Source organism: Bemisia tabaci, chromosome 8 (genome assembly GCF_918797505.1).
Source record: "Bemisia tabaci chromosome 8, PGI_BMITA_v3".
NCBI classification, from domain to species: domain Eukaryota; kingdom Metazoa; phylum Arthropoda; class Insecta; order Hemiptera; family Aleyrodidae; genus Bemisia; species Bemisia tabaci.
This window is the reverse complement of record NC_092800.1, coordinates 26,694,683-26,766,771: the sequence shown is the minus strand read 5'-3', so window position 1 is coordinate 26,766,771 and position 72,089 is coordinate 26,694,683. Positions and strand designations below refer to the sequence as shown.

The 72,089-nt window shown below is 39.7% G+C and overlaps 2 protein-coding genes and 1 long non-coding RNA gene across 5 annotated transcripts in view; 2 read left to right on the top strand and 1 right to left on the bottom strand.

Moving 5' to 3' along the window:
• The window catches only part of LOC109035770 (uncharacterized), a 12,632-nt gene extending 3,199 nt beyond the window's left edge, over positions 1 to 9,433 (top strand). Inside the window, exons 1-3 of the long non-coding RNA XR_002009281.2 lie at positions 1 to 3,302; positions 6,218 to 6,314; positions 8,215 to 9,433. The exon at positions 1 to 3,302 is cut by the window's left edge and continues 3,199 nt beyond it. This is a non-coding gene — a long non-coding RNA (uncharacterized lncRNA). The remainder of the gene's footprint in view (positions 3,303 to 6,217; positions 6,315 to 8,214) is intronic.
• An 8,442-nt stretch (positions 9,434 to 17,875) lies between these two features.
• Positions 17,876 to 28,685, top strand: TBC1d7 (TBC1 domain family member 7). Of its 3 annotated transcripts, none has more exons than XM_019049559.2 (7): positions 17,877 to 18,120; positions 20,000 to 20,280; positions 21,143 to 21,327; positions 24,172 to 24,356; positions 25,936 to 26,031; positions 26,336 to 26,465; positions 28,367 to 28,685. In XM_019049559.2, exons 2-7 carry the CDS (start codon positions 20,091 to 20,093, stop codon positions 28,466 to 28,468), a joined length of 888 nt encoding a protein of 295 aa, XP_018905104.1. In that variant the 5' UTR covers positions 17,877 to 18,120; positions 20,000 to 20,090; the 3' UTR covers positions 28,469 to 28,685. The 3 variants fall into 3 exon arrangements, with proteins under 3 accessions (XP_018905105.1, XP_018905104.1, XP_018905101.1); XM_019049556.2 differs by having other exon boundaries at positions 17,881 to 18,257; XM_019049560.2 differs by lacking the exon at positions 26,336 to 26,465 and having other exon boundaries at positions 17,876 to 18,257.
• A 6,950-nt stretch (positions 28,686 to 35,635) lies between these two features.
• LOC109035783 (gamma-aminobutyric acid receptor subunit beta-like) lies at positions 35,636 to 69,081 on the bottom strand (the record flags this gene model as incomplete). The annotated part of the gene is given in 8 exon segments (XM_072303552.1): positions 35,636 to 39,102; positions 41,083 to 41,215; positions 47,350 to 47,574; positions 56,350 to 56,634; positions 59,458 to 59,615; positions 62,091 to 62,236; positions 64,608 to 64,675; positions 68,975 to 69,081. Coding segments are annotated over 8 exon segments (1,423 nt in total), but the record flags the coding sequence as incomplete, so codon positions are not given.
• Between the last annotated feature and the right edge of the window lie 3,008 nt (positions 69,082 to 72,089).

Below are 72,089 nucleotides of genomic sequence, written 5' to 3'. Positions count from 1 at the left end.
GCCACTAACGGACCACTAACCACTGTCTACCTAAACCGAAAAGGACTATCGGATGAATTTTTCTTGCCGCTCACTGGTGGACTTTCTTCCGCTAAGGAGTCTAGACTTTTTTACCGCTAAGTGGAAAACTTTTTACCACTTATAGGTGACTTGGTATTGTTTCTCAAGGTGAACTAAAAATTTTCATATCAGTGATGAATTTTTGATAGCATACGAACGCTCTCTAGGTACGCGCGGTCTTCGATTTTAGTGTCCTTTGCGGTGAAAAATATAGTTATTATACTTGATTAACCTCGCGGTGCATTGGAATGAGCCTCCGGAACTTAGAATACCTTTATAGACAGAGTATGGCCATTCGTATCTTTTTACTACAGGAAAACTGTTCCGCTTTTTGATTGGTCAACGAGTTTTTAGGCTTCATGATGCTCTTACGACCGTAAATCAACAAACAAGATGGCGGCTCACCGTAACATCGATAAGAAGCTTTTGACAAAAATGTCAGTTACGGCAGTAACATTTTAAACTAGCATAGCTACGAATAACCACGAAAAACATTGAAGAGGGCAAAATTTACGGTAGTAAAGGTGTAGGTAGTTTAGATGTCATTAAAAGGTTTTTCTGCAACAGCTTAGTTTAGGTACTTAATTCAAGTAACATATCATTTCAAGGAAATTTACGACCAATACAGGGTCTCGTTAGACTATTTTACTGAGAATTATTTGAGATTGAAATAATTTACAGAACTCACCAACAGGGTTGGCTGTTAATCGAGTTGTACCTACCCGTGTCTTTTGAGCCCTAGCCGTTTTCGGATTTCCAAGAAAAAACATTTTTGACTCAGCCAACTGTTTGCCTTAAAGGATAGAGGCGCTAATCTAGATTTTAAACACCGAAAATCAGATGCATAGGTACCTTTAATTGTTTTCCCTATTTTAGGGGACATTTTCGAATGAAGAGCCCTCCTCCTCCCCCTTCAAAAAAGAATTGCTAGAGCTCCATTTTTTTCAATGATCCTGTTGAAAAATGTTTTTGATTCAAAATCTGTGATCCAAAATTAAGTATACAATGAGGATTAACTGCAAAGCTTTTAAGATCTACTGTACTTCCGCTTTCATTTTTTTCTATTTTCTTCTAATACCTTTACATCTCAGAGGCAAGTAGAGGCCAAACTGGAGATCCATGCTTGCCTGATTCTGGTTCCGACACCATCACATTTTAGCAAGATCCATCCATATAGGTCAGTCATTCCCGAAACCGAAATGAGAATCTTCTGCGCATGACGTCAGCATTAGGTACTGCCGCGAAAACCACAAATGTCGGAAACAATGCTTTTCTTGTGGGCGAGAGCAAATTTTTCTTAATGAATCATTTAAATTTCTTATTTTTAAATCCTTTGAAACTTTCTGAGTGTCGTAAAGAACGTTTCGACATTAGCGTCCAGGGTTTAAATTCAGCTGAATTTGCGTTTTTATATTTTTAAATGATTTTTGAAGTCAGCGATGTAACAGGCCATCTAGTGGTATAGATTCGCGGATAAAAATGGCTGATGCAGAGTAAACTGTAAAAATGAAAGAACAGCACAAATTCGGCAAAATCGAAACCCTGGATGCTAGGTAATGTCTAAACGTTTCTTTCGACACTCAGAAAGTTTCAAAGGATTTAAAAGTAAGAAATTTAAATGACTCTTTAAGAAAAAGTTGCTCTCTCCCGTAAGAAAAGCATTGTTTCCGACATTTCTGGTTTTCGCGGCAGTAATGCTGACGTCACGAGCCAATGGAAAGGGGCTTACCCCGAGCGGGAAATCTGCGCAATAACTGACCTATATGGATGGATCTTGAATTTTAGTCCCTACCTTTACCCAAGTAGCATTTACCAGCGGAAAAATCGCGATTTTTTGCGATTTTATCGGCGATAAAATCGCTAAGATCGACATCTGAGCGATTATTCTCGATCTTGTTGCACTATATAAAATCACGATTTTATCGCCCAGCAATTTATCGCGATATTATCGCAACAAAAATCGCGATATATGGCGATTTAATTTCGATTTTATCGACGAAAATTGAACGCGATTTTATTAAACAAAAATTTGCGATGTACAGAGATTTAATCGCCATAAATCGCTATTTTTTATTCGATAATATTGTGATAAATTGTCACCGATATAATCGCGATAATCAACCGATAAAATCGCTATTCATCGCGATCACTCCTACTTGGGAGTCGGAAAATTTGCCATCGCAGGAGTTTGTAAACGGCAGCGTTCGGTACGGACAGCGCGGGAGGCTGGAGATGTGCCTCCAAGAATGCGAAACTCTTCTTTATGCAGCGAGTTATGGCACTTGGTACAACAGAGTAAAAGGCACGATGCGGTCGTATGCAGCCGCTCTCGCCCTAGTCGTTTGTCAACGCCGCCGGTTTCTCCCCTCCGCACAGTGGATGATATTGATTACCAATCCAAAATCCCTGTCTTAAGATTCTCTGTATAAAAACTCATGTTAAGATTAAAAGCTTCCGATGAAAGTCTAAGGCACTCAAAAGAGATTAAGTCAACCTTCAACTAGTCTGTCTCTAAAATATAGCCTGTGGCACATCACTGCCACACCGCGGACCATTGTGCGTCGAGAGTCTGACTCGGCGCACTGTCAGATGACGAGGGTGGTAGGCCGCTACCACATAGAGCCTTTTATTCCAATTTACCAAGTGCCATAACTCCCTGGACCGAGTAGAAAAGCTAAATGCAGTGCGGTTGTCAATCGTGCGGCAAGCGGCAGGATGTAAGCGGCGACGACAGAGCTCACACAGCTCGTTTACTTTGGTCCTTAGACGATGACTTTTCCACATGGCTGATAATCGGCGCGGCAACTCCATTCGGGAAGGTTTATCGAACAAGCAATTAAAATAACAACGAAGACCCTGTCTTTCGTGTCACTCGCCTCGTGGCTGATTTTCGCCTCGATTCGGGTCTCTCCAACGCCTTTATGAGCCTGTGAGAGGAGAGGAGCAGTTCATTTGACTTGCTCTTCGGCACGCTACGTTTTCCAATTATTGCTTTAGTTGTGTATTTTCGTTGTTTGTAAATATTTGCGCGCTCTAGAATTCGGCCTTTCAGCGAGCGAGGAGTCGCGATCATCGTCCTTCCAAAATCGACATCGTATACACCTAATTTCGGTGAAATTGGCGAGTAGCATTTCGATAGTGGAAATACTAAAGCATCGTACTTCACTCTGCGACATTTCAAATTTTCTGCCACGTTTCGGTTCTCTAGGATATAGGCCTTTCTTTCTAATTGCAACGACTAGGTGTGTAGAAAAAATTGAAAACTTTTAAATTTTAAAAAGACCCGTCAAAAGAGGGAAAAAACTGCAAACGTTCCCTTAGTTACGACGGCTGAACACACTTTTAAAACAACAAATATCACTTTTAAAAAGACATATTCCAAGTAGCATTTTTCAATGTAAGAATTGAAATTTGATTGATACTGAATTGCAATTGATTGTGATAAAATTGCAATTTTCGGACAACAAATGGTCGATTTTCCGCGATCGCTGCGATAAAATCGTGACGCAAAATTGCAACTAAATCACGATTGATTTCGATTTACAGAGTTGCCTAAATTCAATTAAAACATCTGAAACAACCGACGTTGCCAAATTTCATCGAAAACGGCGCTTTTTACAGTGCCGAAATGTGCGAAAAATCCGATTTTTCTGAACCTTGCCACATTTTACCGGATATTTCCGAATTTTCCACAATTGCCATTTTTATCAACAAAAAAATATGGATTTACGAACATTGACCAAAGTAATGAAATTTTAAGGGAAAATTTGAATTTTTCAACAATAAAAATTCATTGAAAATGTACTTTTTTCTGAAGTAGCGGAATTTTTTTTTTTTTAAGAAACTGCAATTATAAGTTCTTATAATTCTGGAAAAATCCAAATTTATATACTAGTACCAAACAAATTAATGAATTACAGTATATGAGTGGAAAATAGAATGCGTTATACTTCTAATAATTCTAACAATACATTAAGCAGTTTCACTGTTTGCACCAATGCTGAAACTGGTAATTTAAAATAACAAATTTCAACAGTTAAAGTTAACTTAACATTTGAAAACATTGTGAAACTTATAACATTGTAAAACTGCAATAATTACCGTGATATTATTGTGTTATACTTAAAAGTTTATGAAGTAGGGTAGGCAATCCGCTCTACACACGGCAAATAGCAATTTTATCGCAATTTATTGCGATAAATTGCGATTTAATTGCAATTTTTCCGCGCCTTCTAATAAGAGGATATGCAATTTCACGGCACACTACTAAATTGCAATTTTCAGACGATTAAATTACAACGTATTGCAATCCATGCTACTGCTTAAGAAAACTGGTAAAATGTTCGTTTCAAGAATCCTTTTACGGGTATTTTTCTCCATTACAATTTACAAGAGTTACCTAAGACTTCAGCAAAATTTAAGAGATATGAGACCCTTAAAATGTCCAAAATACTTTTTTAATACTTAAAATTGTGGAGAAAAAATTTGATACCTAACTCAGGAACAGTTGTAATTTTTTAAAGATTTATTCAAGTGTATTTCACCGAAGAGTTGAATTTTTCCGTAAAAAATAGCCAGAAAGGGTTTTCTTGAACGAATAGGTAGCTTAATAGTGTCTTATAGAATTTTTTTAAAAACCAGAGGGTTCGCCCCCTGGCCGCTTTGCGGCTCAACCCCTTCATAGATTCTGTTGTTTATTAATAGAACATAACTTAATTTTTGTTTTACATCTTTATTGTAATTTTCATTATTACTACTAAAGTTTTTCAGATGCTTATCCATTTAAATCATTCATTATTAATTTAGCCAAAAACTTAGGTACCCTCAGCAATTGCATAATTTCACAAATTTAGTGTTTTAGGTAGGTATGTTTTCGATTGAATTAATCTGTGAAAAGTATGCTCATGATTTGTCATAATGGCACAAACCACCACGAACTTAATTTATTCGAAATTTAATCAATTTAAAATCAAATTCATTGTTACTGCAGGTATTTCATTTCGTGACTTAGTATTTACACCATATAAAAAATATCAATAGATAATAAAAATGTATTTATCGAAAGAATGACTTTTCAAAGCTTCGTAATAGGTACTTTTTTAAGGTGAATCTACAGCGGTACGTAGTAAGAACTTTTTCGGCGCAGGGCGATGAGCGCCACCGCTGTGTTTTGATTGTTTGGTCCGCGCTATTAGAGTCCGTAGAGCCTCACGTGAGTCCTTGAGCTTTTATAAAAGTTAAAGGAATTTCTGTTAAAATCGAAGAGTCATAAGTTCTAGCCATAACATTCTTCTTCCTATTGATATGGCACTAAAAACGACGTGAAAAGTAATTTCTGAAGCTCTGAAACTTGATCCCAGGAAAAAGTAGGTTAAGCATGATGACCTTAAACAACCAATCGCGAGTCAGCAGCTGCAGATATCTCTCTTTCATACCGTGAGCTATCTCTCTCGCACTTACAGATATCCCGTAAAGGAAACTGGGATCAAGTTATAACTATTATCATTAAACTTTCAAAGCTCGCGTTTGTTTCTAAGCGTTCCAGACGTATGCTGCTAGAACTTATGAGTCTTAGAATTTAATACATATATCGTAATATTTAAATAATCACTGATTTCGGAGCCGAATTTTAGCAGCGCGACGTGGCGGAGTTTTTCGGAACTAGGGTAGCCTGGGGTCATAGAGAAAAAAAAGGAGGTGTTTGCATTTCGGGCATCTTGGAATTTTTCATAGAGTATCTATAGCTTTGATGACGTCATTGGGTACAGCGACGTTTTTATCCTGTCGATTTTCTTGGAAATGGTGTAATTTAAGGGAAGAAGTCATTCTATAAAAAGTGCTTGAAATTATATAAAGAGTTGATTTAAGTAAAAAAATCGGACATTATGGTCCGTTTTTACAGCGTCAACATAACCCTCAACGAGCGTCTTGTTTACATTGATGACGTAGGTGGGTACAAATCCTCAAGATGCAAACACCTCCTTTTTTTTCTCTATGGCCTGGGGTTCAGTGGGCACGGCGGGTTAACTGAACACTCGACCTAGCTGCCACCTGGTGGGCATACTCAGAACCAACTACGCGTCAATTTCATCAGTTTATAGACCCTTACTAGTGTACTTGCGCCGAGTTGATAATCTTTGTTTTTTTTTTTTTTGAGGTTATGATTACAAACGTGTTTCGTTGGGCGAAAAGTAAATTCCCGGTGCTGTGAACTGAAGCCCAAATGACATATCTAGCTTTTGAGGAAGGCTTTGGTAAGTGCTTTATTGTTTCATTTATAGTTTTATGTACTATTTCCAGTGATTACTTTGGTAATTATTCCAATTGAGTACTATTTATGATTTTTTTTCTCTGAAATTCCGAAATGGGGTTAACTGAACACTACCAAATGGGATTAAAGAGGGCATTCCCAGTTAACCCCATAGATTACAAGTTAGCCAAAACATTCTCTAAAAAACCGGCGCTCCGCTTCGCTCCGCGCCGGTTTTTTGGGGGGGCTTCGCCCCCCCAAGCCCCCCCCGGACGCGCGCGCGTATTGTAGACGCGCGCTTCGCGCGCGCTTTTTGGTTTGAGTGTCCATTCCAGTTGTTCTGTCTTCTTAAGCGACCCGCGCATCCACCGCGGGAAGAGTGTATTTTCCGAAGGGGGGGGGGATCAATCTGTAAGGGAATGAATTAAGAATTGAAACAGAAGTTGAGTTGTGAGCAGGTGAGCACGTTGTGAGCAAGAAGTTGCGTACCTTGTCGCGAGAGTGCGCGGCGAGCGGGAATCCCACTACTGCGCTGATTGACCAGAGGCGAGAGTTGCGGACGGACGATGTACGAGAAATTGCCTACGTGGAGGCGGTCCGGCAGCAACATACCCACCGGCAGTCACCAGAAAGCAATAGCACAAAATAGTAGTTGCGTACGTTGCCAGCGAACGCGCTGCGAAAGGTTGTGACGGTTAAATGGTGAGATTTTGTTCAAGAACAGATCATTTAACCTGACCCACTGTGCGACGAACAATTTGTCCAGAATCTTCCTTCCCCTGACCCACTGTGCGACGAAAAGTTTGTCCAAAAACTTCTCTCCCCTGGCCCACTGTTCGACGATCAGCTTGTCCAAAAACTTTCTCCCCCGACCCACTGTGCGGCCCTGCTCCGGCCGGCTCCCCTCATGCCGCGCACCCCTCGCCTAAAACTTTCAAAGCTCGCCATTTTTAAACGGCTCGGCCGATTTAGCTCAAATTCAATACCAGACCAGTCCTAGGGGAGAACTACCACCTATAAAAATTTCAGCTCAAAATATTCATTTTCGCTCGAGTTATCGAGTGGACAAGATTTCACCTCCCCCCACTTTCGAGCCCCACCCCTCAAAATCTATTGCCTCAAATTTCAATTTTTTTTCGCAGAATAGTAGTCCTAATGAGTCTCTACAAAATGCAAAAAAATTGGTCAAAATATCTTTCGACGTAAGAAAGATATAACCACTCAAAAATCGAAAAATCTTCAAAAGGCGGAAATACATACATACATACATACATACATACATACATACATACATACATACATACATACATACATACATACATACATACATACATACATACATACATACATACATACATACATACATACATACATACATACATATATAAATTCTAATTTCATGGTTATTTTATGTTTAATAAAGCGAACTTCATGAGTTGTTTAACCGTACATTTATTTATTTTAAACAAAAAATTTTTATTTATTTTAAACAAAAAACAAAACACCAGGGTGCTAAAACAAGAGAAAAATGAGCAGGTCCGTTTAAATTTAGAAGGGTTCAGCATCCTCAAAAATAACAACGCTCTGAATTCACGGACGGAATTTTCCCATTTTGAGGACTATTTGGTAGGCACTGATACCTTTTAATTGTTACCCTTTGTTTTGTCGACCATTTATTAATAGCTGTAACTCAGGCAACAATGTTTGTAATGTTCGTTAGATTGTAATTATCTTTTCCTCTCTTCCCTGACCGTGTTGGGTCGGAGGACTAGGTGTTTATTTCTCGTTTTTCCTTGTTTTGTCGCCTCAGTCTCTGCCTGAAGATGGTGCGAATAATAAGCACCGAAACGTCGTATTTCCTTCGGAAAATACACTAAAAACTTGTTTTTTGTTTTTAATTGCAGTATTTTAACAACTAAAAGGAGAAAAAGGACAACCAACCATGGGGCCTATTCAGAAGTCATTGAAATAAATTTTCCGTATCTCTTAGTAAAAATGTAAACTCTAGAACTTAGAGTCCCTTTATACCCAGAGTTAAGACAACTCACTTTTGGTTGGGCTGAAAGTGGCCTAAAAAAAATCCAATTCTGATTGGTTCTCGCTCATGGAGGCCAAAACGAGTGCACCAAGATGGCGGTACCTCGAATGTGAACAAGAATAATGAAAATATTACCTAATTGTGGTTTATCAAGAGTAAATTGTTATTTCCATCGGTCTAAAATGAAAATAGATTAAGAAATTATTCATAAACCAATCTAATTTTCGTTTTAATTGATCAATTTGTTGATGTTGTTGTTTTTGTGTGACAGACATCGCAGGATTCCTGATCCTTATCCCTCAATATCGTTTGTTTGGGTGCACTCGTTTCGGCCTCCATGGCCAGCCAAGGCCGGCTGCCAGTCAGCTGATAATCGAGTTGTCTTAACTCTGGGTATAAAGGGACTCTACTAGAACTCATCACGTATCTCGAAGATATTTACAATAAAGTGCAGTAGTTTAAAAAAAAATTTCATAACTATTACCCTGCGATCAAAATTCCAATCAAACTTTATGATTTTGTGAAATTGGCAGTATTTTTCTAAAGCGACAAAGTCTTGTGCAATCTTCGCACCATGATGGGGGGGCGAAGCCTCCCCACATGTCGGCGCGGAGCGCCGGTACGCGGCGCTTGCGCCGCGCACAGAGTTAAGAAATTTCATGAAAGATTATAAGAAGAAACTTCATAATGAAATTTCATGAAACTTCCTGAAATTTCATTTAACACGCAGAATTCAGGATTAAACCCTTGAAACTTATGAATCTCCTTAAGTTCATTTATATGCATGTGGTAAACTGTGAAAGGGAACTTTAGAAATGCCCAGAAAGCTGAGTAAAACAACAAAAACATAATTTTGAATTTTTTATCTTAAATTTTGGTTGAACACACAGCCGTACCGGTTGAACACCAAAATAAATTTTACGGATAAAGTAAGACGTTAGCTTTCATATTTGGAGCAAAATAAATTTCTTGACTATAAAGAATTCTAGTACCCCCTAATAGTATATCCTTCTTTTTTGGTACAAAAGGGAGGGATCTTGAACTATTTTTGAAACAATTTAAATGATTTTTTCATTTGTCTCTGATTTTTTCAGAAATTAACAGTTTGAAATTTGAGGTTATGGTCCCCGGTCCCCCTCCTCATGATGAGCCAGAACTGCCAGAAGAGAAAGAGTAAGAGAAGACCAGAAGAGAAGAGCTGAGAGAAGATCGCGCTCCAACTGGTCTAATTGACGAATATTATTCTCTTTGAAAATAAAAACAAATTCTGTTTGAAAAAATAAGCATTTTTGACATTTTGTCGGTCGAAAAAAATTTCATTGGGAAAAAAGAAATTTCATGAAATTTCATTCGATGAAATTTCTTTTAGCAACTCTGGCTGCGCATTAATTGGCCAGAGGCCAATTTCTTTGAACAGCGCGCCAGTCCGTGTACTTCTCTACGTCATAGCAAATCTTCAATATGGCGATCGTTCTCGATACATCAAACGGGTGAGATTGTATCGATATCGATTGGTTCCAAATAGACCGTATTCGATAACGGTTCGATGTATCATTTGGTTCAAAACAATAGAACATAACCTCAAACCAAATTATTAGGATTTGAGTTGGAAAAGCTGAAAATGAGAAAATTCCTATCACTTTGCATCGGCATTTGATACTCAAAAGAATAAAAAATCTGTTACAAAAGACCCGTTCTCTCAGATTTCTGAATTTACTTTTGAGGCTATGTTTATGTTTTGAACCAATCGATATTGATACAATTTCACCCGTTTGATGTATCGAATATGATCTATAGGTTCAAAACATAAACATAGCCTCAAAAGTCAATTGAGTAATCTGACGGGACGGTTTTTTGTGTTACATTTTAGATTCGAATGAGTACTATTTTGCCGAAAGTAGTGACATTGCTACGAAATTTCCAAAGACATAAAGACGGAGTGCTCGTATCTAAAAGCACGGGGAAAAAGTGAAGCCTGGTTTGACGCTGGGTGCTTGTGTGAGTGTGTAAATGAGCGCGGGAATCCATGGCGGCAAACGGAAATTTGATTTGAACTTGTCCTCTTGATTTTTCCACATTTCTTCTTCGAAACGTATTTTAAATGCCTAAAACGAATATATTAAGAAAGTTGGGTCTGCGTCCTATTATAATACACCTACTTTTGCTCGGTAACAGGCAGTAATTTCAAATAAAGATAGTTTTTCTTCTACTCATGGTGGTTCTGCCGGTTCAAACAGGCCGTTACAGTCGTAGATGACCGTTACTCCCAAATGAAATTAATCGGTCGACGACGGACCAAAACTAACCTAAAGTTATAAAAATGTGGGTGTGTAAGTGAATTTGGGCAAAAATCAACCTAAAATACTTTATTTCCGCAATTTTATTTAGTTCCCGCCCTTTTGAATTTCAAACTTGTCCCGATTTCGCCGCCAATCTTCTGGCCAATAGTATAGGTTAGAGTCCCTTTATACTGACATTGAGAGTCAAGACAACACCCCTCATGGAGTCACAAACGGGAATAAAGATTACAGAAATTGAACGTTTTTCGTAATCTTTGATCGGCCCATTCTCGAATTTCTTTTTTCGTTCCTTCCCTCATTCCGTTTGTTCCTTGCCGAACCCGTAATTCCCCGGTCCATTCCAGATTATAATCTTTGCAATCTTGTGAATTATAATCTTTTGATTATAATCTTGTGAATCTGTAATCTTTATTCCCGTTTGTGACACTGTGAAGGCCTAAAATACGGGAACCAATCAGAAATGGATTCAAATTGTCTTGACTCTCAGTAGAGATGATTGAAAAAAAGCTTCATTTTTTGCTTTTAGCGCTCCGTCTTTATGTCTTACACTATGGAACGCCGTTATTGTCAAAACTTTTTTCTTTCGCGCGCGGAATTTTTTCTGGCGCGCGGAATATTTTTCCGGCGCGCGGAAAGAAAAAACCCGTTTTCGATGAAAATCTCTGAATTTCCGGATTCCGCGCCGGTTTTCGACATATTTGCGCCGTTTGTGTTAAAACTATTTTAGTCGGCGCGCCGCTTCAAATCTGTTCCGCGCGCGGAATTTTCGATATATCGATTCCTGCTCGCCGGTTTGTGTCAAAACTATTTTTTCCGGTGCGGTGCTCCAAATCTAATCCGCGCGCAGAATTCTCGATATATCGATTCCTGCTCGCCGATCGTGTCAAAACTGTTTTTTCCGGCGCTGCACCAGAAAATAGCTATGTTTATGCGAGCCTCTTAACCTAACTTCAATCGAAACCTGAGTTTGAAACCAAGGTTCAAATCACGGCATAAACGATACGGAACTAACGAAATGTAGGTTTCCGAAATTTGTGTTTGAAACCTTATTTTACACTAAAGACTAGGTTTTCGCACTCCGCATAAACGAACCGGAGGTTGAAATTAGTTGAAATTCGACTTCAAATGCGATTTTCAGGTGCGCGATCGGCAATATGGCGGATTTATTATCATACCGTTCGTAAACAACTGGTGCTTATCCCACGATTTAGCTTTAATTTTGCCATTATTCAACATTTTTTACAATCATAATTTTACTATAATTGTTGCTTAAGCACTTTTACGTGATTCCTTCAGTTATATGTGGCTTACTTATCCTTATTTAGCTAAACGTAGGACGTTATTTTCTAGTGAAGGTGTTTAGTGTCAGATGGAATCCAGGCTTATTACTGCTTTTTCAGATTATTCTTGCAACTCTAATCAACATTTTATGACTACAGAAGCAAAGCAAGCAAAGAGCTTTACAGGCTACAATTGAGTAATAGCCTTACCCACCAGTTCATCATCTGCGGAGAACTTTTTTACTGCATCCGCACGATTTGCCTAGGATTTCAAGATAAGGCACCCTGCTTCCCTTTAAGTAGTGCACCGAATTTTTTCATTTCAATCTACCGATTAAATCTAAAATCTGATCCAATCAGAGCTGCATAGCTCTTGAATTTGTGTGTTATCTGTGTACGTATTTCCTGATTGTCCTACTGGAAGTGTGACTCCAGCCACAACCGTGACCTGCTGACTTATTTCTTTGATCCAATCTCTAGTAAATGATGACTCAAATTCTGAAGCCATCATTTATTGAAACTAGTTCAAAGTTATTGCTCCAAAGTATCGTCACTCTTCTCATACTGATGCAGAAGGAAGGAGATTCTTCGGTGAGTGCTCTGTGATCCAAGATTTTCAATTTGAGATAAGAATAAGGTTTTTATTGAGGCGTGTAACAATTTTTGGTCGTTGAACCACTTGTCATAATTGAGCTTTGGCGTTAGAGATGCATCAACTGTGGAAAGTGGCTCTGCCTGTGCAAAAATATCTTGTGACAGCAGTGAATGTTAGTAAATGCACTTTACAGATAGACTGAGAGCTCCAGATTCCAATCTACCTGTATTATTAAATTCAGAAGGATTTTTGAATTGAGTTCATATCGAATCTCAGTGGGAGAATAATATACAGTGTAAGCGAAAGAATATCAATGGTAAGGTTGGGTTGGTGTCTTAGGTTAGTGAAATGCAATGGCAGGTTCTGAAATCTTGTTTTTCAGTTGCTCTTTACATGAGTCACCTTTGAAAATCAAGTTTAAGAAAAACACACATAGGTAGGCAAACAGTGGTAGGTCGCTTGCCTATTTTCTTCCTGTCTTGCTCATGGACTCGGAGAGCAGTCGGAAAGAGGGGTGAGAAACAGGATTTCAGCGCGTGTCTCTGGGAATGTGGAAATTCAAAATTTGTGAAGCGTCACCAGTTTGTTGAGATTGTCACCGTTCATTGCCTCAAGAGGATTTAGACGCTTCTGCTTCAGCGATACATTGTTGACCTATCAATATCTGCTTATTTTGATCATATCTTGAAGGAGGAATTCCCATAAGTATATCCCGATTCTTTATTTGTTTCACTACAATAATGGCAGACATACAATCTTTACAACAGCATGGAGTGAAGGTGCGGTGCTTTGCTTGCGGATTAGCACTCCTACACTTTCAATGCCTATATCTACCTATTGTAAGATCATTAGAAGCTCAATAAACAAAATGATGAATTTCTGCGCCTGCCACAATTATTTTTAACATCACTAAAATTACCTATGGCAACTTTTCTGAACTCAGAATGTAAGCTCGAGCATGATTTGGAGGGTTGTTGAGATTAGGTATTCATTCAATTTTAAAGATGAACGTAAAATGATTAAACATCTACTGTCATTTTTCCAACTGTTGCTCAGAAAGTCAGTAAAGGCTTTTCTAGTGAAGATGAAGCCTCCGCTTATATATTGTGGAAAAATTGAACATACACAGGATAAAAGAGTAATACCTAATAATTTATTGAATCAATTCATAGTGGAAAAATGAAGTATAGCTTGTGAAAATGGCGCCAACATGAAATTCAAGTTCAATCGAAAATATGCGCATAAACAGCGCCAAAATCGGAAAGTTTGATTTCCCGCGAAAGTCGGGTTACAGCGCCCGCATAAACCCGACGGAGGAAACTTGCATTACAAACTCGGGTTTCGTGAAACCCCGGTTTCGAGCCTCGCATAAACGTAGCTAATAATTCGAAAAAGTGGCGCGCGGAATTATTTTCTGGTGCAGCGCCGGAAAAAACAATTTTGACACGATCGGCGAGCAGGAATCGATATATCGAGAATTCTGCGCGCGGAACAGATTTGGAGCGCCGCGCCGGAAAAAATAGTTTTGACACAAACGGCGAGCAGGAATCGATATATCGAAAATTCCGCGCGCGGAACAGATTTGAAGCGGCGCGCCGACTAAAATAGTTTTGACACAAACGGCGCAAATATATCGAAAACCGGCGCGGAATCCGGAAATTCAGAGATTTTCATCGAAAACGGGTTTTCTCTTTGCGCGCCGGAAAAATATTCCGCGCGCCAGAAAAAATTCCGCGCGCGCAAGAAAAGGGTTTTGACACTAACGGCGTTCCATCCTTAGGAAATTTCTCATGCTTAGCTTTTCTGACAGATATTCGAACATTTTCGTTTGAGGTTATGTTCTATTATTTTGAACTGAACGATCAAACGATACATCGAACCACTATCGAAAACGATCCATATGGCTGGCTGCCTTCCCACCACCACAGAATATATAGGCTTCACCTATGAAGCCTATTGTGCCGACCAGTGTTAGAGACCTGGAACGTTTTGAAGTTGATATAGGTTAGGTTTACTTGGGCTCACACAGCAGGCTGCCATCTAAACCCATGTCAGACGCTGCCCACATTTTGCCGAATATTGTTGAATAAAGTGATAGCAATGAAAAGATTGCATAATAATCGCACCTCCAAAGGTTTTCTTAACTCAAAAAATAGGAACTTTGAAAGCAAACCTAAAAAAAAATTAAAGTTTACATAGGTTGAAATTTTCACATGTAATCCTTATGGGCAAGACGCAGCAGAAATGGAGATTGAGGTTAGCTATACTTGGGTTCCCACCCCCCTCCTGCCTTCAAAAACCGGCCCATGCGCGTCACGCAGGTTTGCTATCTCGCGGCCATTCTGGAGGTGTAGTTCGTTGATTGTGCCACTATGGAACGCCGTTAGGGACCAAACCTAAAACGCGTGCGCAACACAGGAAAATACACGCGCGACACAGTAAATCTCCGCAGCACAGGGAATTCTGAGTGATTCACGGAAAATGTTGTGCGTTGCGAGTAATTTCGATATTTTACTGATTACGCGTAGCGCACAGGAAATTACGGGAATTACCTCAAATGGTGTGTCGCGCGCCGAACTTCGATATATCGAAATTCCACGCGACGCACAGCATTTTTTACTTCTTCCTACGCGACGCACAACATTTTTACTTCTTCAGTTTCTTCGTCAGGAAACCGTTGGAGGGGAATGATGGCATTGTTGCCAAGACTTTCAAAATTCGGGCTTGCCGAAAGTTGCGATCTGCTGATCAAGAGGCAAGTCGATGTTGTGAATATTGAGATGGCGCCTTTTCTTTGTTCAATGCTAGTTTTGGAGTTTTGGACGCGTCTTCAAAGTACCTTCGTGATGAATCCAGAATACACAGAGAAGGAGTCGATGGGTCGAAAAAGTAAAAATGTAACATATACACTAAAATTCGCATAAATATTTGGTAGTTTTGGGTTTCGGGACTAACGGCGACGTTTCTGTAAAAAGGCGAGGCGGGTGATACTAGGTGATACTAAAACCGAAAACGAATTCTTCAATCTAAAATGATCAGAAATATAGTAGGCTTTTCAGGCATAGTCTTGACAACAGTGCAGCTATTCCCCTCCAACGGTTTTCTGATCTGAAGAAGAAAAAAAAAAAAGATTGTGCGTTCCCCGGAGAGAAAAGAAAATGTTGTGCGTCGCGTGGAATTTCGATATATCGAAGTTTGACGCGCGACGCAGCATTTGAGGTTATTCCCGTACTTTCTTGCGCGCTACGCGTAATGGTTAAAATATCGAAATTTCTCGCAGGGCACATAATTTTCCGTGAAACACTCAAATTTTCCTGTGCAGCGGAGATTTACTGTGTCGCGCGTGTATTTTCCTGTGTTGCGCACGCGTTTTAGGTTTGGTCCCTAACGGCGTTCCATAGTGCCACCACCTTCTGTATTTCCTCTATGATCCGCCATTGGCGCCATAGCCAGCCATAGCATGGACCAAGAGAATAAATAAGGACTCCCAACTCCCTATTGAATCCTGTGTTAAGAACCGTTACCGCGCGCTTGCAGCGAACCTGGCAGAGGGTGCGGTGAACTAACGCCACAATGGTCCACGATCGTACCTCTATAGTATGTTATTCCATGCAATGTTCTTTTTTTTATCTATGATTTATTTATTTGTTTAGATACTTTTATACATTTTACTTTCGCAAACTAATAATGAAGTAGTATAGATACATACCTTCTGCAGAGGTCAATGCGAAAGACTTTGATTTGAAGTATCTTATCAAAACACGAGCAAAGATGATTCAGTCTAGAGTCCCTTTATACTGAGAGTCAAGACAATTTGAATCCATTTCTGATTGGTTCCCGTATTTTAGGCCTCCACAGTGTCACAAACGGGAATAAAGATTACATTTTCACCAATTGCAAAAATTATAATCTGGAATGGACCAGGGAATTACGGGTTCGGCAAGGAACAGACGGAATGAGAGGAGGAACGGAGAAAGGCATTTGAGAATGGGCCGATCAAAGATTACGAAAAACGTTCAATTTCTGTAATCTTTATTCCCGTTTGTGACATCCATGAGCCGAATTGTCTTGACTCTCAGTATAAAGGGACTCTAAATTCAGTCAACTTCTGACGCAGAATCAAAGAGACTTGCTAATAATCAAATTAAAGGTAATGCTTGAAGTCAAGTATCTTTGATTTTGTGACACTCAGTTCATCAGTTGATTTTTATCAGTACAACACAGTTTCTCACTAAAAAGATTTCACTTAACAGAGAAGCGCCTTCGGCCTTCGGCTAAAAGTACAATCCTGATTCCTGCTGCACACTACATACACACTTCCTTTGGCTTTCTCAACAGCAGTTGCTGCTAGAGTACCTGTATAGCGAGAGTATAGACAGATGTGAAACTCCGAAAGTCCATCAGGCCTTCACCGATGTCTCCGCGAATAAAGTTAGGGCCCAGAAATGCAGCCAACCTATGAATCTCAATTATCCAGGGCGCTTTACTAATACAATTGTTACGAACCATCGTTAATAAAGCACGTATTTGAATTACTTGTTGCATAAATTTACTCATTTTTGCGTTAGAACGCTCATTTATGTACATTCTTAGCCATCTTGGTTAGAATTGGAATGTGCAGACTGGCAGCAAGGTACACTCTACTACAGGTATGGACAAATGGAATTTTAGAAAGTCGTCAAAACACGTAGATTTGACAGCATCGAGAGTACGACTGCGAAGACATACGCGGCAAATGGACGGTACGACTTCATACGTCACTCGATCGCCGATTTTCTCAGCGCTGCCACTTCGGCACCCCGTTTGTCCATACCTGTAGTAGAGTGTACCTTGGACTGGCAGTGAAATTTTGTGCGTTAGAAGTTGGTTAGAAGGGTGGCTGCACTTTTGGGCCCTAAGCCCTCCATGAAACGATCTGTCCATACTCTCGCTATATAGGTACTCTAGTTGCTGCTGAGTAAAACGGTCAGATAAAAACACTTCACATTATTACCAGTTTATGTACCCGAAGACTGACGAAGATTGAAATGAAAATGGGAAACTTTTCACACTAAACTCTTCAAAACTGCAGGGCGACCACGAGGATACAAGGATCTAGAAACTTTTATGAGCACTACTGACAATGAGTGATAAGCCTAAATAGGTGGTGCATGGAAATATAAACAGGTAGACCCAATTGTCGGTTTAGTTCACTACACCCTCTGCCAGGGAGCGCTGATGTCAGCGGTAACCGGCGTTGGGGGTCCTTATTTATTCTCTTGGTCCATGGCCATAGCGCCCGCCTTGCCAGATACTTAGTTATTTATTTATTATTCTATGATCTTGATCCGCCTCTTTGCAGCGCCTTTGCTAATAGAAAAAGCCAAAGCTAAACAAGTGCCAACTCAGCTGACTACACACAAAGTTTATTTTGACTTCAGACAACCAAATCCACAGTACATTCATTCAACTCCGCTACTTCGCATCTGGAAATACTTTTACCGGATAAAAAATACTCTTCCCATCAGAGTCAAAATTAAGTACCCAACATTAAACCTTAGTGAAGAGTGAGAGCCTTGAGGTCCACCGTCAAATGGCTGTATATCCAGATTTACTAGGTAAATATCAGCCCAAATGAATGTGCAGATTTTATCAGTTAGCTGAATCATATCCATATCTCACCGGCTGCATGTGTAGCATAGACCCAAGACCGTTGCCTGGAACGCATAGACACTAAAGTCCGCATTTGAAGGAGGTAATCTGGATTTTAAACATCATATTTTTGTTACATCTAGTACATTTATTATGTAAGCATTTAGTTTGGTAACTAAATTGAATAGTTGCAACTATCTGTGAGCAGCAACAACTGTGAGTTACCAAGACTATGATTCAGATTAAGAATATTTTTTCCAATCTCTTCTATTCTTGTACCTAGATCAGTTAAATTATCTTATTTTGTTTTCTTCAAGTTTTTTTCCCCTTTTAGGTATTTATTTATTTTTTTTTTGGCTTAGAAAGTGGGGAGAAAACGGAGTCCTGGCAACTACTGCTCATAAGTGCCAGCAATTGGCGGCTAGTCCCAGCCCCTGACAGCCGCAATCAGCTGACAGGGGGATCGAGAGGGTCACCTACATCCAGCATTCCTTTTATTAAATCAAAGCTTGCTTCAAGTTTTATGAGTGGTTTCATGATAACTGGAATAGTTCTGTTGCTGTAACAGACAACACATTTGTGGTCATATTTTTAGTAGTAATGATAATCACTCATTTTTTTTTTGCATCAATCTACACAGGGTTACGTGTTATAATGCTTTTCAAAGATTTATCGCTCTACTTTTCAGTTTTATTATATAAATGGCTGAAAATGTGCTGACTGTTATGCTGACTTTTTACCGCGTAACAGACAGCACGTATTGGAATTTACATCATATTAATTGAGAAGTAGAGCAATCAATCATTAGAAAGCATTATAATATGTAACCATTTGAAGATTAATGCAAAAAAATTTGAGTGAAAAATATTTTGTCTGCCACGGCAGTAAAACTATTCCAGCAATCATGAAACCACCCTTATTCTTGATTGAATTTTTATTGCTTTCATCATTGCACTGCGTCACATAAGAGTAGGTACCTATCTCTTTTTCTGTTTTTTTTACACTTCAAAAATCCCTGAGGGGATAATCTCTTGCTTTACTGAAGTGGACTGTACTTGCATTCATGTGTTTACTCCTTTCCAAGGCCTTTCTGCTGTGGAAGAGCTAGGAAGGGATGGTCGAATATTTCAAGAATCGAATATTTTATTCGAACTATCGGTACCAAGATAATCGCATCACATTCAAATGTTGGTGTAATTATTCGAATATTCGATTATTATCCAATCAATATCTGAAAAGGCAAAACTGCGATTATCTACCTTGTATTTTCCCTCTAATTGTTCGAAATTTTAGGGTTAGACCCTCTAAACCTTCATGCCATGGTTAGGAAAAGTCCATTGGGTGGAAATACTTTTCCAAAAGTGCAAATATAAGAGACATATGTGTAAGCTAAGTATGACTGAAAAAGTGAAACTAATTTAAAAAACTAAAAAATCGAAAGTATTTGGTTATTTGCTTTGAAGTACCTACTCAAAATCACAAGTTTCGATTTCTCTAATAATCGCAATTGATAAGTTTCGAATAATCGAATATGATATTCGTCCATCCCTAGAAAGAGCCTTCTCCTCCTCCCCCCCCCACCCGCCATTGGGATGCTGATTTTTTCAAAATTTAAATTACTTACAAAAAGTCTAGGTTTTCTAAGAACTTAAAAAAAAAGTTTATGTTTAAAAAATTGTGATCCAAAGCAAAGTTTATCAATTATGTTGACTAACATGCTCATCCAGGTTTGAAAGTCTGCTTATTATTTCAATCCAAATGTCTCAGACATATCACAAATACAGCCTTCACAAAGGGTTAGAATATCATACTACTTGTAAATTATACAAATTTGCATTTTTTTAGTTTCAGGTTCGCTAAAGATTGTAGATATTATGTACAGTCCAACATTTCCTGTAACAGTTAGTTATACAATTCCACCAAGTTCACCACAGGAATGCTGAAAGATGGAAGAAATTTTCGTTCATCGTACTATGAAAAAGTTGGTTTCAGAAATATTGACGATAGTAAATACCTGGATGTCATTCTAGCCAGCAAAGATTTAGACTTAAACCGTTTGAGTCAATTTTGCCTGAGATTTACTGTTCCAGGCGTGCACAGAGCTTTAGTCTGGAAATTAGTTTTAAGTAAGTGCTCTTGACTTTCTCAATTTCCTTTTACGAAGTATTTCCATAGACAAATTGAAGCGATATCCTCCCATCAACATTGTGGCAATGGTGAAAACTTTTATTCTGAGGAATTAAAATTCTTTTGTGGCCAAAGACAGTCATATTGGCCAGTCATATTCAGTCATATTTGACCTGTCTATTGGTCATGAAACACTTCCTTGCAAGCTGCTGACCTTGGACTGAAGCAGTCATAGGTACATAAAGCTTTTGGTTCCCTCAATTTAGTAGCAAGTAGCTTCTATGCTGCCACACTCGAAGCACTTGGTATGTGCACGAAGGGCAAACGGTGTACGTAGAAAAATACATTCAAAGTTTTCAAAACAGCATTTAAAAAAGAAATTGATATCTTGCAACCAACTATATTTGTAATCCTGACACGTAGTCCTCAAGAGGACCTTATACTTCAAGCTGCCTCCATGTGCGTCAATTTGGCCTTCGTGCACGACACATTTTTTGTTGGCATTTCTGATATAAGAATTGGATCTTAACTAAAGTTAGTATGCGTATTTGTAGGATCAATTAAGCTGCTCTCCACAATCAACCCTTGGCGCATGCAGCCCTATTTGTAAATAATGCCTCAATTTTGATGTGTTCTGATCCTTGTGGCAAAGTCTGCAGAACTTACCACTTCAAAATGTGTTTTTGCCATGCACATTCCAATATTTCTCCATATGAAAAATATGAACGAAAACTAGGGTACTTAAACAGACCCTATTTCACAATGAAATCGTGAATGCATGTGAAACATTAATGAACACTCTGTGCTGTTCATTACCCATCTAATCTCCTCATAATTTTTGTTCTTGCTTGTTTTTAACAGAAGTTCTTCCCTTCAACAAAGAGTGCCATTCGTTTGTTACCTACGCACGGCAAGATCAGTACAACGATTTAAGAAATGCTTTAATTGAGATGAAGTACATTGATAAGGCCATGCCTGAATCTCAAATCGTCATAGCCATGTGGCTTCTAGAAAACAAATGTCTCAAGTTTACATGGAAGTTAGAGGTATTGTACAGAAAAACTGTCTTATTTTTCGTCATCCTAAGCCAAAAGGAAAAAAAAATTCCATCAATCTTCTCTTGTAATCCGTTACTTTTCAATTAAAATATTCTTGAACAAAATTACACAGCAGTGGGCACTGAAGGAGTCAAAAGGTTTGAAAACATTTACTTGAAAGTAAAGCCACTGAGGTCTGATGAGTGACCAAAGGTTTCGCGCAGACTTTGAATGAATCGTTTCTCGTAAAAACCGCAAATGTCCATTTTTTGCAATATAGAGAAATTCGGGCTGTAAAACCTTGGAGGTCATACACGTTAATTGAATCGACTCATGGGAAATCGTCCGTTGTCCAATACCTGGTTTCCTAATTGCAGTATGGTTTGTTTTGCCCCACGACAATGACGAATAAGATTTATCTCTTTTGTAAACGTCTACTTATGCACCGGGGATTATTAGTAAAATTTTTCTACATTCCTAATGTCTTAAACCATCTCGTGTCCTCAAGTTACAACGAAATCGTTCTCTCAAATTCTGAAACAATGTATTCGGACGTTTTCGCTCATGCCGATTCAATCAATGTCATGATAATATTTGTTCCCTGGGTTTGAACTCCTTTTTAAGGGGGGCTGTGCCCAAAATTGTGCTAAAGTCGCTAATGTCCATCTCCCATTGTGGGTCGCGACAATCCACTAATTTAACAAATTTAAATCATACATATCCAAAGACTTTCTAGAATACTACAATGACCTAGAAAATTGAACAGTAGCTGAAGCAAATGACTCCTTCAACGAGAGAAGTAATGGAAGTCAATCAGGAAAAGGATAATGAGCTAAGTATATCTGATCTTTAGTAAAATGGGGCTGTCACTAGACTTTGGAATTGCTGGGGTGAAAGGGTGTAACCTCAGTAAATTTTAGTGAGGAACTCATTTTTGAGCTTAAACAAACGCGAAACAGCTTTTTTGGCGGAGTGAAAGGAGCTTAAAGTTGTGATGATGAGAAGAATGTTCCTCATTGGCTTTCTTCTAATGATGTCATAAAAGGTCTCCCCATGGTTTCAACCGCCGCGAATCTAATGTATCATGGCGGCTGTACAGATGGAATGTATATGAATAATCACATGTGAAAGGATCACGGCAGTCATTGATCCTTGTGACGTCACAAAATCTGCTGGGGCAGTATTTTTCAATTAGGGGTGGGGTCCGCACACCCGCTCGCCCCCCCCCCCCCCACCGGCGCGAAGCGGAGCGCCGGTTCGTTTGCTCCCTTTCATTGTTCTTCTCTTAAGAGATACTTTTTGTACATTTTTCAATAATTTCGTAGTTGAAAATCTGCATTTCTGATTCTTCAGAACCAACCATACAGAAGTCGTGCGAAAACTGCTTTTATCCAGTTTATTGCAGGTAGCTTTGTAATGAAATTGTTTTCAAATGCCGCAATTGTCAAGAATTTCATTTTCTTAACTTCATTTAAATGATGATAGTCAACCGTTTTATTCTCTTTAGAATGAATTTTAAAGATCTCAAGTAGCTTCATAATTCGGCGATTTTCTCAAATTATGTGAAATGTGAAATTTCTAGTGCCCCTTGTTCTCAATTACTCCGTTCAAGACAAATGAGGAGCCGGAGGCAGTTAGGAATCCTTCTAAACATTCCCATCATTTAATAATTAACTTTTGCACATTTTTTAATCTGCTATTTTCAAAGGTTGTACAGTTTTTGTGTTTTTAGTTTTCTCTTAGTTGGACCTTAGGGGTTGGACATAAAGTTGCTACTTTAGACCGAGGAACATTGCCAAAGTTTCAAACTTCTATCTCAATTAGGAAAAAAGTTACAGGGGTGGTAGGTGACTTTTGGACAAGCCTGTACGGGTCAAAACGAACAGAAAAGTCCCATACCAAAATCCTCTCAGATGCGTGGTTCTCGAGTTACAGGGAGTTCAATTTTTTAAAACAATTTTTCCTACGTGTTCGGTTATGATGTCACAGTGGATATCCTAATCGTCGAAATTTTTACAGAAGGAAGATCTTACTTAGTTCTAGGCTGGTATTGAATTTGAGCGAAATCGGTCGAGCCGTTTAAAAACGGCGAGCTTTGAAAGTTTTAGGCGGGGGGTATGTGCGGCAAAAGAAGGGAAGCCGCACAGTGGATCACGACCTGAAAATTGGTGGACAAGACGGCAATGTTGTCGCACAGTGGGTCACGAACTGAAAATTGGTGGACAAGACGGCAATGTTGTCACACAGTGGGTCACGAACTGAAAAGTGGTGGATAAGACGGCAATGTTGTCGTACAATGGGTCACGAACTGATGAACTGATGGCTATATTGCCGCACAGTGGGTTACAGACTGATAATCGGTGGACAAGACGGCAATGTTGTCGCACAGTGGGTTATGGAGATTCATCCATCGTCATTCGAGCTTGCCACAGCGTTTGTTGACATTTTTTCATATCAGACATTACATGAGGATTGTTGTTGCAATCTGGCGACATGAAGTCCTTATTCGAATAATCAATGCCTCCAACAGTGTAAACGTAAATTTAACCTCCAAAGATTGATAGCTCCCCGCCCCCGCCCCTCCCTTCGGAAAATACACTCTTCCCGCGGTGGACGCGCGGGCCACTTAAAAGACAGAACAACTGAGGCCGGATACTCAAAGTAAAAAACACGCGCGAAGCGCGCGTCCTGGGGGGCTTGGCCCCAAAGACCGGCGCGGAGCGAAGCGGAGCGCCGGTTTTTTGGTACTTACATCCATCCAAAATTTCTTTTTGAAGCATTAAACAATCTGTCTGAAGTATTGAGATTTCTCTACGTACTTTTTTAATGATTCTTTTTTGTTTTCTGTTGCAGATAGAGCTGCACAGACACTTTCTCCACATTTGCCAAGTTCTTTGTTCAGTTTTCTTCAATGAAGTTGATATTTATTGGGTTTCTAAGGGATTTTTCAATTGTGTCAAAACCTTTGAAAATTCTGTCTCTTGGCTGGTAGAGTTTTCGAAAAATTTGCTTTTTAAAACTGATTCCGCGCTGCACTGGTTAGTTAATTTTTAAAACAAACATCTGGTCTAGTTAAAAAATACTTAGTGGCAGCAACAGGTTCACACCCAAAATGAAATCAGGAAATGTTTCAGGTCATCATTTTTATCATGTGAATACATTTTTGGAACAAGTCATTAGACTGTGCTTCTAGGACATGATTTCTGTCAAGGAGTAATCTAACTAAACCCTCCATATTGTATGGCTATCATACAAGTCAGTGATTAGGAAATCATAAGGATTTAAACATTCAATCAAGTTTAAGTCTTCAAAATTACAAGATTTGTAGGGATCACTAAATAATAACTTTTTTTTTTTTTTTTTTTTTTTTTTTTTTTTTTTTAAGTAATATCAGGGCAGAATTCACTTGTTCATGATAGGGCTTTAACAGAAGGTAATTTTTTAGATTAACGAAAAATTGAGCTAGGTTTAATTCTCTGAATAATATTTTCAAATTAGAGGGGAGTGATTTTTACATTCTTATAGATATAAATTTTACATTAATTTCAGAAACTTTGGAAGATGTTTTAGGAATAGAGACGTTACAGCTTCTGATATCTTAAGAATGAGATGGTAGAAGATCTGCAGGTTTAATGTATCCATTTTCACTTGAATATTTTATATATTCAAAGATGTAGAGAGATGTAACTGAGAAAAGTTTACATGAAATTAGTAATTCATGAATGTTTAACGTCAGCCATTTGTTGCTAGCTAAAAAATCATTAAAAAAACCAGCAAAGAAGCAAAGAACCCCGAATAGTCTGAATCTGCAGGGTCTATGCGGGATGGGTACAGTCACATAATTTATTTTCAGGATCTTTTTTGCTACAGTGTTTTTTATTTTAGTGCACATTCCAAGACTGTGCAACATTTGGTTTGGTTGATTTTAGAGATAGGTCCCACTGAAGGGGAAGGTCCTCGCCACAGGCGTTGCAACAGGCCTATTGTTCCAGGTCATTCCAAGTGTCGTTGATACTGAAATTGTAAAAACAATCCCAAAGATGAGTGATTACCCAACTTGGAGCTTGTGATATTTTGCATTAACATAGCGCTTGTATACAAAAGTTCATCAACTTCAAAGGGGTATTTTCCATTTTTATTTATTTTTATTCTGAAAAAAATATTATGTTCAAGATAACGAAATGCATTTACATAGAAAATAATTTAGCTACAAATCACTCTGAGGGTTGCTTTAGCAAAAATTTTAAACGACCAGAAAGGTGGACGGTTGCCGAAATTGGCGCTTGTGATAAGTACTTCTCTTCCAAATGGCGCTTGTGAGACGAAAGTGCATTACCTTTAATTAATTTTTATTCATTATTCTACATGTTTGTACTAAAAAACATTATTTTTGTATGTGAATGCATCTCGTTATTTTGAAACTATTCATACCTCAATTTCGGTCAAAGTGGCGTTCGGGATACATTGGCCGCTAAGACGAGCCGCTATAATTTGGCCGCTAGGACAATATTAAGTATCTTTATGGTGATATTGACTCATATGTTCCTTATATTTATTTTTATTTTTTCTCATTTTTTTACATACTTACTAATATTCTCTCCTTGATTTTTATTCCAGTCATCTTCTTAATATAGAATCTCTACACAAAGTTCCCTATCACAGTTGGTTCAGATCTTGTTTTGCTGGAACACTTCATGAGTTAGCATTATTAAAGTAAGTAGCAACTTGTGATTCTCAAATCCTACTTTTTATTTTTCTCTTTTCCTTTTTTACCACATACATTCCTTTTTCCGTTTAAACCAAATCTGTGTATCTATATGCTTGTTATCACTTGATATTGGAGGTTTACGACTGATTAGCATGTTTTTCCCAAAGGAAATAACATTTGCATCTACTAACTTAGCCGAGGCCAGGTATGACTCAACTTTTCTCCCATAAAGGGTCTAGTTTTGGTATGTCTGCTAGGACTTTGATTCCCTGGATGACATCAGTAATTTTGTTTTTTTCATGCCCACAGAGTCTGGGATAAGGTGATATGTGGAGCTCATAAAATTCTTTGTGTAGTAAGTGTTGCCTTATTGCGGACCTTTCGGCACAGTCTCATGTCCTGCAATAATATTGCGGATGTTTCACACTGCTTTTTACAAGTAAGTCTTAAAGTTAATCAAGACACTCACACCTATTTCAAGCACCCTATTAGCGGCTCTGGCGGTGCTCGCACTCTAGTGCCGCTATTCAAGCCGTTCTTGATGCTGGCTGCAACAGTGTTCCATGTTACCAACGGTGAGAGCGCGCTGTGGGGGATGGGGAATAATTTTAAACCGGTACTTCGCACTACGACGTTCCACGCGACGCGACGGCTAGCTGTTCACTGGCTATGCAAAACCAAACATTCTTCTACCGAAGTAAACAAGACATCACTCCCAATAAAGTTATCTATGTGCCACACCTCGATAAATGATAGAATCTAGATAACTAGGCCACCACCTCATTGTACCTTTTAACCAATTTTCAGCAGTTGCTACGTTCACGAATTGGCACATGCCCCACTCCACGAATTGGGCAATTACACGAATAGAGCATGAGCGTTTTTTCATCTTTTGCCCAATGCGTGAACTGGGCAATTTTTCCCTGCCCCATTTCATGAAATATGCAACTTTCGCGGCATTTTACGATTTGGGCAACAGCATTGCTCATTTCATGAAACGGGCAAAAATCTGCCCATTTCATGAATTGGGCAAGTACACGATGTGTGCGTAACATGCGCACTTTAACTTTGCTTGGGGTACCCGGTACACCATGGCACCTTTGTAGGATCATCTATGTCTTAATTTTCCTCCTGTGGGAACCGGAAATGTGTTCAAAGTGTGTCTAAGAAACCATTTTCTTTGATAAATTTTGAGAGTGTATCCAAAATGTTTATTTAAAGAACGTTTCTATTGATACGTTGTTATAGTGTCTTCTTGTGTCTAAATGCTTTTAGAGCAAGATTTCATTTAATGTGCAGGAAACGATAATCGTTGCTCGGCTCCCAGTCTGTGGAAGAAGGAGAATGTGTAAAAAGCCTTTCGAAAGTTTCCAACAAATCTTAAAGAGTTGACCCTCATGCAGAGGACCGTTGTAGTCCAAGTCCGGGCCGTTTTCTCTTGATCCGAACTCTTGATTTTTTCAAACAGTTATCAGCATCTTTTTGCGTTCTACCACTTGACAAACCAACAATACCACTTTGGCATTCCAGGAAATGGTTCATAATTTTGTGCGATGACAATGTCCTCCTCAATTTTTGTGTGTGAACAAAAGTGGACCCATGACAATATTGTTATTTCATGGTAATGGGAAATATTAAACATGATGTTTGTAAAGAGCCAAGATTCATAATTATTCAGACATAGTGAGTCGGTGTGGTCTTCTACATAACTAATTGAATTTTTGCATCGCGGCGGATGAGTACTTCGCCTGTTTGTGCAATGAAGAATGTTGCTGACTTTTGAACATGGTATTGCATGCAGCAACGCTGCCACATAAATCACTTAAGCTGCTAAATTACTTATTCTCGCCCTTTTTTAATAAACAAGAGGAGGTGGGCGCAGAAAGAGTTTATTATCTTGGCGACCCAAAAGACCAAATGTCAATAACTATAGCTCACTGGGAGACAGAGGGAATGATCAATCAAACCCTTGGCACTAGTACCCAATTAATCTATCTGTTATACCTTTGCAATATAAAATAGGGAGACCTACCTTTGAGTCAACACTTGTATGTCTCTCTCTGGCACCTAATTTTACTGTTAATATTTTGTTGGACGACAGATATCTGCCCCTGCTCCCCATCAGACTTGCCCTTTTTAAAGTGTGCCGTCTCTTAAGTGTGACTTTCGTAAATGAAGAATAAAATTTCGGCACCTGACTTACTGAAGTTTCTTAAAGTAGGACAAGTTTGGAGAATGTTGCAAAACGAAAGGAGGTAATCATTATTGATTCCATGCGTGTCAAGTCTTAATAAGTGCTGCTACTTACATTTTCGTTCCGTTGATTTTGCTCTATTGCAGATCTCGAAGGAGGCCTCAGAGAAAATAGTCAACAATGCACTAGAATTATGGTATCAGCAAGGAAGCTCAATTTTGCCCTTTGGTCCAATTCCAAAGGTTTAGTTTTTAAGCAAGCTTTTCAACATGTTTCTGTCTTCTCCCTGAGTTTGATTCAGTATCACAGGATGTCAATGTTTTTGTGTATTTGTAATTGTACGTCCAAGTTATTTTTAGTATTGTAAATGCAAATGTTTATACATTTGCGTAACTGTAATTTTATAATGTAAATTTGTATTATTGCCTCTTTGTAGTCTTGAATAAAATGTTGTTGTTACCGTAATTTCTGAACCCAGCTCATTCTCCTCCCTTATGTCAGATAGCTTAACCTATTTTAAAAGTTCTCTGGGAATCGGACATTTTCAAGGCATCATTGTGAGGAAAATTCCCTTGGCCAAAGGCGTTAAAGAGGTGAAGAGAGATGTTTATATTTCAAGCTGTAAAGTTAGCTTCTTCTTCATTCAAAAAAATTGAAAAAATGAGATAACAAAAAGCAGGAACATTTTCACAATCCTTTGATCCGAGGATTGCAGGCTCGCGGTGTACACTGATCGGACATACTGCACACCGCGGACGGTAGGTCTAAAGCGGCCGATACACCTATGAGTAGAACGCGTGTGTTGGAAGTGAAACACCAATAGGCAACAAGGATTTCGGTCGCTCGACTAACCCTACATTTAATCTTAACCGTAGTAATAACGTTTTTTATGAATAAATTGAAACTTTCCGCTCAGGGGGCACATTTCTTAATGAAATTTTCAGACGTTTTAGATAAAATTACGTACAAAATCGTCTTAAAAATTGAAGTAGAATATTCACAAATTTTCTTGAAAACTTTTGATTTGCTGAAGGAAATTTGGCAACGCTTGAAGGCTCATGCGGCGTTTATCCTCAGCACGGCAGTATGAATATTTGTGGCTAAGGATTCATTACTAATAAAGTTCCCTCTTGAGGTCGGTCAGGTGAGGTCGGGTAACTAAGCAAATGCCGGCCTCCTGTGGTGTAGTGGTTGTAGCGCTGGCCCTATGACCAAGAGGTCCCGGGTTCGATTCCCGGCCAGGTGATCTGAGTTTGATGGTCTCGGGCAATGGTCACCTGGGGCTGGGGTAATAAGCGTGGGATTAGCCGATAGGCTACTTGAAATTGATAAAAAGAAAAAAAAAAAAAAATGTGCGGAGAGAAATGTCAAAATGTTAACTTCATTATTTTTTTCCCATCATTACATTGACAGTAGAGGCTACTTGTATATTTTTTATAGTAAGTGTAACACCTAGTCTAAATGTAGGATGAGTGAAAAGTCGAATTTTATCTTTCAATTTTTTCCAACAAATTTTCTAAAATTTCCTGTTTTTTTTATAACCCAGTTACCCAACGTTGTGGGGTACCTGGACTATCCCCCCCCCCCCCGCCCTTAATTTTTGAGGGGGTAATTATTTTAAATTTTCATCGGCCAGAAGGTGATGCCCTTCTCATGCGTGGAGGTTTAAGAAAATGTCATTTTAATTTATATTAAAATGTTTAAGTGGTTACAAATGATGTTGTAACAGTTGGCGGTAAAAAAAACCCTCAAATCTGAGAATTCAATAACGGTCCAAAAAAAAAATTTTCCTTTTAAATAAATGCTTAGAACTTTCAGTATTATTACTTATCAAGAAGAATAATTTTTCAGGACACGTTTTGGCCAGTTTCAGTAAGGCTAAGGATGAATTGTTTTTAAAAAATAAGTAAATAAACTTAAGCAGCAAGGCTGATTTCGGTAGAGTAAAGCGTCAAAAAGTTCCTGTCGAAGCAAAGTAACTTTAAGGTGTGGTTGGGTAATTCGGTGGAGGGGTAACTGGGCCATACCCTGTATTTCTAGCCTATTAGTGCTAAAATCGTTTTCACAGTTGGTACACCGTCATAATGACGTAAGCCATCTAGAACATGTACACATAACCTTAAAAAACATGTTTTTTGGTGATTGGTGAAGTGCCAAAAATTGAACAGCTTTTTCCCAAAACAACGCCAGAGGTGGTCCCGGAAAGAGCCTCATATCTCACTCCAAGGAAATATTTTATTCAACTTTGACATTTCCTCTTCGTGTATGATGTATTTGTGTAATGCGTGAGCAATTACAACATTATTGGATTATAAAACTGGCTGCGAAGAGTTGATGCCCAATTACCAGGAAAATTTCCCCTTCGTGGGGTAACTGAGCCGGTGGGCACCTGCCCAGTTCAAATCTTTTAAAAGTTTTTATTTCATTCCATTCAGTCAAAATATCATTCATGAACCTCATCCTATAATGAATTTAATAACACCTAAAGTTAATTATACTTAGGAACTTTTTGGCACTTTACTCCAACGTGATCAGCCTTGCGGCTTAAGCTTTTTTACTGATTTTTTAAAAATTTATCATCCTTAATCTAACTCAAACTGGCCAAAAAGAGTCCTGAAATATAATACTTCTTGATAAGTAGTAATACTGAAAGTTCTAAGCATTTATCTGGAAGAAATTTCTTTTTTTACCATTATTCAATTGTCTGATTTGAAGGTTTTTTTTTACCGCCAACTGTTACAACATCATTTGTAACCACTTGAACATTTTTATATAAAAATGACATTTTCTTAAATCTCCATTAGGAGGACATCATCTCCTGGCCAATAAGATTTAAAAATTATTCCCCCCTCCAAAATTAATGGGGGGGGGGGGGGAGTAGTAGTCCAGTTACCCCACAACGTTGGGTAACTGAGTCAAAATAAAACGGGAAATTTTTGAAAATTTGTCGGAAAAAATTGAAAGATAAAATTTGACTTTTGACTCGTCCTGCATTTAGACTTGGTGTTACACTTACTTAAAAAAAATGAAAAAATGTAGCCTCTACTGTCAATAGGTATAATGATGGGGGAAAAATCAAGAAGTTTAAATTTTGACATTTTTCTCCGAACCCTTGCCCAGTTACCCGACCTCACCTGATATAAATATGTTCTAGACGACTTACGTCATGATGTTGGTACACCAACGGTGAAAACAATTTTAGCACTAGTAGGGTAGAAATATAGAGTGTCAGGCCCAATAAGGTACCCCTCCGCCCAGTAACCCGACCTCACCATAATTATTCCCCTGGAGATATAAAATATCATTTATAAAATTTAATAGGCTAGGGGTAAATATTTGAGTACAGGCACTCCCAATAAAATACTGCTAGTACTTATGTATTACTGCCCGTGTTGTCCCCTTTTAACGGAGTTATATGGTGATGATAAAAACTGTAAACGTGACTTGAAAAACTATAAGAAACTAGTAATTGGCCTACTTCAGTCCATGTATTCAGAGTATCCAACATTTTTCAGTCTGCTATCTTCTCAATACCTTTGCCTTATTTCGCACCAAATAACTCAACAGCAGCGTATTAAATTAAAGTAAGTAAGAATAGAGATACTAGCAACAAGTACCTAAGTATAGTACCTACACCTATGGAAGAGCATCGGTTGAATTTCACCTGTTCATCGAATATACTTTGCTTCTTCCTACTATTTGCTGCATAACTCAAAATCTTCGATAGCGAGCCCCGCGGAATAGCCTTTGCTTCGCACAGGAGCAAGGAAAGATGAGGGTACTTGATAATTGCAATTCAAATTTCTTGAATGAGCCTTCATAACTAGCATAGATTCATAAACATACAGATCTTCGGAAAGAATACTATGGTTCGAGTGCCGATTGTAATAATGTGCGTTACAACTACATAAGTAATACAAGTAGAGCGTTCCGTAGGAATCGTACAATTCAGGTTTTGGTGTAGCCAGATAGCTGTTGCATAGTCACTTTGGTTCGGCGTGGTTTAGGAAATTTTGCCTTTGATATTGAAATACTTTCATATCGATGAAGCCTTCACTTTAAATTAATCATCAAGCCGAGAAGATAGAATGAGTATATTTTCATACCTACTTTTCATGAAAGACTTTTCTAGCTGATATTGTCCGGCAAAATGATGTTTTCAGCAAACTTCCGACTTAAAATCAGAGAGACTTGGAAGGAACCAAATTGGAGCTATTGGGTTGTTTCACGATAACTGGAATAGTTTTGTCGCCGTAACAGACAACACATTTTTCGGTCATATTTTTAGGAGAAATGATAATCACTCGAATTTTTTCGCATTAACCTTTAAAGGGTTACGTATAATAACGCTTTCTAATGATTTATTGCTCTACTTTTCAATTAATATTATGAATATTCCGAAAATGTGCTGTCTGTTGCGTGGTAAAAAGTCAGGGTAACAGACAGCACATTATCGGCCATTTATCTATTAAAATTGAAAAGTAGAGCGATAAATCTTTAAAAAGCGTTACGACACGTAACCCTGTGTAGATTAATGCAAAGATTCGAGTGATTATCATTATTACTAAAAATATGACCGAAAAATATGTTGTCCGTTGCGGCAACAAAACTATTCCATGCAGTTATCGTGAAACCACCCTAATACTCAAAATCAAAGAGCTCTAATTTTGTAACATTAAGTTGACTTAATGATTGAACTGTGCAGAAAAGTGATCAGATTTGTACCTCACATCGTCAGGTAACGGCCTCTAACCAGTCAACGATTAACCGAAACTGTAAGAAGTAAGAGCTCACTAAGATTAATCATGAAGAAAACATGGTCTTATTGCCAATTAAATTTAATTCAACTAAACAAAACAACTCTAGAGCACATGGGTTTTATTGTAAAAATGCAAGCTAATTTCTTTCAATCTAAGCGCAGTGATAGTCCTGTGTGATGATAAGGTACGCCAGGGCTCCTAGTTCAGCAACTTTTGGAAATTTTCTTTTAACCGATAGGGTCCTCAGGAAACAACTTTGTCTCTTCAATATCTGAAGAATAGTAATTGTGACATAAGGAAAATAAACATGTAATAAGAACTCTGCGAAGGTTGCAATTTCTTTTCCCCTGGATCCTCCGCACCGCTTTCGATAGGTGTACGAAATGGTATTGAATAAATCTTTGGATACCTACTACTTTTCATGAGAGTGCAAACTATGATGAAAATACTGCTCCCTTTTGATACTTAGGCACAATTAAGTAATACTTGTGTAACTTCATCATCATAAATTACATTTATCGCGAACTCTCTGACGAATACCTGATATTTTAAATATAGAACTTAAAATTGACGATTGGGTGATGAACTTGATAACGACTTAAATCAGTTGACTTTCTTGAGTTTAAATAATGCGAAAATGCGTTCTGAATCTAAGAAATGATGTCTATGCACTGATTTAGACTATTTGAAATGAATTGCATTCATTTTCATATCTGTCGGCAGCACATCTGATTTTATACAGATGGCCGATTGAAGGTAAAATTTCGAGGCGCGAATTGAGTTGCGAGTGGTGTGGTGGTATTGAAACGACCTTAATCGTTACAACCCCCCATAGCACACAATATACCGTGGACATATCCGTACAATATCCGCGATTTTTGGATATCCATAGAACATCCATGGATGTTCATGGAATATCCAAGCGGCCACTCAGTCTATGTTTGGAATATTCTATGAATATCCATAGAACCTTTAGTGTAGAAATTGATAGAAGTGTCGTCAACTAAGTTTACAGCTGTTTTCTTTTTTTACTACGCGCAGTAGCCAGATTTGCGTCTCTGCGCACGGTGGCGGCGTTGCTCGCAATCGTGCCACGGTCAATCCTCGATAAGTGGCTAGTGAATGACTGCATTGCGGTCACTCTCAAAAGGAAGGTGAACAAGGGGGGGGGGGGGAGGGGGAGAGAGGGAGAGAGAGAGAGAGAGAGAGAGAGAGAGAGAGAGAGAGAGAAAACAAAGAAAAGAAGAAAAAAACGAAAAATGAAGAATGGGAAGAAAAAAACGAACAATTATCGAAATAGAGAAAAAAATGAGGGAAAAAGAAAAGAGAAAATAAAGGAGGAAATAGGAGGAGCGCCCATAGGTAAACGCCTTAAATTGCCCCAGACAACATCAAAATTTTTCCGGGGGAAGTCCCCTGACCCCCTCACCTGGGGAGTGGGGGTTTTTCATACCCACTGGACCCGCCTCCATTGGGGAGGGGGGGGGGGTGGTCCCAATTTTGACCGAAACTTACTCCTGAAAATTTAAAATTGGCCTGCCCTATTGATAAACCCTTGAAGAGGGGGACGGAGCCGGGTGCCTCCCTCCACGAGTTCCCCCTTGGGTCTCAAAATTGACGTAGGTGAACAAGGGGGGGGGGGGGGGGAGAGAGGGAGAGAGAGAGAGAGAGGAGAGAGAGAGAGAGAGAGAGAAAACAAAGAAAAGAAGAAAAAAACGAAAAATGAAGAATGGGAAGAAAAAAACGAACAATTATCGAAATAGAGAAAAAAATGAGGGAAAAAGAAGAGAGAAAAGAAAGGAGGAAATAGGAGGAGCGCCCATAGGTAAACGCCTTAAATTGCCCCAGACAACATCAAAATTTTTCCGGGGGAAGTCCCCTGACCCCCTCACCTGGGGAGTGGGGGTTTTTCATACCCACTGGACCCGCCTCCATTGGGGAGGGGGGGGGTGGTCCCAATTTTGACCGAAACTTACTCCTGAAAATTTAAAATTGGCCTGCCCTATTGATAAACCCTTGAAGAGGGGGACGGAGCCGGGTGCCTCCCTCCACGAGTTCCCCCTTGGGTCTCAAAATTGACGTAGACTCTCTGGACTCTCTAGGCTCTCTGGTAGTTGACCCCAAAGAATCCAAACTTCTTTGTCTGGAGCCCTCTCATGTCTTCGTGGGGAGCGTGAAAGGGATTCATGACTATGAAAGTCGGGACTCCCGACCGAATTGCACATTAGGTAATCATATTGAAAATGAAGAGTAAAATAAAATATTCGGCCATACTGCGCGTGACAAAAAAAGAAAACAGCTGTGAACTTAGTGACGACACTTCTCTCATTTTCTACACTGAATGTTCTATGGATATCCATAGAATACTCAAAAATAGGCTGAGTGGCCGCTTGGATATTCCATGAGCATCCATGGATGTTCTATGGATATCCAAAAATCGCGGATATTGTACAGATATCCGCGATATATATATATATTGTGTGCTATCTGGGGTTGTAGTCGCCACTAAACTAGCAAGTACATCATTCTTGACTCTCTGCTCCAAATTTTACCATAATTAAAAGGAAAATAGTATGTATCCTCATTATAACGATACAGAAACTCGAATGATATTCAATTTTTTTGGTTACATTAAAAATAAAGTGATAACTAAAATATCGCGTATTTCGATGCTTTTATTTGAGATCATTCAGGAAAAGTTGAGGAAACTTTTCAGAAAAACTGTGTAGCCTTTTAAAAAAAATTGCTCAAAAATACAACATAAAAGTGGTGCATAACGTTGTAAGCAGAGATAAATAGGTACGCTACCTTCGCGTGCATCCGTCAGCTTTTGAACCGTTCATCTCTTACTTAAATAAGTAACTTGAACATGGTTGCTTCTCGATTTTTTACATGTACTTAGTTTTTTTTCTTTCAGTGGTTGGCGGTCACGTCCCAAGTAGCAGTGATCGCGATAAATTGCGATTTAATCGGAAAATGTACATCGCGATTTTATCGACGTCGATTTATTGCAATATTATCGGATAAAAAATCGCGATAAATTGCGATTTCATCGCATTAAATTTCAATAAAATTTCGATTTCATCGAACGAGATTTTGTGGAGATAAAATTGAAATTTCTCATCTTCGCCCAAGAACGCACGAATAACGCTTATGAAAGATGTTCTTTAGCGGAGGTGTAAGAACGATTCGATACGAGGTTGGGCGTGGTGTTTGGATGGTGGGAGGTACGCCCACACTAAAAAAAAATTATCGGCGTTTTTACCGAGGTCCGTTGGTAACTTTACCATCTCACTTTTTTTACCAATTATTGGTAATCTTACCAAGACAGACTGGTAAGCTTACATAAAAACTGGTATTTTTACTGGTTTTTTCAGGTAGGAATATGTACCACTTTTATTGGTAATCAATTTCCGGTAACTTTACCATTTTATCTCGGTAATTTTACCACTGTCGATAAAAAATGTTTGCGTTTTTACCAAGGTCCATCGGTAACTTTGCCATCTCACTATTATTGGTAATTTTACCGGGACAGAATGATGAGATTACGAATAGAACCTTATTTTACCAACCGTACTTCAAGGTATGAAATAAAATACAGAGGAGGGAAAATAAAAAAAAAAATTCCAATGAAAACTCGGTGTCAGTCAACGCTATGACAAAAGTTGTAAGGTTGCGAAGCGTCGATCCATGTATAAGAGGCTTCAATTCGCACTCGTTAGTCATAGGTATAGCGGCCATAGCCTAGTGGCAATGTGCTGGCCTACCACCGCTGGGACTGGGGCTCGAATCCCCGCGGAGGCTCCGGGGATTTAACGCTCGTCTTCGTCAAAGGACCTGACGGCCAAACCTTACGGCAATCGGCTAACAGCGTAAATCCCTTTTTTTTGACGATTTTATCGGTAATATAATCGCTAGGATCATCAGCATCTGAGCGATTATCCTCGATCTTATCGCGATAAAATTGCGAACAGATCGAGGAGAATCGCTCAGATGTTGATGATCCTAGCGATTTTATCGCCGATAAAACCGTAAGAAAATCGTAATTTAATTGAGAAATATCGCAATTTTTCCGTTGAAAAATGCTACTTTGGGGTAACGGCCACAGACTCCTAGTATGGCCCGGGGAGACCGGGGACAGTTGTAACGGATTCGGGAAAATGGCTCTAAATTGCTTACTATATTATAAAATTTCGTAATTTTTTTATCACAGCCTCTTTGGAAGGCTTACTTTTGAAAATGATGGTCCCTTTAAATTTTCTTGAAACTTTTGACACATTTTAAGGACTTTGAAAAAATTTCGATTTTGTTACAACCGTCCCAGGCCTGGGGTCGATTGTAACAAGGGCAGGGGCGGTTGTAACAAAACTTAAGAATTGGAGTAATTAACTTTAAAAAAAGATTTTACTACTATTTTTGGTCTGCAAAAAATTTTGACCTCCCACACTCCCAAAAAATAAGAACTACCTACCAAACCGGAGGGGGGGTCTGCGTCTGAAATTCAGATTTGCTTGAAAAATGAAAAAAGCAAGAAGCTTTTCTGCAAGAAAATTGATCAAAATGGTAATCATATTTATAAGTCTTGGTACCCATGACCCCCCCCCCCCCCCTCCGTTTGGAAATTTCTCAATTAAAATATATTATAAGGAATAGTGATCAAAATAAAAGCACAAAATAATTAAATCAATTAATTAAATTAAATTATTTATTAATAAATAATAATGAATAATTATTATTATTAATTAATAAGTAATTATTGTTATTATTTATTATTAATCAATTATTTATTTTTAATAATTTAATAACAGTTTTTAATAATTTAATAATAAACTTTAACACCAAAATTAAAACCAATACTTCGGTACTTAGCACCAAATATTGCAGTGAAATAGCACGTTAACATTGACATAACCTGTAAGTTAGCTTGTTACAACTGTCCCCGGTTTCAGTGTTACAACTGTCCCCCGCGCCACTTATTTTTGAAAAAAATCAGTGCTGCCACTCACTGTGCAGAAAGGATAAAACATTCTTACCAAAATGTACCTTAAGATACGATCTAATAACTCATTTAAAAAGTTCATACCGTTGATATTAAACCCCTGGTCACAAACCCGAAAATAATTTTGTTAAACTTGCACCGGGACAGCTCTGAAAATGGTTCAATTTCTTTAATGTGTCGTCATTTGAACAAAAATTGCTCCATCAAGTTGAAATTCAGGACAGTTAGTCACAGTTAGTATAGGAACAATACACTATACATAGTTTACGGTCTCGCCACTCACAGCGCCACCAATCAGACCTGTTACATTTGACCCCTGTTTCAACTGTCCCCGGTCTCCCCTTCACCTCCAATAGATATCAGAGAAAATTGTAAAAATAAAACTATGAAGAAAGCTCTTCAGTTTAGTTTGTTTTTGACAAATCATCGTATGAATTTTACGTATTCTTGAGAGCACTCAGCAGCCGGTACTTATTTGCATGTGTTGGTTTGTACTTGGACTTCTTACATTTTGCAATGATGAACTGCTATTTCCGGCACATTCTAAAAACATGTCTGCCATTCGTTTTCCTATTCATAGAAAGATACATTTAAGGACAATTCGTAAATGGTAATTCGTGGTGATTGCACAACGTAGTTCATTTACATGTAAGGTTTTGCTACTTAGGTGTAGGTAGTTTAATAATACTCAGTTCAACATGTCTGAACTTAATTTTACATTATTGGCATGATGTGCTAGTTATGTACTACCCCAAAGAGAATTAAACTAGTCTTATATGCTACCATAAAACTCGATTTTAGAGGGGTAATATCTTTGCCGTTTCACATTATGTAAAACAGCCAATACCCTGCGTTAAATACCATGAATGATACGGGGAAAATGATCCTTGAATATTTGTCAATTACGTTGACGTCTTTTATTTTTGGCATGGATACTTTTAAGGCGGACGCTCCTTTTTTGATTGCGTGGAGCATTTTCGGTCGTGTGTGGTCGTTGCGCCGGTTTCCTCGGAACCTCAGTCCTCGACGGTTCACTGAATATGAGTACGCAGCACTTGAGCGATTTATCCGGAAACTCGGAGGGAATTTCGAAGGATCGTCAATTTGTTCATTGTTTAAATACCTTAAAACATAGATAGAAAGTGTTAGAAATTACTTTTGGACATAAATTGGTAATATTTCCAAGGGAGAAAAAACTCAGAAATACTTACACAAAATCTTGGCGCACTCTTAAGTAGCACATGTATTAGTCTGCAATTACCTACATGGTCGAATTTTTTTTTTTGCTAACCGATAAAAGTGCCGTATATCGTGTCATGTTCATGAATTAGAGAGGCTTCTCTAACTAAAATTCATCGTGATAAAAGAGAAATAAGTTAGTTTTCTATTCATCTATTTATTTTCTCTCTCTAAAAATTGCCTATCTACCTTTTTCACGAACAGAATTTACTTCATTTATAGCTCAAAATCGGCATTGATTGACGAAATAATCCAAAAATATTTCAATTTCCTTGTAAAACGTGCAATTAAAGTGAAAAATAATTTAAATATTTTATTTGCACTGTGCTTCTTGGGATGCATAGCGTCCATAAGTACCTATTTGTCAAAAAAAAGCACTGCTAAAATGTTTTATGTCCAATAACAGGTACGATTTGTCCAATGATTTTTTGCGTTTTCCGAAGGAGTTTTAATTAACTGTACTCTGTTCACAATTTTAATCTATGCATGAGAAAATGTTGAACGTTTTTTCGGAGGCTTCTAAATACTGCAATATTTACTGTTCCATCATTGTTTTCCGCAACAATGAGTATGGCGAGGCAGGAGAGATTAAAACAAAGAAAAGAAAAGAAGAAGAAAAAAAGCTTCTTGATTAAAAATTTTGAGAATTGAAAACAGCTATCGTTTAGTTTGTTATACAGAACATTGGAACAACTGGATCTTCAAAATATTAAAACCCTAAATTCCGGGAGCAACTTTAAAAACAATTAAAAAACGTCCCATCCCTCCTCATTTGAAGGAGGGACACGTACAAAGAGGGTTCGGACAGTATTTAAGATAAATTACCCATTTTTTTAGTTTGCACACTTTTATTAAATGGTTGAACTGGAACAAAAACAAAGTGTGGCATCAAAAAACAAATTAACTATGGGGAAAAAAGAAACTTAGCATCGAATGCATAATTAGCATTATTTTTACAGTACATAAAAAAGTGAGAATACCGTTAAACCTCTCTTTTTTTAATCAGAAACTTAGGAAAATAACACGTAAAAGCCTCAATTTTTCTAAATTTCAAGTGACAGCCCTTGTGTGTTGCTAAGAATTTTAAATTCAAGTATCCCGTCCCTATCCCTCCCCCCTGTATTGTTTTAAAGTGTCCTATCCCCCCTTCATGACCATTTTTCAAACAAACGAACAAAACTTAAAACAGAGAGGTGTTAGCCTTCCACCACTTGATGTAATTATAGCTGGATGACGTACAATATGTATAAATTTGAAAACTATGAGTTTGGATTGATGAAAAACAATTATAATTATTATCTCAGAGAGAACATATTAGCAGCTTTCACCACCTAGACTCTACAGACAGTGAGAGCCACTTTAAAGACCAACATATCCCAGTAAGTACCATGTCACTGCCGCCAACCTATACACAAATTACCCCAACGTCCCATCTCTCCTGCCTTTAAATAAATCGTCAGAAAAATTACTACTTATCTCAGAGTTTGTCTGCTTTTTTCAAAGATTGTAAGTACGCATACACTGAAAACTATAGTCTTTTAAGAATTTTAACGCCTTTTTAGATCACTCTTTAGGGTCAAGTCGTTTGGACGTATTTGTACTAATGAAGGTAAAGCAGGAACCAAGTGCAAATGAATTAAATCAAGAGGAATACTGCGTCTATGCGATTATGCATGGATTGGTCATTTGCGGGTTCTACAGTTCCTTCCTTTTGATTTTATGATTTTTTGCATACCTAGCTTCTTATAGCCTAAATACATCCTCAGGATGTTTCAAGCATTTTGAAATTCCGACTTGAAGATTCATTTTCAGTTTTTGGCCGCCGCGCGCCGCTGCGCTAGAATTGTCAACGCTCATTACGTACCTAGGCATAGTTTGTCGATTACGGATGGGTGGAATTGGTGACATTTTGATGTCTTGAAGCTCTACAATATCTTCACTCACTGATCTCTCAGATTCATAATTATCGCTAAAGCAACTCCTTCCAACTGGGATGCCTGAGAAAAAGAGGATTTTTTTTAAGTTTCCATCGGTTACATACAGGAGTATATTAAGTTGGTACATTTCTAAGTGTCGGTGTGCAGTGAAGATACTTATGGTGTATTTTTCGAAGACAAATAAGTAAACAGTTGTTGAAAATAATTGGACCGCGTTTAACAAAAAGGAACCAAGCCACATCAGCTATTGCCAAATTTAACCGAGCAATTTAATTTTTTATGAGAGAAAGTCTGTGTGAATTTCTTTGAAAATTTTAAGGAATTAGCTTCGTACTATGGAGGAAATTCACCAAAATTTGCACGAAAATCCGCACAACCGTTTTCATGTAAAAAATTAAATTGCCAAATTAAAGTTGGCAACAACTGATGTAGCTTGGTTCCTTTTTGTTTAACGCGGTCCAATTCCATTCAACAAATCTGGTCAAAAAAGAAAGAAAAAATTTAAAAAAAAGGTTAAGGAACGGAAATTAATTTTAAGAGGGGGCAGATAGGGGCCACGAAGATACTTTCGCATCCCACCCTAAAACTTTTAGGGTATCTTCTAAGGTCCCTATGATACCTTTTTTAGCAATCAAAATGTCCGTCTCCCGGGGCATCATATTCAAAATGGCCGCTATGCCCAAACTCGAAGGGTCCGGAGATGCTTTAAAAAATTCAGAATTTACTCGTAAATTTTCACAGATGCGCAAAGTTGTCAAGGGGCAAAAAATGTTCTATGCAAAATTTTACATCGCAATTCGCCAAGTTTGGACCACTAATTCCCTTACTTTCAAGAAATGGTAACGTTGCATGGTGGCAACGATCATGGTGTCAACAAACCAAAAATCTGATCATGGAGTCAACGATTGTTGACGTCGTGATCAGGCAGTAAAACGCAAAAATGGGCCCTGAGCATGGTGTCAACGATCACGGTGTCAACAAACAGAAAAATATCTTCCTTGTGAGTAAAATTAAAAAATTAAGTGTACAGGAGAGGTCTGGGTCACGTATAGTTGGATTAGGTTAGTTTAGGTCAGGTAAGGTTAGGTTAGGTTAGGTTAGGTTGGGTTAGGTTGGGTTAGGTTAGGTTAGGTTAGGTTAGGTTAGGTTAGGTTAGGTTAGGTTAGAGTGAATAACACAAGAAAAACAAGACTTGAGATTTAAAAGGTGTTATTGAGGCAAGTTTGAAGTTTCGTTGACGTTGTGATCGTTGACACCGTGATCATTTTTCATGAGGGTCAGAATTTTTTATTTTTGGATGATCATGGTGTCAACAAAAACTTAGAAAAACTGTTTGTTGACACCATGATCGTTGACACCATGCTACGTAATCCAAGAAATAATTTACTTTTTTCCAAAAATTTCGGAAATGTCTAGAAATGTCGAAAAATTTACGTGAATATTGCTGTAACCCCATTGCCTCTAGTGCTTCTACTGAGTGCCAAAAAACTTTTTCATACCTTCTGGCATATGATCCGTCAATTTCAAACCTCCAAAGCCATAAATCAAGCGATAAATCACATTTTTTGCAGTTGATGACATTTTCGACAACACCTATGTTCCAATTGCCAGTTCGTGGAGAAACTGCAGTAGCTGGTTTAACCCCATCATTTTATTTTCCGAAGTATGGAGATTGATGATAGCTTCTCAAAAATCATGAAACTCCCCCTAAAAATCCAAGTTGGCGACCAAAATGATCCTTTCAGGATAAAGAAATATTTCTGTCACATAAGTAGTATCTTGTAGGGTATCTATTATCACATATTTCTGGTCGTAAAAAATTCGAATTTGCAGTCAGAAATCATCGTAATCAACATGGTAAAGCTGAAATCTAATATGGCGGCCAAAATGACCCTTTCATGATTAAAACAAATTTCTGTCGCCAATATGTCGTGTAAGGTGTCGAATATTGTAAATTCATCGGAGGTCTTTTTCAATGCCAGAAATGAACAGAAGGCAAAAAAGTACACGGGAATCACCCCTTGAAAGAGTGATGACAGTCGAAAATGTCGACATAGATTAGTATTTTTCAATTCCTCTCCACTCCTTCATCTAAATTCCTCCATTTGAACGGATTTTAATGATATTCGGCTTCATTTCTTGGTGAACAACCCAAGGTACACTCTGCTACAGGTATGGACAAATGGGATTTCAGAAAGTCGTCGAAACGCGTAGATTTGACAGGGTCCAATGGTACGACTGCGACGCCATATTGAAAACTTGTTTACTTTCTGTTCTGAGAGTGGGTCTTGTCAAGATCGTGGCATTTACTCGTGCTCATAGTTAAGATTTTTGTTCTTTTGAGTTTTATCAATTTTTTTAAATTCATTTGATAGCTTATCTGCCAGAGCCTTGGGAAAGGGTAATTTTGAACTACGCGGCAAAGACGGTACGACTTGCAACGTCACTCGATGACCTATATTCTCAGCGCTGCCTTTTCGGTACCCCGTTTGTCTATACCTGTAGTAGAGTGTGCCTTGTGAACACCCTCTGCAACTAGCACTAGCTCTTTATGCCGTCGCCGTCGATGAGTACTTTATTAAGCTGGAAACGGACTTGAATTCGTGGGAAAACTAGAGTAGGTACCTTTATAGTAAGGAGAGTATGGACAACTCGATTTATGTAGCTCAGCGTGGTCAGATCGAGTCAAAGTCTTACCGGGATATTGACCCGTGTTATTATTTTTAAATTCCTGTTTTTTTTTTTTTTTTTGGTTTTCCTCATATCTTTACCAGGATGTATTCTAAACCCCTGGTACTGTATTAATTTGTTTGTATTCACGTGCAAAAAATAAACAATTTTTATGAGTTACATATGCTATCTTTTGCACAGGCCACCTAAAATTCTACTTTTTACACACTTAAAATGATATCCTATCACTCGGGGCATTTAGTAAGTAAGGGCCGGGCTGACCGGCGAGGCGCCCTCAAGGGGCCGAGGCAACTGGCAGGAACCCTGCCGTCGTGCACCCCGAAGTTGGACCGTGCTCTTTAACTTCGTACTATTGACTTATTGTGTATCCTTTATATTTCCGCAAGGCTCAGCGGCCGTCTGACAGCCAACGGTGCACCTGGGGCATTTACCCCATCATTTGCGGTATCTACCCCATCACGCGGGGTATCGACCCCATCACCTGGGGTATCTACCCAATCACCTGCGGTATCTACCCCATTTTATACCTTTCTAATGTGGTATTTAATACTACCCTATTTTATATGGTATTTTATACCTAAAAAAGGCACTTTATAGGATATTTTAATATGGTATTTTATACCTATTTTCAGCTATTTCATAGGTCTTTTTAGATATCTTGATAGGTATTATAAACCATATTATGGCTAACTAGGATAGGTCCTCTTTCGAAGTTTTCAATTGAAGTTTGATGGCTGCTTGCCAATTTCTCGTTTTGACTGTAAAAATAAATTGTTATGTGTAAAACGATATTGTTTTTGATATGCTGCTAGATGTCGATAGGTAGTCGATTCTTTGGGTCAAAAGAAGACGTTTTTGTAGTATAACTTTTTTTCGAAAAACGCTTTCCGTGGGGGCCCTATTGTCCCCCTATTATCAGCTCCTATTATTCCCTATTAGTCCCTATTATCTCGAAAACCATGAGTTATAGCGAAAAAACGCAGGAGACACTTTCTCAATATTTTTCAACGCTGAATCTTGTGGTGCAATCAATTTTTGTCGCCAGAAACATGAATTTTGGCCCTTTTTAGGTTCGGTACCCCCCTCCCGAAACCCCCCTCAAAATGAGTTTTACCTTCTTTGGCGGTCAAATATGAAAAGAACGCTAAAAATTACTTCCAGTTACCAACTTTCATTAATATTGGTTGATGAACATTTCCACCGTGTTAAAAAGACGATTTTTTTCCTCCAATTTTGGAGAGTCGTGGCGCCCAGGGAAAGCGTTGTGGGGAAAAAATTTATACCACTATAACGTCTTTTTTGGCCCAAAGAATCGACTCCTTCAATATTCGTATTTAATCCTGAGACACCCTGCATATTACAAGTTTCATTACTGTTTCATTTCATGTTTCGATACTCCTAACCCAAAAAGTTTTCATTAAAAATTTATTTTTTCTTTAACTTGAAGTTTATCTACTCTGCCCCCGACTCACTCGGGGGGGGGGGGGGGGGGGAGTCACACATGGGACAGGTTGAATTTTATTCTATTTATTTAATTCTTAGCAAAGCTCCTAGTCATTCAATTGAAACCAAACCTCGCAGAAAATAGCGAACGAGTGTAAAGGAGAAGCCTATCCTCAAATGTTTATCAACCTGGTTACGCTCTTCGCCATTTGAACGCGGCATTGTAGCTCGACTGATCATAAATGAAAATACGCTTCTTTACGTTTAAAAGAAAGTGAGTCCTTTGTATTCCTTCGCGTAGGTAGGTACTTTCCATTTCTGGCCTTTAAAGAGACCTCCGATGAATTTTAAGGGACCTTACGGTACATTGTTGCCATGTTTGCCCTATGTTCAGGGGTTCAATTGCACATACGTATAACTTAATTTAAACTAAAAACTGTGCGCGATTTTGGTTAGAACGCAAAACAATGAAAAAAAAATGTTCAGTGAAACTTTTTCCTACTTCCTCGAACTTTTGAGAAAGTTCATCCCAAATAAGAGCCATACAATTTCTGGCGCAAACTGCAAGTCAAAATCTTGATTTTTGACAAACTGGCGGCCGGTCAAAGTTCTAAAGAACGGAAATTTGACATCTCCGATTTTGTTGACGGATTGGGACGAAACCTGGTATCCGGAAATTTTTGGGAAAAAAACACGATTGTGCCATTAGTTTTTCGGAAAATTCTGTCGTTTTCAAAATGGCGGCGGTTAAAATGGCGACCTAGAGCGACAAGAGAATATTTAGGCTGCTTATCGGCGGATTTGCATGAAACTTGGAATCCGGGAGTATTTTGGCACGAAAAAAACCAATCTTTCATTGGATTTTTGAAATTCTGAATAACTTCCAAATGGCGGAAACTTGGTATTACGGACGCTTTTACGGTTGGATTCGCATGATGCTTGACCGCCATTTTGGTAGTACCTATTTAACATTTCAAAAATTTAATGCGAGAAAGTCATTTTTATCGAACCAGAAACCAACAGGACCTCGAGTTTCATGCGAATCTAACCGCAAGTGTCCGTAATACCACGTTTTCGCCATTTTTCCAGTGCCATTTTGAAGTTATTCCAAATTTCAAAAATCCAATGAAAGATTTGCTTTTTTCGTGCTGAAATTTCTCTGGATACCAAGTTTCCTGCAGATCCGTTGATAAGCAGCCTAAATATTCTCTCGCCGTGCCGCCATTTTGCAAGGGACATAATTTTCCGGAAAACTATTGCCACAATCGTGTTTTTTTTCCCAAAAATCTCCGGATATCAGGTTTCGTCCCAATCCGTCAACGAAAACGGAGGTGTTGAATTTCCGTTATTTTGAACTTTGACCGGCCGCCATTTTGTCAAAAATCAAGATTTTGACTTCAGTTTGAGCCAAAATTTTTCTTTTTTTTATCCTCTTTCGATGATGTGTCACAAAGGGGGAAGGGGGGTGCCATTTGAAAAAAAAAGTTGGGCTCCGAAGCCCGTCCCCATGGGAGGCCCCAAAAGTAGCCAACATTGATCTATGAACATCCCCAAAGTTTCATTTCAAAATATCAATTAGGTAAAATTTTAGAGGGGGTGGAAGGGACTTTTGGGACACCCTGTAAAGAATATGAAACATCCACGCAGAACTTACTTAACCTCAAACAAAAAATCGAGGTGTCAACAACGACAGCGTGGTGGTAGTAAGCAGGTTGGCTTCGTCGCCGCCATCTTCATTCTTCCCGTCTATGACGCGTAGTTTCGAAGATTAGTAGCGGTAACGAACGGAACGGTTCACATATGTTTTTGACGACCCCTAAATACGAAGCGTTATATCTCCGCAGGGACAATTTTTTGTGAAATTTTACCCTCCGTATCGTTACTGTTGTATCGAAACTGTAGGAACCGACTAGGCAGAGGTGTCGTCAGCTAAGTTGTCTCGATTTTGAGACACCAATACTGCCTGAAAATATTCCTTAAGTACAATATTTTCCCCGTAGGTAGGTACCTACCACATTATTGCAGAGTTGGCGCAAATAAGTCGTGAAATAAATTTTTACCAGTGGTGGGTTGAGGATCTTCAATTTTTTTCTTCTTGGCCTTTTTCTTCGCTCTGGTGTGGCCCCAATACGTGTAGTTAACAGCAGCATACTCCAAGAGGGCAGCGAAGACAAAAACGAAGCACATGACGAGATATATGTCGATTGCTTTTACGTAAGATATCCGTGGAAGTGAACTTCGCACTCCGGTGCTTATGGTTGTCATGGTCAGCACCGTTGTGATACCTAAACGGAAATCCACCAATTCATCAACATGAGGTGGTAGAAATATACGATCATTTAATCTTAGCCCGATAGTCTTCATAAAGGGTGTCCCAAAACACTCGTACCTGTCGCGCACCAGGGCGTAGTCAAGGACCGTGGGAATAGAAATAAGGAATTGACCCCCAAAACGGTCAAATTTTATCATACCGAATTAGAGCCTTTTCGCTCTCCCTTTGCGGAGCTGCAAGGAGGAGTCTTCTGACTCTCAAATTTGGAAATCCCTTCAAGATTTTTGTACGAAATCTTGTTTAGAGTTTGTTCACTTTGGTCCAGTGAACGAAAGCATAGAGGGCCCGTTTCCGGCCAAAAATTAACATACGGCCGGAACTAGGCCCAATCGATTCTACGTATGAAAACGTGTTTTTAGCCTAAAGTGCCCATAAAATCCCTTTTGGGGATCACGCACAGTGGTCCGATGGACTTGAAAATTGGACATTTTTTCAAAAATGCACTGCGGGGCGAGAAATATACTTGGAGAGCTTAATTTTTTTGAAAATGTAGGTAGTTGAGTCTACTTTTCGAATTAGCTATAGTTTGGAATGTCTATGTAAGTTAAATGTGAGTAATAAGTTGAAAAAAATTGAAAATTGAGAATGTTTGATCGACATTCTTAGCCATCATGCAAATCCCTGCACCGCGGTCATTCCCAAGTGGCCTCCCATCTAGGTACTAACTACGCCCGATGTTACTTAACCCCCGTGATCGCCCGAGTGCCGCTGCCGTGGAGCGAAAATGCCTCGCGTGAGGACAAAGGGTAATTTAGCATTCATAAACGTCCCCAGCGCAGATTCTATGATTGAAAGCAGTGATATTCTTGGAATTTATACATTATGTACTTTCAAAGAAACATAAATAATAAAAAATTGGATCAATTTTTGGAAAAAGTAGTGAATAACACATGAAACAAATTAAACAAAATGATACTTATTAAAATGAAGAAAAATTAATAAATAAATGAAATGAGATAAAATAAAAATAGATAGATAAATAAATATAAATAAATAAATAAATAAATAAATATAAATAAATAAATATAAATAAATAAATGTAATGAAATGAAATGAAATAAAAATAAATAAATAGATAAACAAATAAATTAAATAAAACAAGAAATGAATAAAATGAGATATTTTTGCAGAAATATACTAATTAAAGTTCCGGAAAAAGTGACATAGGTACCTACTTTTGTTTCGAATGGTACATTTTGGAGACATGAAATTACCCATCGGAACTGCAAATTTCTCAAATTTTCCATGAAGCTCTTCAAAAATGACCTGCTTTCTGGCGTGACAGTTTATAGTGCCATCTCAATTTTCCGGGATTCCTCCTAACGATACGCGATACGATAAGCTCTCTATAAATGGCCTGCTTTCTGGGACCGAGTTTGAAATGGAAGCTTATGATGACCTAAAGCTCAAAAATTCAATAAGAGCATAGGATCGGCTTTCGAGTTGGGGAGGGGGGGAGGGGCAAAATCCCATCTAATATTCGCCGTTTTTTTTTTTTGAATTGATGTTGCCGCGGGCTTCTACTCGTTGTTCTCACATGTTCAGCCTGTCGACACTTTACTAATTTCTCACGTACAATTCGAATTTCACGTCAAGGAATGGATACTTTGATTCGTTTCATCGATTTTTCCCGATTTTACAAGGAACATTAATTCTTTTGTTAGCCGATACTGACGAATATCGATCCCAGAAACCATCAATGTTCCTTGTAAAATCGGGGAAAATTGATAAAGGGAATCGATGTATAGATTCCTTGACGTGAAATTTGAATTCTACGTGAAAAAGTAGTGTAGTAACGATAGGATGAACATGTGAGAACAACGAGTAGAAGCCCGCAGCAACATCAATTTAACAAGAAAACGGCGAATATTAGATGGGATTTTGTCCTCCCCCACCCCCCCGACCCCCCCGACCCCCGGAAACTCGGAAACCGTTCCTGTGCTCTTGTTAAATTTTTGAGCTTTAGATTATCGTAAACTTCTATTTCAAACTCGGTCCTATGGCCGAATCGTCGGCCCAGAAAGCAGGTCATTTTTGGAGAGCTTCATGGAAAATTTGAGAAGTATGCGGTTCCGATGGGTAATTTCATGTCTCCAAAATGTACCATGTTGTGAAAATCTGTGGTTTTAGTGTTCGAGTACTTAAAATAACCATATTCAAGAAACCGAGGCATTATAACTACCGAGGAAATTTATTTTCAGTGATATGAACGGGACTTACCATCGGTAATTTGCTCCTTTTAGCTCTAAAATACCTCCAAGTCGACTTTATTTTCCAGGAGCTCGAGAGGGTGTGTTTCCTCTTGGCTTAAATGACTAGGTAGGCACTCTACTTCATGAATTTGAAGCGATTTTGCTTTTGATTTGTCAAAAAAATTAAACTCGTTTAGGCAAAACCGTGCCGGGAGAATGTTACGAAAAATCGGCGAAATCGCACGATGACGCTCGTTTGAAGGGTGAAAAAGGGCATTTTAAAAGTGGTCAGGAAAGGTGTGTTCTTTTTCTTGTAAAACTGCCTAAAGAGTGTGTTACCTCCTCAAAAAATTTCAAAGCCGTAGCGACATTTTAAAGGTAGGAAAAAGGCACACATTGCGGGGAGAATGTTAGGAAAAATTGGCGGTATCGCACAATGTGGCCACTGGGGTGGAAAAGGGGCATTTCAAAAGTGGTCAGGTAACTTATGTTATTTTCCTCATAAAAAGCTCTAAAAAGTGAGTTACTTTAAAAAAATTCAAAGCGGTAGTTACATTTTAAAGGGGGAAAAAAATTCGCAAAATTACAGAAAAACGCGATCGTCCCAAATTTGAAGTTCCCGCGTGGAGACTTCTCGGCCCCGGCGGCACCACCTAGGATGATCCGATCCGACTGAAATTTTTTGTACATTCATTTGACGCTAGAAGACAACTTTGTGGGGGGTCAGATATTTGGTTTTCGAAAAGTCGAAAAATAAGAACCACCCTAAGCCACAGCCTTTCGGCTCATTGTAATGTGCATTCTGATAATCAGTCCCGCTAGTCCAAACCCTGACATTCTTTTCTTTGACCATTCTTTCTTCATTCTCGCCAGAATCAAAGTGTTTTGCAGTTTCTTCATCTAAAATATGTGGTTCTGAATTCATTCAAGAGTCGGAAGTTCACCTTTATTTTAGTACTAGCCGTTCTGGACGCGCCTTGCGCGTCTATCACTGCTAGCCGAGGGGCAGCGCCCCCTGGATCCCCGATCACTCCCTACGCGAGTGACACTCGGCTCGCGAGAGCTTTTTTTTCTGAGTAGTTGGACGTTTGATCACTAGGCCTTGTCTCCACGGGACGTTTTCATGGGATTTGTCCCAAGTTCGAATCGCAGGAATGAAACTTCTGGGATTTTTCCCAGTTACCGTCTCCACGGGACGGGGCTCATACAGTCCTGCGACTAGTTTGCGCGGGAAGATAAAGTAGTTAAAGTCGAGTATTTAACCGGTATTATAATAATAAATGCACTCAATTGACAATTAGACACATTATTTTAACTAAACAAACATTAACAATGTACTAGTAATGAATAAAATATCGCACAATTCGTTTTCACCTCTTCTTCTTCTCTCACTGGGTCCTAGGGGTAGAAGTACCATACATGGTACTGGGAAAAATATTGCTTAACTCAATATTTTTCCCAACTTCGTAAGTGGGATTTTTCCCTGGGACAAATCTCGTGAAACGGCTCGTGGAGACAAGACCCTAGGATGTATACATTTTGGAGACTCTCAAGACAAAAATGATTTTGTCACAGAGCCTTGTTACCGGAGCGTTCCCTCGTTCCCACATTAATAAATAAGTATATGGAGATGAAGCAATGATGGGGATCGATCATTTCTTCAAAAACGCATTTGACTGGGACGTCAGTCCCATCGGGTGGAGGAAAGTGACAGTCTGTGGCTCTTCTTCCGCGATTTGACTCGCTGAAGTAGCAAAAGTTCATCTTTACTTTCTGAGAAAATTATCGATGGAGTTGGAGTCTAAAAACTGCTCAACGATAGTGTCGTTCGAGTTCCGAATCGCTATGAGCCCACTTGTGTTTTTTTCTTATACCTACTTTCGTTGCATATCAATTTCTCTGATGTTTTTGTTTTATTTTCTCTGATTGCATAAGTAGATCATGTCCTTATTTTATTTCCTTTCCCTTTCATTTTTTCCTTTTATGTAGCATCTGTGTCCATTTGCAATTATTATTTTAAAATAGCTTTCCGTATTAAACATTTGATGCTTCAAATAGAACCAATTTGTTTTAATGACATTTCCGGCTAAATCATGAGTTTATCCAGGGAGGCAGCCTCTCGTCCCTCTTGGACTCTACTGTTGGCAGATAACTTGCTTTTTCAGCACTTTTCCCAGTTCAAACCCATGTAAGGCCTTGTCTCCACGGGCCTTTTCACGAGATTTGTCCCAAGGAAAAATCCCACTTACGAAGTTGGGAAAAATATTGAGTTAATCAATATTTTTCCCAGTACCAAGTATGGTCATTTTACTCCTAGGACCCACTGAGAGAGGAAGAAGAAGTGTAAACGAATTGTGCGATATTTTGTTGATTACTCCATTGTCCATGTTCGTTTAGTTAAAATAATGTGTCTATTTGTCAATTGAGTGCAATTTTTATTTTAATCCAGGTTAAATACTCGACTTCAACCAAGTTATCTTCCCGCGCAAACTAGTCGCAGGACCGTATGAGCCTCGTCCCGTGGAGACGGTAACTGGGAAAAATTCCAGAAGTTTCATTCCTGCGATTCGAACTTGGGACAAATCCCATGAAAACTTCCCGTGGAGACAAGGCCTAAAATATCCCTGTTAAAAGTGTTACATGCTGACTTTTGCATGTAAATACGGTTTCATGAAAAATTCGCATGGAAATTTTTTCCATGAAAAAAATTCGGCATGTAAACTTTTTCCATGAGAAATTTTGGCATGGAAATATCATGTGTACCTTGATGACGTCAGCTAGTGGCTAGTTCCACATCGCCTGTCGCCTTCTAGGTTATCTAGGTTATGTCCGCCGCGTGTTCCTCCATAGAATAATAAAGCTACGCCTTATTAGGCGGCGTTAGCTTTATTATTCTATGGTTCCTCTCCTCTTGCACTCCTGACAAACTTTATCACTCCATGGTTCCGCACGTCACATTGGGTGGCCGACTTATGTTCCGGAACAAAAAAATACTACATTTGAATACTTTTCACACTGTTTTCGATAGAATATCTAGGAGCACGATGCGCACCGCTGACCAACCCGATATTTCCATGCGATTGGGAGGCACCAGCTATGTTTCCATGCGATGAGAAATTATTTATTCGATAGATAATAAGAGATTTTACAAAGATGAATGATAAGCTAAAGTACTTAGTGTTAATATGTAAAAGTATAGTAAGTAAAATGTAAAAGTATAGTCTAGTATTTAGTGTGGTATAGTAAATGATTATACATACATAGATGCGATCGGTGTTGAAACTAAAACATTTCCATCCAACTTGCATGTGAACCATTCATTTCCATACTGTATGACTTTCACGTTGCGTGTTAATTACTTAATTGACATGCAAGTTGGATGGAAGCAGTCAAGATTTCCATGCCAATCTCATTTAAGTTGGCTATTTCCATGTCAAATCTCATGTAAATCGTCCATTTACGTGTCATTTTTCATGTAGGTAACACTTTTAGCAGGGATTCACATTTATCACACAATCTGGCAACCCCTCGAGTGAAATAGCAAAAAGGTGGAATTGTCTGAAAAGTGGAATCCTTCGAAGTTTATATTAATGATATTAATAATTACAGCCTTTTGATCCCTCAAACTTCACCGATATGATCTTAGGTAGTTCAAGGTTTCTCTGACCCGAACCAAGTGATTACACATCTGAGGTGTGTCTTATGGTTCTTCAAATTAGAAATCTTTAGGAAAAATTTTTGCGGTTCCCGGCGTTTAAAAGGTCAAAAATTCGTTCTGGATTTTAAAAGTAGTTTCTTACGGGAAAACGCCATTAGTGCGACAAGGAGAGCCAATCGTCTGGAACCCGAGACCGTCGTCGAAAGAATCAATGCTGGCTGTGACGTAAGACTGAATGAGTCCATCGTCGTTTGAATTCTCCCTTTCTCATTTCATGTGAGCATAAATAAAGAAGGAAAGAAAGAATTGAAGAATTGACAAAAGAAATTAAATGTTCTAGGTCTCATTAATCGTTTTCAAACATAAAATTATATACTTTAAAAATTTCACGGAAAAATGTTAGTTTCTAATTCTTAAAAGAATAAGGTAGAACTTGTACCCGGAAACATTATGAACGAAAATGATAATGAAAGGAGAATGCGTCTCTACCCGCAAACGAATCACGTGCTACCAGCAGATGATAAAGAGCACAACTGATCACAATTCATCAGAGCATAATCATGCATAATTGGAACTCTGAAATCAGATAAAATGGTTGGTGGTGGGGGTAGTCAACGGCCCAACATCGCCGTGAGTCCAGGAATTTGGCGAGGACTGCACGGGGCGAGTGCCGTATGTCCGAAAAGCATGTGGGAAAAATGCCGTGAGTGCCATCCGGGGCCCGAGATTCCTGGACATACGGCAGTCTATCGTTGCAACCTCGCCTCTATGTGAGACATACGGCAGGCAACCCCCTCCATATCTCTGAAATCAATGAAGATACGCCTTTGCTGACTTCAATTTTGAACAGAGCATGCTTCATTACTCTATATGAAACTGCTGTTATCACTCACTCTGCCCCCCCCCCCCCCCCCTACAGAGAAATTGGCCGAAGCGATTTCATTTAAACTGGTACACGCTTGCCAATTGTCGTGAGGAGTTGATCAAAATTATTTCGATTCCAATACGTTGTCCAAGACGGCTGCGAGCGCGAAAAGTTGTTTTTCCGTACGGTAATGCATCGAAGATACGAGGTTGTTCACCGCTGCACCGCGCCGAACAGGTTCAATCCTGTCGCGTGACGTCACAGCATTATAGACGAAATTTCAGGTTTCAGGGGGTACTTTTCGACGGATTTTTGTGAAAACTATCGTGCAGGGGTATTTCTCGACGGGAAACTCGAATTTTTGGTCACATTTTCAAAATTGCAAAATCCAAGATGGCGGCCATGGCCTAAAAAGCTATCTCGACTCCTGATCCATCGATTTTTGTGAAATTCGGCAATCATCATTAATATAAACTTCGAAGGATTCAGACTTTCAGCGATTCTACCTTTTTCTATTTCACTCGAGAGGTTGCCAGATTGTGCGATAAATGTGAATATTTTACATGGATTTGAATTGGGAAAAGTGTTAAGAAAGCAACTTATCTGGCAACAATAGAGTCCGGGAGGGACGAGAGGCTGCTTTCCTGGGAAAACCCATGATTTAGCCGAAAATGTCATTAAAACAGTTCATTACGTTTGAAGCATCAATTGTATACTAGAGGAAAGGTATTTTAAAATAATAATTGTAAATGGACACAGATGCTACAGAAAAAGAAAAAGAAAAGGGAAAGGAAATGAAATGAGGAAATGATTACTAATATGCAATCGGAGAGAATAAAACAAAAACATCAGAGAAATTTATATGTGATGAAAGTATAAAAAAGAAAAAAAACACGAGTAGGCTCATTGCGACTCGGAACTCGAACTATACTATCGTTGAGCAGTTTTTAGACCCCTACGCCACCGATAATCTTCTTAAGAGGTAAAGATGAACTTTTGCTACTTCAGCGAGTCAAATCGCGGAAGGAGATCCATGGATTGTCTTTTTCCGCCACTCAATGGGATGGCGTCCCAGTCAAATGCGTTTTTGAAGAAATGATCGATCCCCATCATCACTTTATCTCCACACATCTATTCACGTGCAAATGATGGCACGCTCCGGCAACAAGGTTCTGTGACAAAATCATTTTTCCCTCCAGAGTCTCCAAAATGTATACATCTTAGTGATCAAATGTCCAATCACTGAGATAAATGGCTCGCGGAGCGAGCCGACTGTCGAATGTCACTCGCGTAGCGAGTGATCGGGGGTCCAGGGGGCGCAGCCCCTTGGCTGGCCGTGACGGACGCGCAAAGCGCGTCCAGAACGGCTAGTAGAAGATATATTTCGACGAGAAATTCGAATTTTTGGTCAGATATTCAAAAATTAAAGATGCCCTGGCCTGAAGTGCTATCTTGGCTCCTCTTCAATCGATTTTCGTGAAACTCGGCATGAGCGGGTATTTTTTGACGGGAAACTCGAATTTTTGGTCCTATTTCAAACATTTTTAAACATGATGTCTTGGCTTCACTTCGATCGATTTTCATGAAATTCGGTATCAGGGGGTATTTTTCAACAACTCAATTTTTGGTCAGATTTTCAACTTTTAAAAATCCAAGATGGCGGTCGCGCTATATTATGCGGCCCCGGCTCCTGGAACATGAATTTCCGTAAAACTTGGTGAAAAAGAAGATGAAGACGAAGATGTTGTCTTCTTATCAATGTTAAGAACTATGTGGGGCGGTGGCGGCTCGCAGAGCGAGTCGCAAGTTCATCGCGAAGCGAAGAACTGGGGTCCAGGGGCACTCCCCGGCTAGGCATGTCAGATCGCGAAGCGAGCTACTCACGGCTAGTTCAGTATAATTTCATGTCCAACAAAAAAAAAATTGGCTCATACGGCGTTTCTTTTTAGCACGGCAGAATGCGGGCCCAGCACACGAGGGGGCGGACTGACAATGGATCTTGACAGGACTTACCTAGTGCGACTCTAGCGCTAGTGGCCTCGTGATTGATCCAAAAAGAAACCCAAGAGAGCATCACAATGAGGATGGAGGGGAGGTAGGTTTGGAAGACGAAATAACCGATGTTTCTCTGGAGCTTGAACGAGAGTGACAGCCGTTGGTAGATGCCAGTGGCCAGCGTCTCTTTCCGGTCGTTTGTCTCGTGGCCGACTATTGTGAATTGCGGTAATTCTGCATCTTCCACACCTCGCACCGCGGTGTCTTTCCAGTACATCACCACATCCATCACCGTGTACCCATCTGCAACGTCCAAACCACCAGATTATAGCTAGGCACTGCATTCGAAAAAACATTGAAGTTACCGTTAAAGCAGCAAGGAACGGTGTATATAACAAGGTTTAGCAATCCTGCGGACACCAGCTGGGAGCCCCTGCCTCAAGGGTGGTTGTTCATGCCAGACACTGGCACTGGCGTTTACTATATTTCATCATGTTTTCTATTCCATTGGACGTCGTTGAGATCGAGTGACGTCAACTTGTATTAACTGTTTAACATTCTGATGGTGTACATTCCGACCGTTTCTATCTGTTGTGCCGTAAAGTTAGCGACTCTACACAAAGTTTAAGGGAATTAGAAATGCACCCGAATGACGTAAGCGGAGACGCTTGAGAACCGAGCACCTAGTGCCGCGGCCTTCTCAGCCGAAAGATCTCGGAGAGGTGGCGCTAACGCTCGGGAAAAAGTATAACCGTCGTATGAATGCCGTTTTGTCGAATCACGTGATTGGCCCGAACTGTGATGGACAAAATCCGTTGCCTCGTTGTCAGGGTCAGAATCTGGCAATACTGCATGTAAACCGAGCCGCCGAGATAGATGTCGAAGCGGCGGCACATTGAATACAGACATCATGGCGTCTATACCGTAACTCCACTAGTTCTTCATTTCTCACTCTTAACATGATGTCAGGTGTGTGTCTTTATCATTTTCAGTTCTTTCTACTGCTTCTTTCTTTCTCTTCTTCTGGCTACCTGAGGCTCGCGTTTCTGTGATCTGTTAGTCGCCGAATCATGTCCGGTTCGAGTCGCGTGTCACGAGGTTGCAAGAGCCTAACCGCCACCGGTCGCCACATGCCTTATCTAGTCCAGTCATGTCCAACGTAAGTCCTGTCAATCTGCCCCGCCCTCGTCCGAAAAGTCTGTTTGTCCATGTATCTGTCCGTCCTATGTCCTAGTATGATTCGTCCAAACGTACGATTTCGTTCCAATGGCACTCTTCAAGTCCTATGCCTAATGCTCAGCCCATCTTCTGTCCACGTCCTTATCACCAAAACCCGAAAATCCCTTGTCTCGTCGTCGTCCATAGTTTTTCGATTTCCCATCTGAAAAGGCTTCAGAATGTCAAACTTAGATACAGAATGCCCTCCAATGTCATACGAAGGAAACGCCTCCGCAAATTAGAAACAGTGGTATCTGCAGTTTGAGATATGGCTTGTCGCCACTGACCTCATCAAAGCTTCTGATCACAGGAAAAACGCTCTTCTGCTCAAGTGCGTGTCTGGTAATGCCTTCATCATTTACCAATCTTTCCAAATTGACATCTCCAAAACCGAATTTATTGACCTGGTTGCACTTTTTCACAAACATTTTGCACCAAAGCCCAACGTAACTGTTGACCGAATCTAGTTCTTCAGCAGAAAGCAAAAAGCGGATGAAACACATGAATCATATGTCACCGACCTTCGCAATCTTTCTCACACATGTCAACTTCGGTGATATTTAAGACAGCATTGTCAAAGATCTGTTCATCTATGGTATTCATGATTCAAGTATCAAGGAACGCTTACTTCTAGAAGGCAAGTCAAGACCCGCTAAGACATTTGAATTTGCCAAAAAATTCAGCTTTCCAAACATCGTGTGGAGCAACTTCAATCAACACCTGCTGAAGTCAACGTCTTGAACGAGCAATCATCATCATCATCGTCAAACTCAAATCGGTACTCTCCATCAAGGTACGGACGGTGCCGATCACCATTAAAACCCAGATGGTCCTATTCTCCAGCAGACTTAAATTGCTACAGTTCTCGCTCTGTCTATCCCTATGAACGTTCAAGAAACAGCGGACATCGTCGAAGTTCTCCTCATCCAAGATACTACCGGTCTCGATCATCGTCTCGGAGTTCTAGCCGTTCTCGCAGTCCGAGTCCCAGACGTCATATCGACTCTCGTCCCAAAGGAGAAAAATGTTCCAACTGTGGCCAACATCATCATGCATACATATGTCCAGCGCATGGTAGAACTTGCAACAATTGCGGTAAGCTAAATCATTTTGCTCGTTATTGCCCTGAAAAGAAACTTCACTATTTGAATGTTGAGTCGTCAGACGATGATATTTTGTTCATAAACAACATTACCTGTAGCCGTGATAAGTGTTTATCAACTAACACACCATTTGCTGTTAATGTCTCTTTCAGTCCCATTAAGAAAGTGTCTAATGATTTCTCTAACAATCATGTCAAATCATCATCTCATCACAGTGTTTATCACAGCTCTTTTTCAAATATTTTTCATGAAGCAACATCATCATCGAATGTGGAACTACAATTATCCTCTAGTAAACTGTCAAATTTCTCTATTTCAACGAGCAGTCCACTTTTACCTCCAAATTCTAATGCACAAAACAATGTTGAAAACTCGTCTACATACATCAAAAACTTGTCATCTTCAAAATCATCTGACAGCAAATGGTATAATAGTGTCAACCTAAATCGCCATTCTTTACAGGCATAAGTCGATACAGATGCTCAAAGAAAAGTCCTGCCTCTGTATGTGTTCAAACAAATTAATCTCAATGAAAACATCATCATGCCCTCTAAAATAAAAATGAGAGCCCTATCGGGTCAACCCATTCCATCTTGTGGTATATGTTATACATCCGCATCATTTAACAACAATCGTTATAACCTAAAATAACCTTCCTCTCGGTCAGAGAAGCAGAGTTTGAAGAGGAGCCTCTTCAATGAATATTATATCTACCTCGTCTCAGAAGTTTTTGCATCCTACGCCTGCACTCGCAAGAAACAAATTTTTCCTAATTCCTAATTTAGTTTTAGGAAAGAATACTTACAGCTTTCTATTTCCACCGTGCAATTTTGAGAGTCAAGAGGATAATAGTGGAGGTCCATCATACAGGCCAATGTGGTCGTGAATCGCATGCCATACGTAATACTTCCATCTCCACTGAGTCGCACCAATTTGTTCCTCTCCGTAACGTCGTGTAAAAAACTGTGTACAAAATAATTGATTGAAATAACTTCATATCAAGTCTGATGAAATTCCAGGAAAGCCTATAATTAGACATATTTCGACACACAATAAATAAATAAATAAGTATAGGAATTTTCTAAAGGGGACTGTGACTTCATCATGAACTGAGTTAATAGGTAACCTGTTTCCAAAATAGAAATGGACAAAAACTCCAGCATGACATGTAGATAGGTCGCGCACCCCGGCACCCACCCCTGGCAAAACTGTCCTTATACCGCAAAATCCTAGACGTCAGTACCTACCGTCATGACAGAACGCAAGGCATGACAATGAAATGTGATCCTCGTGCCATCTGCCGTCGTCGCTGCTGAATAAGTTTTACTTGACCGATAAAGGGAAAAAGTTAGTTATGAACGAGTGTATCTAATCCGAACCAGAGTGATGTATACGTTTCACAACGCACCTTCGAGGTGTTCTTTACAGAGCCTATACTGAATATGGTACACGCCAACGCGACGGCTCCTTAAAGTTTATTTGCTAACAAAGGGCTTTTTGGTCTAATTTTGAGTGCTCTTATTCCCTACTTCTAATGTAGGTGGACGGAAATACTATAAACCCTTTTTTACTTCATTCATGAGGAACTGAATTTTTAGAATACGTCATCTCTTAATTTTCTTTTCTGATTTACTATTGGTAGGTACCCAGTAATGAAAGCGTTTACGTTCCCTTCTGGAATCCAGTAGTAACTGGTTATAGGACTTTTGGTCCAATTTTTTTTGTCCACAAATTTTTTCGTCCAATTTATTTTGTCCACGACTTTTTGTCCTTGAAATCTGGTCCAAGTTAAATTCGTCCTGGTAAATAGTTAGTCCTACGCATTTGTTCGTCCAGTGGTATTAGGTCACATTTCTGTGGTCCAGTAAGGTAAAAAAGTTATGTCCAAAACTCACGTCCAATGAGGCCGTTTCAGCTACCGGCGTTTCAGCTAACATATACCGTCAAGTGAAGGACATAGCAGCCGAACTAGATATTCATTTCAGCTTTCAATTTTTAAATACTGACTTTGAAGCAGCAAATATAAACGCGGTAAAATAAGCATTCCCCAACGCTCGCATCGTCGGTTGCTTATTCCACTTTTCCCAGTCCTTATGGCGTCAGATTGTTAGCCGAGGGCTGCGGGCCGATTATTTAAATACAGAAGAACCCGAGTTACGACGTAACTTACTGGAACTCATGGCTCTGCCGTTCATCCCTCCTGCAGATTTGGTGGAAACTTTCATTTTTCTCTATGAGGAAATAGACGACGCTTTAACCGAATTTGCGACGTACGTTGACCACACGTACGTGCGTATGGCAAACCAGCTCGGGGAAGAAGACGTGCGGTACCTCCCCTGTTCCCTCCCGAAACATGGAACGTCTACAACTTAGTTTTGGCAGATCGTATTAGAACAAACAACGCAGTTGAGGGCTTTCACTCAAAATTCAACCAAATCGTCGGCACGCATCATGCTAACATTTGGAAGCTCATTGACGCTTTTAAAACGGTTCAACAGGACACAGAGCGTACGTTAACACAGGCTCGGGGGGGTCATCGCCGCTTTAAACCACCGGTGAGCAAGAAGTACACTACCAATCAGGCAATGATTGCCAACATCGTCCGAAATTACCAACATTACAAGGACACGAACTCACTTAAGAAGTACCTCCGAGCATGTGCGTACCACCTCAAGTTGCACACGCCACGCGCAGATCCACCGGACTCGGACGAAGAAGACTCAGACGATGACTGAAAGTAGCTGAAAGCTGAAAGGAAATAGCTGAAACGGCCTCATTGGACGTGAGTTTTGGACATAACTTTTTTACCTTACTGGACCACAGAAATGTGACCTAATACCACTGGACGAACAAATGCGTAGGACTAACTATTTACCAGGACGAATTTAACTTGGACCAGATTTCAAGGACAAAAAGTCGTGGACAAAATAAATTGGACGAAAAAATTTATGGACAAAAAAAATTGGACCAAAAGTCCTGTAACCGTAGTAACTATAATCTCTTGCTACTGGGGATGACTTTTTTCCCGAAATTTCTGAATCTGATAAAATAATTTCAAATTCGTTACGAGAACCCCGATTTTCAAAGTCAAGATCTTTCACCCCCTTTCCAGTCTCCAAGGAAGGCCGTCACAGCTGGGCCCTCGATGATGAAATTTGTAAGCCTTCGGGTCAATTCTGTAATTCGTCTTCGTGGTCCTCAACTTGGCCCGACCAATTGAAAGTAAGCTAGGAAAAAACTATCAGCACTTAGGTTAGGTATAACGGAATCTTGGGTGCAATTTTATGATATCTATGTGAAATGTTGTCCTCTGGATGGAATAAAATTTCGATTCTCTTTTTTTGGTTGAATTTTGGTTTGACTTCCGGTTCAAATAACTCGCTCCGTATTAAAATCGGTGGCTTCAAATGGGTCACGTAATATCCTTAAGTTATTTACCTGTTTTTATCGTTGGCGAAGAATGTATCGGGGACCCAAATTTTTTCAGCAAAGTCTCCGGACAGTGTCAAAATTTCATCGTAACTACTGAAGGATAGACGTTCGTCTTTCCAATATTGATTCAAGTACATTGTGATCGTGTAATCCTGTGAAAATAAAATCAAAAATTACTGAGTAAGTTCCATTTCATATGAAGTAACTTATGTACAAAAAATGCAACAAGGAAACAAGGAAACAAGGAAACAAGGACGAGCAAAAGAGCTGCAGACCACCTTTACCCGTCTTCGTCCACTATTCGTAGGTATCTCAAAGTAAGACTCAAGTTTGAGCTTTAAAACAAAAAACATTCCAACTGCGTAATTAGACTTCAAGGAATGTGTCTGTTGCATAGGTACAGGACAGTGGCGTGCGGTCCGGATAAGCAAGGCAAGCACTGCTTGCCCAAAGATTTCAAACGAAAGAAGAAAATTACACCTATTTCATGTTGAACATTTCAGCAAATATAATTTATAAAAGGTGTTCAGTAAGTAAATTGCATTAAAAATAGAAAAAGAGAGAGACAGAATTACAGAAATACGTGTAGAGCCACAGCAGTGGGAAAGCGGCTGGGCGGATGGAGGTGGCGCAGCGCGCTGCGCGGCCCGAACACGGGCCAACCCATGCGCTGGAGAATCGCTTGCGATCAGCTGAGCGGAGAGCCACTGCTCGGCGGCGGAATCAAGGCGGGCGGGTAGAGCGGTACGTTCCGAGTCCGAGCCCTTCGCTGCGCGATCGCAGCTCGCTTCTCTTGGCCATCTCATGGCCCGTCACCGCAGCGCGCTGCTTCTGCCTCCGATGCGCTATCTTGTTCCCTCTTTCCGTCGCGGTTGTAATTGCTCCTCCGGAGCAAATGCCCTTAAATTCTATAAAATTTCGCTCACTTGGATCTAATTGCTGATGAATTAGACAATTCTGAACCATGTTTTAAATGCAGAAAGCTAATTTTTGGGGAAATTTAAGTAACTCAAAAAATTCTTAAAGCAAAATTAGGAGTTAAAAGCATGGAGCCGTCCTCCAATGATCAATAACATTCGAAACAAGTTGAGTAAACGAAATCATAAGTAAGAGAGAAAGAAATAAAGCCACAGTTCTTCAAGACGTTCCATCAGATTTCATCCGAAAAACAGAGCATATAGAGTAAAATTTTAAGAATTTTCTAGGGAGGCTAGGGGGAGGAGGAAGGGAAAGAGACTACGTTAACACCCCCCCCCCCCCCCCGGATGGCGAACGCTACAGCTTGCCCTGTCACTGAACCCACCGCACGCCACTGGTACAGGAGGATAAATGTCGAATGCAAAATAAAAGTCATTTTGATCACACGCTCCAGGACTGTGTCATCAACATTTCTTTCATAACAACATTGTTCTTGCTTTGAAAGATACATGCCAAGTACTACGTTTTTAGATTTTTACATGTGTGATGCCTTTGTAAAAGCGAGATCTGTTTCGTTTAGCAGCTTCTTTTTAATGTTCATGTTTTTTAGTCCGCAACTCCGCACACAAATTGATCACGTTGTTCTAAATTTTCTCCGAATTTACACAATAACAATTTTTGGATATTTATGGATAATTTTTTCAACTTTGCTACAAATTCATTGATGGAGTCATTTTTCTGTACTCTTTCACTAAAGGTATAACGCAACGACATTACGGGTAGCGTTGGCTTATAATGTTCAGTTCGGTATTCTACTGTCTTTTTTAAAGTTAACTGTGGGTGGAGGTTTAGGAGGAGTCGCTAAACGTAACAAGGCATAAATCTCCGACTTTAATAATGACAGAAGTACAGTAATTTGTTTATAGTCCGGTACACTGTTAGCAAAAAACCATTGCTCAAGTCTTTCAAACCACACTTCAAAATCTTCCTCTTTGGCATATGGAGGGCCATTCACCATTTTTACAAAGAGGATGAACACAATTATCATTTGCACTATTCTTAGTATATTTACACAGTAAGAAGGCCGTCCACACAGAAGGCAGTTCCTACAACAGATTTCCTTCCGTTTCTCGCTTATCGCACAGTAGATTTTCTCCTTTCATATAGTAGCCATTATTCATCCACGTCGCCAATTGTAATATATTTGTATTGAAAGGAAAATACATCCCTAACTTTAGCTAGAGCCTAAGCTAGTATACTCAGAGCACCTAGCAGGTTCATCTTCACACAGTGGTGGAATGTACTGTATCCTCACTCTCCTGAGCATAGGTCACTCGGAGACAGTGTTGCCATATCACTAATATAATAATAACATATACATCACAATCAATTTTTTTTTAATAACCAAAAGCTGATTTTCTGCAAGTCACTCAAAAAATCGATAAAATCGTTGAATTACCAGATGCGCTTGTTTCCAGGATTTTTAGAGGCTTTTGCGAGGGGGGGGGGGGGAGACGAAAATTATTTTGATCCAAAAACTAACTAGCACTTTTTTTAGCCCACGAAGATTATTTCTTGAGTTTATAAAAAAGAAGAACGACCTACCATATTTACTTCGCTGATCGAATCAAAACTTGCAATCGTCAGGTCCATTCCGACGTACAACGGATCTCCTAAAATCAGAAATTGTCATGAACTTGCAGCCTGACTGAGTCTGACGTAACAGAATTACACTGTGAAGGGGAGAGAGAGAGAGAAATCATACCTGTTATGGACTAACGGTTTGCCTGTTCTCGGCCCAGCGAACGCGAACACAGTTGGTATTGCCGTGTAAACCGCAAACTGAATTGGAGCATCTCAGCAGTAGTAGAATTTTTGAAGTGATCGTAAAAAATGTAATAATCATTTTATAATAATTTTTAGAAAAATAAAAAACTAATCAATTAAATACGTAAAATATATTAAATAAATAAATAAAATAAAGGGGTACGTGCAAAACGGGCCATTTGGGGCTCGAGGCGCATACCCTTGAGACTTGCCCTATTCATTCACCAAACAATGCCCCATCTTTTCCCAAAGTTTCAAGCCCTCCAAAAATTTTGGGGAGACGCAGCGGGGAGTCAAAGTTAAAAACCGGCAAATTTTTCGCGAATTTATTACTAGTAAACCAAGAAGTTTTGGAAAACGCCGTTTAAACGAGCGTATTCAGCGTGACAAGAGCTTTCAGACAATGCATAACATCATAGGGTTTTGTCAACTTTCGCTCGAGTTATCGCCTCCGAAGCGCCGGAACGCTAAAAAATGACCCGCTTTTTTTTCACGTTCGGGCCGATCCCCAAAATACTCCATTTTTAATTTCTTTGAAAAACTGATATGTTGTTCCTGACTCTCTGTGGCCCCTTTAGCTTTTTACCACATCGTCACCTTCCAGGCAAAGTGTCACAAGCGCCATGCGACGTTTAAAAATTTCCGCCGCCATTTTATTTTTTTACTCAGAAATTGTTGGTTGAATCTGTTCGAGAATTTCACTAAATTTTACCGGCAGCACAAAGAAAATTCGGTGTAATTTTCGGACAGCTTCGTTGAACAATTTCTCAGTAAAAAAATATAATGGCGGCGGAAATTTTTAAACGTCGCATGGCGCTTGTGATACTTTGCCTGGAAGGTGACGACATGCTGAGGAAATGTTTTGGTCGCGAGTTGTAAGAGTGGAAAGGAGCGAAGGTTGGGAAAATCGGCTATTTTAAACTGCGCGGGCGGCGTTGATCGGAAGGAAATCGTCCCCTCCCACTCAGTTCGGCGGATCACACTTCTCTGCCAAACTCGCATTGTTGCCACATGTCTCCTGATCCTTCGCCGCGCGCAGTTTAAAATAGCCGATTTCCCCGACCTTCGCTCCTTTCCGCTCTTATAACTCGCGACCAGAACATTTCCCCGGCATGCGGTAAAGAGCTTGAGAGGCTACAGAGAGTCAGGAACAACATATCAGTTTTTCATCAAAATAAAAAAATGGCTTTTTTTAAATCAGCCCGAACGTGAAAAAATAAGGGGTCTTTTTTGAGCGTTCCGGCGCTTCGGAGGCGATAACTCGAGCGGAAGTTGACAAAACCCTATGATGTTATGCATTTTCTGAAAGCTCTTGTCACGCTGAATACGCTCGTTTAAACGGCGTTTTCCAAAACTTCTTGGTTTACTAGTAATAAATTCGCGAAAAATTTGCCGGTTTTTAACTTTGACTCCCCGCTGCGTCTCCCCAAAATTTTTGGGGGGCTTGAAACTTTGGGAAAAGATGGGGCATTGTTAGGTGAATGAATAGGGCAAGTCTCAAAGGTATGCGCTCCGAGCCCCAGATGGCCCGTTTTGAACGTACCCCTTTAAATAAATAAATTGAATAAATACTCTTAGTAAATGAATATTCAATGGTGAAAGTGCAGAAGTGCGGAACTCGGAAAACACGATTTTCCAGGAGAGTACCTATAAAAACTGTCTACATTCCTCCTCATTGTCAGTAGAAGGGTAATAATGCTTGAGAATAGCAAGAATAAGATGCTTTTTCAGACTCCATCAGCATTTTGAATAATTTCTCGAACTGTCAGAAAATACGGCAGAAATGACGAGATTCGCGTTTTTGGCACTGAGAATTGACCCGTTATCACGAGGTACGTATCTTGACAATTAGTGTCTTAAACCTGTTGTCGCCGGATTTCGATCATTTAAAGACTGAAAAAAGAGTTTCACGCTTATAATTCCTTATCAGAAGTTATATTTTGATCTCATACGGTCGGATCAAGTATTGTTCGGTTGGAAAATGACACTTTATCATGAGATACACATTCCTGCAATTATAGCGTTTTGAACCAGCTCTTGATCATCAAGATCAAAAATAGAGTTTACTCATATGGCCTAGTTACACGATCAAATTCCTATCAAATTCCGATCAAAATGATGACCAAGATGGCGGTCGAGAGTTATCTAGATTGATGAGTGAAATTAAGCAAAACAGCTAGCATGTTGATTGAAATGAGCATGAAATAAGCATGGTTGTGTGGAAATCAGATGAAGGATGAGCCCCACAGCTCCATCATCTAATATCAAATTTTTGCAGGCCGCAGAAATTTGATGGTAGATGGTGCGCACCAGTCACCATTTGATCGGAAATTGATGAAAATTTGAGCGTGTAACCAGCACAATACTGAAAACTTGTTTAGAAGCTGTAGTTGATCCATACGGGATGAAGCATTGTGTGACTCGATTGACTCTAATACAACTGACCGATGTGATGAACCGTCAGTTTGTCGTGCCACAAGCTGTCAGTTACGGCAACTCCGCATCGCACTTTCTCACGAGCCGGACCATCTCCAGTGATAAGGCGTTTCAGTCCTTTTTTCCTCTTTTGCACACGTCACCTTCGGAGATGAGTTGACCTCGACACGAGCCCCAAAGCCCAGCATCCTGGGACCCCGCCGCTCGCCCCGCTCGCGGATACGTGAAGCTTTAAAAGCCTTCAAGGCAACAAAGTAAATGGTCGAAAATAGTTCTGATGGGATGAAAACAACTCTTGTACATTATTTTATTACAATTTATGAGATATATTAGCCTCTTCAGCTTCGGAGGGCCTGTTTTGAGGCTGATCAAAAACTGTCAAATGCTATCATTTTGCTGCGCGCAGCGCCTCCAAACTAACTGCGCCGTGACCCCTCCTCCCCCCATCACTGGGTCAAAAGTGGAATTTTCTCATTCAAAATAGGCCTCTGGACGACTTCTCAAGAGATGGTCAGGTTTGAAATCATTTCGGCGCATTTTACGACCAAGAAACGTAGTTCCGCGAATCAGCCTATTTTCTCCCCATTTAAACCAATGTAATTGCTCCCAAAATTTTCATAGCTTTGGGGGAAAGTGTAGACTTCAGCTATGGTGCTGAAACTTCAGAATTGTCTTTTGGGGACCAAAATGAATGGGAAAAAGCACGGGGAGCAAGTTTTTGAGATGATTGTCTAAAAACGGAACACCCCAGCCACCTCGGCTGCGCGGCTGCAGGTCGCATTGGAGAGACGCAAACCTAGAGTTTGCTATAGCCATATTTTTGCCTCTTATGAGTTTCCTTAGTATTATTTTTTTGCGTGCCCGGGTTTTTCCTCCCACGCATTGCTGAGCTAGCTGGAGGGTTATTCTTGATAGCCCGGAGCCCGAAGCACGACACAGTTCATGATTACTTTGGCCCAGAGAGTGAATAATAGACATGAACGGCGCGCCGCTTGTAGTAGGTGCGCCTAAGAAGAAATGATACTAGGGGGCCTTCGAGTGATAAGCATTTTGCAACTTTTCAAAACCAGCAAATTCCTGAAAATAAATAAAAGCACAGAAAAGTTGATCAGCTGATGCATGCGCTGTTGGCGGGAAACGCTGAGGAGCGCGCGGTGTGCGTCAGGTGCGCCGGATCAAATGAAGGGGCCAGAACGAGATACCTACGCATTCGAGCATATGTACGAGATTCTGCGCTTAAGCCTGAGATACGCGAAAAAAGTTCTACGGTTTGAAGTGACTTCCCGATTTTTTTCGATTATAATCTCTTGCTGGCAGATAGCCGACATCTATAACAACACGCTTAAGTATGCAAGTAACTCAAAACTGTTAAAAATTGTGATACCTACGTACTTCTGCATTTTCACCATCGATATAGGGTTTTGCAATCGCAGTCCCCTTTTTTTGAGAACGATAACTGATGTTACTTGATTTTTTAACATTTATGTGAAAAAACTCACGCTCCCACTATGACTTCGACTACTCGTTAAGACGCGTTTCCGCGGTTATCTAGGCTACACGCCGAAACGCGTCTTGACGAATAGTCGAAGTCATCGTGGAAGCATAAGTTTTTTCACATATATATGTTCAGAAATTAGATACCTATAGGATTTTACACTTAATCCAAGATTTGTTCTATGTATGTAATTTTTCGTAATGTTTAAGCTTACCACCGAAGTTAGGTCGCAGTCTAATGTCGTATCCATCCAAAAGTCGTGTGATGGTTTGAGTCACGTTTTCCAATCGATCAGTCCATTTGGGTGTCATGACGTAATCACTAGACAAAAAAAATTAGACATTTAAGTAGGGGAGATGTGGCTGAGTTGGGACGGGTTTGAGTTGGGACAGTTTAGTTTTTTCATATGACAGTTGGTAGCAGGACGTCGATTTTTGGTGTGGTGGTACCCCCGAGACATCCAAGTAAACAGACCTTGAAACGGGAGCGATTGAGCGTGTTTTGCATTTTTCAGGTGGGATTGTTTTTTTTTGGAGCCTAAAAGCCAGAGACAAGAGACCCTCCACTGGCCTCCTAGCGACAGGTGGAAGTTTTTACTTTCGGGGTTTCAACAATTCCTTACGGACCATTACTAGGGAGCAACAGACATCATCTTAATTTCGGCTGTTGACTTACCTACATGGTCGATGATGAGCTTCGGATGACGTCATGAGCCAAAACAAGTTTCCCAAACTTCGGCCATTTTCGGCGTGTTTGCAAAACGAAACTGCCAACACGTTGTTGAACATCAACCATGTAGATAAGTCAACAGTAGAGTGCTGAAATCCCGAAAGTAAAAGCTTCCACAACGGCCAAGATACTAGTGGAGGGTCTATTGTCTCTGCTGAAAGCTCGTATTTTTTTTTTTTAGAAAATGACGTGTGGTTCTCAGAGATTTAAACATTTTGCTGATGTTTTTGTACCAATGTTGAGGGTAGATCTTCTGTCATTAGTTCCCTTTGCGTTTTCTTCCTTATTTCTAACCTCAAATTCTCACCATCAATATTTACGCGGAAGGACCTTCCAGTCTGAGTTGGGACAATGCACTTGTGGAAGAGTTGGGACGGCCCAACTCATAGTATGTAGGTTCCCTTCCAAAATGTATTGAAGTTTAGTCGCTGTATGCCAATTTGACGTCACCTACTTAACAAAAATTTAGAATTAGGTATTTGTTCTCAAAAATTAAATTTTTACGTACTGATTTATTACTTTGTCACTACAACTGTCTCATTTTGACTATTAAAATAATTTTTCTACCTATTGAAATAATTTTTCTACCTATTAAAATAACTTTTTTACATTATAGGTAAAGCAATATTGTTTGTATATATGCTGCTAAATGCCTAAGTTCTCATTAAAGTTTAATTTGATCTTAAATTTGAAGATTTTTCTACTCTGTCCCAACTCTCCCAGGGAGCCGTCCCAACTCTCCCAAGGAGCCGTCCCAACTCTCCCAGGGGTGTCTGAGTTGGGACACTTTTAAATTTTTTTTTATTTAATTTGTAGCAAAGCTCCTATTCGTTCAATTGAGACCAAACCTCCAGTAAGGAGCATAAGAGTGTACTAAATAAGAGGATATTTTTAGCTTTGTGATATTATGCAAATTTTGGGTGCTTTGTGGGAAAATGTAAAAAGTGTCCCAACTCTCCCACACCTCCTCTAGGTAATTATCGTTTTCATAAAAATTGTGAAATTTTTTCTTACACTAGGTGTCATAATAATTAGTCACGCAGAACTAGGAACCCCGGGTTCTGCTTATCGAAGTTTCTTTTTCTTGCTTATTTCCAATGCACTAACAGCCGATGGGAGTTGTTCAAGACAGTTCTTTGAGGTATCCAACACTCTCCTAATGGACAAAAATCGGAAGTGTGAGGGGAATCCCCTCTAGGGGTCACCAGGGATTGAATGCTGGCCCCCGACCTAGAGCGGCCACGTTATTCTGTATCGTTTCCGCAAGTGCGTAACGTCGGAAACGCGTGGCTCCTGGTCGAAAATTAGCCAGACAACTAGGAGAAAAGACGAGCCGAATGGCGTTGCTTGAATGAGGATAGAAAGATTGCCGAACAGACGGATCGAGAAGATCGGTGAGCTTGTTTGGAGGAGGCTATTTGGATGCAGGTCTTAGACCACAGCAATCGCAATACCGCACTGATCACACGATCCGTCCACGCCAGCGCGAGCTCCCATCTCGGCGCCCGCCAGGCTCCGCGAGTGCGCACGCGCAAACGCATGCGCGTCCCGCAGTAGCAAGGCGGAAAGTAACGTTGCCGAAAATCTCGGATTTGAGGAAACGTCATGCACTCTCCGACAGTGGATGTTCTCAAATGTTTAGGTACTATCATAATAATAATAGGTAATAAGGTTGCCGAGAGCTCAAGGGGGTGCAAAGAGCAGTTGACAATTGATGCAGTCATTGCCACATCCGCCATCAATAGGAAGGCCCCCCTTTTTTCTGCCCATATTGATTATAGAAAGGCATTTGACAACGTCCCTCACTCCTGGTTGCTAGAGGTCCTTGAAATTTATGGAACCAGCCAAAGGTTTATACAATTCCTGGAACAGGCTATGGGCGGTTGGAAAACAGAGCTCGTCATGAATACACCTGAACGACAACTCAGAATAAGGACGATTAGCATCAATCGTGGCATTTTCAAATGTGACTCTTTGAGTCTGCTTTGGTTCTGCTTAGCACTAGGTCCGCTGACGAGGGTGCTCATAGTCTTCGAGTGAAATACATTTTTGGCAGAGACTCCAGTATATCACATTTGTGGCAGGCATTTGAGGCGCCTCATGAGGTTATGCTGTACCTACAGCATCGACTCGTAGCTTCAGTATTAATGCCGTATGCCCAGGTAGCGGCCGTGCGGGCATGCGGCGCCGCGCCTTATGCGCGCAACCTGCCGGCGTCGGCTTCGGGCATTGAAGCCCGATGCTGGAGAGCCAACCGAGCCACCATTAAGCGCTGATGCTGAGGTTTGATGCTGGCTCAGGGACCAACATGGGCTTCAACTTCTGAGGTCGGACCCTCGGCTTGCGGCCCGATACGGCCTCAATTTTCGGACCCGCCACCCAGCTTAATGGGCCTGTTGCAAACTTTTGCTAGAGCAAAAATAAGATTTGTTTCTTATAGATAATGCCTCAAAAATCACGATGAGCGCATTGGCAAAGTCTGAAATGCACTCATAACTTCACAATCTGCGTAAGAAATTTGCGGTTTTTTGAGCTTCCCGCTTCAAAAACGATACTACGGCACAGGTGAACATTTTGTTAGAGGAGGCGTTCCATCGTCG

Excerpts from the sequence above, each read along its gene's own strand:
- TBC1d7 (XM_019049559.2), top strand. The coding sequence starts at position 20,091 with ATGCTGAAAGATGGAAGAAATTTTCGTTCATCGTACTATGAAAAAGTT. Across the intron at positions 24,357-25,935 it reads ACTGATTCCGCGCTGCACTG|TCATCTTCTTAATATAGAAT; the intron begins GTTAGTTAATTT and ends TTTTTATTCCAG. Across the intron at positions 26,032-26,335 it reads CATGAGTTAGCATTATTAAA|AGTCTGGGATAAGGTGATAT; the intron begins GTAAGTAGCAAC and ends TCATGCCCACAG.